The following is a 71,642-nucleotide window of genomic DNA, read 5'->3' as shown; positions in this document are numbered from 1 at the left end:
GCGGCCTTGGTTTACTACCGGTAGACCGCCTGTCAAGTTTCGTATCATTTGGACTTCGTTTGATACTCCAACGGTTAACCGAGGGACCGAAAAGGCCTCGTGTGTGTTGCAGCCCAACACCCCTCCAATTTGGCCAAAAACCCACCTAACTCTGCTCCATCATCTAGAGCGTTCGATCACGATCGCGTGGCCGAAAACCGCACCTCATTTGGACTCTCCTAGCTCCCTCTATGCCTATTTAAACACCCCCCCCCCCGATTTTCGGGTCTCCTTCCTCCCCAAAACCCTAGAAATCTCCCCGCCGCCGCCGGACAACGTCCGCGCCGAGTCGGACGTGTCCGACCTGCGCGCCGCCGCCGCCAGCCACTCGCCGCCGCCATGTCACCACCGCCACCCGCGCGTCGCCGCGGCCCGGAGGGCCCGTCCCCGGCCCCCGAGGCCCACTTCGCCGCGCCCCGCCGCCCGCGCCTGCCTTCCCCGACGCCGGCAGGTCCCGCCGCCGCCTCGTCCGACCAACGGCCGCCGCGGATCCACGCCGCCGGCCGCCGCCTTCCGGCTCGCGCCTCCACCCAGCCGAGGCACGCCACCGCCTCCGTCCTTGCTCCGCGCCGCCACCCGGGGAGAGCGCCGGCCGCCGCGGTGCCTTCGCCGGCCTTCCCCCTCCACCGGCGAGCTCTTCCTCTCCGGCAAGTCCGGTCAACCTCGAAGGGCGCGCCGGCCGATCTAGATCCGGTTCGCAATGAACAGTAAACCCTAGGAGGTGTTTTTTTTACTAAGTCCCAAAATCGCAGACCCATGTTACCATGTTCGTAGCCCCGTAACTTTGCATCCGTAGCTCCGATTCATGCATATAGCATATCAAAGTGTTCATCTCAGAGAGTACATCATTTTATTCCATTGCATCATTTTCATTTGAGTTCATCTTGATGCCCGAAATGCTGTTAGAAGAGGGTTACTTGAATTAATTGTCAGATCAGCTACTCCGTTTAGCACTTTTGTCATTTTTGCCATGATTATTGTGTGCATGATATGCCCGTGAGTTCTACATGTGTTTTGTTAAGGGTTTTGTCATCTCTCCAGAGGTGCAACCCATGTATTTTTAGGATGTGTGTGGTGCCTTGTGCAAGCTTGCAAAGTGGTGCACTTGCTAATTCTGTTTTCAGGGACTTAGTAATTCCACTAAGTCCTTGATCTGTTTATTTCATGATGCCATATGTTCATGTTGTTTCCTAGTGATCCGTGCCTCTTTTGAGGATGATCAGTAAGTATGTTTTGTTAATATTGTAGTGCTCTATCCATCCATGTCTTTGTTTTCAATTATGGAGCACCCTAGCTTGAGTCAATCGAGCTCTACTTTTGCTACTTTGTGAATCTGGGCAGATTGTCAACTTGTTTGCAATTTTGCCGGTGATGTTGTAGTTGATCCGTGCATGCTATGCTATTGTTCTTGCCATGTATAGCTTACATTTTGTGCCTTCTTTATGGGTGTATGCTTGTCTTGCCATGACTTGCACCGTAGTGAGTGCATCGAGCTCGTAAACATGCCTACTTGAGTTATATTTCAGCATGTGCCAGTTTTCACCAAGTCTGAAAACTGATTATGTTTTTGCTATGTTCACATGCTTGCAATTGTATTTTCTGATCCCTTTTGTCTCAAGGTCACTAAGGGACTTTTGTTAAGCTCTTTGAGTAGCTCCATGCCATGCTTCACTTTGCCATGTTCAGATCCTGTAGCATGTAGTTTTGCTGCTCCGAAGAGGGCTACCTGATCTGAAATTCCAGACAAGTGTTGATTTCACTAAGTCTGAGATCTGTTTGTCATATGCATTTTTGCCATGCTTGTTTGAACCTGTTAATGGATGATTTGGCCGTAGCTCAGTGCTAGAATTTTGTTAAGCATCTTGTGTGCATCCCTGCCATGTATTTTTTTGTCATGTTTGGGTGATGTAGCATGTTCATTTAGTTGCATTTAGATGCCTACTTGCTGTAAATCGCAGACCGGTGTCATATTTGAATTGCTTACCATTTCCAAACCGTAACTCCGATTCCAGCGTTCTTTATATTGTTTTCAAGTGATTTCATCTCATCTTTCCAGTGGCACACTTGTATTTCCAAGTTGAGGCCAGGTTCATGCATTTCCTGTCATATCTTGCATTTTGCATCCCGCATAGCATATCATCATCGCATCGTATTGCTTGGTCTTGCACGTGGTTGATTGTATCCTTGTTGCTTGTTTGTCTTGTTTGGGTAGAGCCGGGAGACGAGTTCGCTAACTAGGAGCCCGTTGAGTTTGCTTTTGAGGATCCAGTCAACTCTGACAACTGTGCAGGCAAGATCATACCCTCGAAATCACTACTATCTTTGCTATGCTAGTTTGCTCGCTCTTTTGCTATGCCATTGCTACGATGCCTACCACTTGCTTGCAAGCCTCCCAAATTGCCATGTCAAACCTCTAACCCACCATGTCCTAGCAAACCGTTGATTAGCTATGTTACCGCTTTGCTCAGCCCCTCTTATAGCGTTGCTAGTTGCAGGTGAAGATTGGAGGTCGTTCCTTGTTGGAACATTTATTTACTTGTTGGGATATCATTATATTGCCATGTTATCTTAATGCATCTATATACTTGGTAAAGGATGGAAGGCTCGGCCTCTCGCCTAGTGTTTTGTTCCACTCTTGCCGCCCTAGTTTCCGTCATATCGGTGTTATGTTCCCGGATTTTGCGTTCCTTACGCGGTTGGGTTATAATGGGAACCCCTTGATAGTTCGGCTTGATTAAAGCTTTTCCAGCAATGCCCAACCTTGGTTTTAGCATTTGCCACCTAGCCTTTTCTTTCCCTTGGGTTCTGCAGACTCAAGGGTCATCATTATTTTAACCCCCCGGGCCAGTGCTCCTCTGAGTGTTGGTCCAAACTGTCAGCCGCCGGTGGCTACCAGGGGCAACTCTGGGCTGGCCTACCGGAAGTTTGGACAATCTGAGTGTGCCCTGAGAAAGAGATATGTGCAGCTCCTATCGGGATTTGTCGGCACATTCGGGCGGTGTTGCTGGTCTTGTTTTAACCTGTCAAAGTGTCTTGAATTACCAAGATACCGAGTCTGATCGGAACGTCTTGGGAGGAGGTCTATTCCTTCGTTGACCGTGAGAGCTTGTCATGGGCTAAGTTGGGACTCCCCTGCAGGGATTTGAACTTTCGAAAGCCGTGCCCGCGGTTATGGGCAGATGGGAATTTGTTAATGTCCGGTTGTAGATAATTTGAACCTTAATTAATTAAAATGAATCAACTGAGTGTGTTACCGTGATGGCCTCTTCTCGGCGGAGTCCGGGAAGTGGACACGGTGTTGGAGTAATGTTTGCGCAGGTTGTTCTCTAGTTCCTCGCTCGCGCTTTGCCTCCTCTTCTCGCTCTCTTTTGCGAATAAGTTAGCCACCATACTCGCTAGTCGCTTGCTGTAGCTCCACTCATATATTTACCTTGCCTTACCTATAAGCTTAAATAGTCTTGATCGCGAGGGTGCGAGATTGCTGAGTCCCTGTGGCTCACAGATTACTATTACACCAGATGCAGGGCCTGATGATTCCGCTCCAGGAGACGCGTATGAGCTCAAGTGGGAGTTCGACGAAGACTCTCAACGTTACTATGTTTCCTTTCCCGATGATCAGTAGTGGTGCCCAGTTGGGGGTGATTGGGACCGTGTCGCATGTTGGGTTCTCTTTTATTTTGGCACCGTAGTCGGGCCTTGAGTGTTTGGATGATGTAATGTTATTTATGTACTTGATTGACGTGGCGAGTGTAAGCCAACTATGTTATCTCCCCTTTACTATTCATATTACATGGGATGTTGTGAAGATAGCCTAACTTGCGACATATGCCTTCAATGCGATTATGCCTCTAAGTCGTGCCTCGACACGTGGGAGATATAGTCGCATCGAGGGTGTTACAAGTTAGCAGAAGACCTTCGCGAGATCAGAGACGTTATGTAGCATTTTTGGAGATTCAGTCTACTTTGATGGATAAGATCAGAGAAGCGCAGAAGACGGACAAGGAGATTGCCGAGATAAAGGAAAGGATGAGCAAAGGAAAAGCCAAGGGATTTCGTGAGGATGAGCACGATACCCTATGGTTTGAGGACCGCGTGTATGTACCAAATGATCAGGAGATCGGGAAGATGATTTTGCAGGAGGCACATGACTCACCATATTCGATTCACCCAGGAAATACCAAGATGTACATGGATCTGAAGGATAGATTCTGGTGGACCGGAATGGAGAAGGATATTGCGGAGTATGTAGAAGTTTGTGATGTATGTCAGAGAGTGAAGGCAGAGCATCTGAAGCCAGCAGGATTGTTGCAACCATTGCCGATACCCGAATGGATGTGGGATAAGCTAGGCATGGATTTTATCACGGGATTACCTAGGACTCGTTCAGGCTATGACTCGATATGGGTTCTAGTCGATCGTTTGACGAAAGTAGCTCATTTCATCCCAGTGAAGACCACTTACACCAGTGCTAAGTTGGCAAAGATATACATGACCAGGATTGTATGTTTCCATGGAGTTCCGAGGACAATTGTATCATATAGAGGAACCCAGTTTACCTCAAAGTTTTGGAATCAGTTACATGAAACTTTGGGAACCAGGCTAGAGTTCAGTACAGCTTTTCACCCACAGACGGATGGACAGACTGAGTCAATCAGATTCTGGAGGACATGTTGAGAGCTTGTGCGCTAGATTATGGATCTAGTTGGGACGATAATTTTCCTTATGCAGAGTTCTCTTACAACAACAGTTACCAAGCCAGTTTGAAGATGTCCCCTTTCGAAGCATTGTACGGAAGGAGGTGCAGAACACCGTTATTGTGGGATGAAGTTGGAGACCAGCATTTGTTTGGACCAAATTTGATTAAAGAATCTGAAGAGAAGGTTAAGCTGATTTGTGATAGACTCAAGGTAGCTCAGTCCAGACAGAAGAGCTATGCGGATTCTAAACGCAAGGAGACAGCTTATGAAGTTGGAGACAGAGTGTATCTTCGTGTATCACCACTCCGAGGAGTTAAGTGCTTTGGAGTTAAGGGAAAGTTAGCACCACGTTTTGTGGGACCATACAAAGTTTTGGAACGTATGGGAGAAGTTTCTTACAAGTTGGAATTGCCCGAAGGATTGTCAGGAGTTCACGATGTGTTCCACGTTTCTCAGTTGAAGAAGTGCCACGCAAAGATGGCTGATATCCCTCTGAGAGATACAGTGCCACTGGAAGCGATACAGTTGGATAGCGACTTGACCTATGAGGAGAAGCCAGTCAAGATTCTCGAGTTTGCCAGCCGAGTTGCACGCAGCAAAGTTATCAAGTTCTGTAAAATTCAGTGGAGCCACCATACCAAGGATGAAGCCACCTGGGAACGAGAGGAAGACCTACGCAAGGACCATCCACACCTATTTTCTAGCCAACCCGAATCTCGAGGGCGAGATTCATCTTAAGGGGGGTAAGTTTGTAACATCCCAAATTTTCAATTTGGCATGTTATACATTAGATCATCATTGCATATCATATTTTATTGCATTTTGGCTTGATCCTAGAAATTCTACACAACTCAAGGACCTACGGAGAGAGTTGGGGATTTCATTATTTTCATATTCGAGTTTTCTCGAATTTTGAAAAGAGGATCGTTTGATTTTAATTATTTTCTCTTCGAATATTTATTTTATAAAAATAAAAGAGAGAGGATAAAATGACTTCCTCAAAATAAAGAAATATCGAAGATTTAATATTGAGATCAAATAAGATTTTTATTCGGAGTTTTATCGCTATTTTATTTGAATTAGGAAAAATATGTGTTTTTCAAAATTGCATTTTAGGCCCAAATAAATGTTCACCTTGTTTGGCTTATTTTTAGAGGACGGGGACAATTTATTTCGGGATTTTTGGAGTCCGTTTAGTATTTCTTTTCTTTCTTTTTTTGCACGTCGAAATTATTTTAAAAAAAGTCAAACCGACTTGGGGCCGTACCCGACCAGGAGACCTCGGGCCGGCCCTTTTATAAGCCGCTGCTCCGCATCCCGCAGCCCACCCGCGCCCCGACGCAAACCCTAACCCCATCGCCACCGCCTGCGCCGTGCGCCGCCGCCGTCGTTGCTGCCCCGCGCCGCCTCGCCGGAGCCGCCCACCGCCGCCGCCTCGGTTTTCGGGAGAAAACCGAATGGTTTTTTTACGAAAACCCTAGATCCGTTTTTTAGATCCAGTTTGGTTTTTTGGTTTAGTTAAATAGCGGACGTTCGTTCGTACGTTCGTTTTAACGAACGGTTTTCATCCGTTAGCCGCAGACAGCGAACGATCGTTCGTTAGCTTGTTCGTCAGTTTTTCTTTTTCTCGGATTTTCCGCGATTATTTCCGATCATAATTTCTGATCCGATTTTCGTTTTAGTATAACTTTTCGCTCGTTTATCGGAATCAGGCGATTCAAGCGCCTAGAGTTTCGTCTCGAAACCCTCTTTCTGTTTAACCAACTTAAACAAGTTTTTGCTATTGTAAAATTTGACTTTAGTCCAGATTAGTAAACGAAGCTTGTTTTTTCGCTGTTTGAGTTTTGTTGCTTCGTTTGATTTGATTCTTTTTGCAAACCGGAGTTCTTAAGTTGAAATTTCTAGTTAGATCTCTTATTTGAGTTTTACCCGTGCCCTTGCTTGATTGCTTATTGTATGCTTGTTTGATTGCGATAGAGTACCCGGAGTGTGAAGCGTGCTACATCGAGTCTCGAGGTTTCACGGATCATCAGCAAGGCAAGTAACACTTTGATCATACCTCTTTACTACCCAGTTTTATTGCATTAGATAAATCCTCAAACAATTGCATGGTTAGGATCTGATTAAATTGTGGGTTGGGAAGTAGAAGAGGTAGTACCTATTCACCTATTTATTATCAAACCCTGGGAGTTACTTCTACGTTGCTTATATGCTATGCTATGCTCGTAGACGTGGATTGGGTTTGAGTGTATTCATGACAGATGTGAGATTGTTAATTAATGGTTCAACTTAAGGTGCCAACTTTAATACACATCTGGGTGGATTGAGGCACCTGGGGTATCCGGTGATTGCCTGTATTTTTGGAAATCCCGGGGTACCGTGTGATTTTCCTATGGACCGCCACCCAGGCTCCAAGGGATCATAAGATTATTCATGTTGGAAACTTTCGTGTGCAGCCACATGCCATTATGGGCTCTGGCATAGTTGAGTAAGTTGTGGGAAACCTTTCCATGATGGGCTAGCAGATGTAGGGGATTGTAGGTGTACCGGCCTATCTATCGGTTAAGGGGGCCTCTTCGGAAAGACTGTGTCTCGGTCATCCGTTTCTCAAACATCATGTAGTGCGAGAAATCCAACGGAGGAGATCGAGTCTTGTGGGGAAAAGTGCACAAACCTCTGCAGAGTGTACAAACTAATCATGGTTAGCCGTTTCCCCGATTATGGACATCTTGAGTATCTGGTTCTTGGATTATCCTGTGGATCTCATCACTCTAAATTAATTTTGTTGGGTTATTAATTACTGTTAATTGGGATTGAGAGGGGGTTTACCTTCTTAATGTTTTTCAACCAACTTTGTAGTTAAATAAAATATATTCCTTTGCAGTAGGGAAAAATTGGCTTTTCGCAAAAACATTATAACCATAGGGCTTTTTCACCAGCCATATATGCATGTAGTGATAGCATTTTTCTATTCATTACTCTCTTGTGGTACACTGCCAGCATATTCCATGTGCTGGCCCGTTTTGGGCTGCAACGTATCATGTTGCAGACTTTTCAGACGACGAGTAAGGAGCCTTAGGTCGTGGTCTTTCACTCAGTGATACCATTGGAGTTGATGGACTCACTTTATCTTCCAAGCCTTCCGTTGTTATCGTATTAGATGGCCTTAAGCCATATTTATTGTAATAAGTTCTCTTTTGAGACATGTGATGTAATAAGTGTGTGATTGCTACTCTGTTATAAATCCTCAAGTATTGTGCGTGTCAGCATTACCGATCCAGGGATGACACTAATGCACAGAGATCAGACTGTTTGAGGTCTGGTCGCTACAATCTGGTGCTCCTAGTCGACGCAGACGGCGACGGGGGTCCTCCTAGAAATCACTTGGTGGCGCGGTGAAGTCCTTGGCCTCGCGGTCGACGACGGTGTGGCGTCAGATGCGCTCGGGAAGGAGGGAGATCTGAGGAGGGGAGGCGGAGAGGGAGAGGCGAGCGAGCGAGGAAAGTGGGAGAGTGGGAGAGTGCTACCTCTTGAGCATGCGTTGGTTTTCCCTTAAAGAGAAAAGGGTGATGCAGCAAAGTAGCGTAAGTATTTCCCTCAGTTTTTGATAACCAAGGTATCAATCCAGTAGGAGACTACACGCAAGTCGCCTAGTACCTGCACAAACAATCAAGAACCTTGCAACCAACGCGGTAAAGGGGTTGTCAATCCCTTCACGGCCACTTGCAAAAGTGAGATCTGATAAAGATAATAAGATAAATATTTTTGGTATTTTTGTTGTATAAATTGGAAAATAAAGATTGCAAAATAAATAGTAAACTAGAATTATAGATCAGAAACTTATATGATGTAAAGTAGACCCGAGGGCCATAAGTTTCACTAGTGGATTCTCTCATGATAGCATGTATTACGGTGGGTGAACAAATTACTGCCGAGCAATTGATAGAAAAGCGCATAGTTATGATGATATCTAAGGCAATGATCATGAATATAGGCATCATGTCCGTGTCAAGTAGACCGAAACGATTCTGCATCTACTACTATTACTTCACACATTGACCGCTATCTAGCATGCATCTACAGTATTAAGTTCATAAGAACAGAGTAACGCATTAGGCAAGATGACATGATGTAGAGGGATAAACTCAAGCAATATGATATAAACCACATCTTGTTATCCTCGATGGCAACAATATAATACGTGTCGGTTCCCTTTCTATCACTGGGATCAAGCACCGCAAGATTGAACCCAAAGGTAAGCACTTCTCCCGTTGCAAGAAAGATCAATCTAGTAGGCTAAACCAAACTGATAATTCGAAGAGACTTGCAAAGATATCAAATCATGCATATAAGAATTCAGAGAAGAATCAAATATTGTTCATAGATAAACTTGATCATAAACCCACAATTCATCGGATCTCAGCAAACACACCGCAAAAAGTATTACATCAAATAGATCTCCAAGAATATCGAGGAGAACTTTGTATTGAGAACAAAAGAGAGAGAAGAAGCCATCTAGCTAATAACTATGGACCCGAAGGTCTGTGGTAAACTACTCACACATCATCGGGGAGGCTATGATGTTGATGTAGAAGCCCTCCGTGATCGAATCCCCCTCCGACGGATCGCCGGAAAAGGTCCCTAGATGGGATCTCACGAGTATAGAAGGTTGCGGCGGTGGAAAAGTGGTTTCGTGGATCCCCTGGGTGTTTTTAGGGTATAAGAGTATATATAGGCGAAAGAAGTAGGTCGGTGGAGCTACGAGGGGCCCACGAGGGTGGGGCGCGCCGCCCTACCCCATGGCCGCCACATTGCTTTCTTGACCTCCACTCCAAGTCTCCTGAATTACGTTTGCTCCAAAAAAGATCCTTGCGAAGGTTTCATTCCGTTTGGATTCCGTTTGATATTCCTTTTCTACGAAACACTGAAATAGGCAAAAAAACAACAATTTGCACTGGGCCTTTGGTTAATAGGTTAGTCCCAAAAATAATATAAAAGTGCATAATAAAGCCCATTAAACATCCAAAACAGATAATATAATAGCATGGAACAATAAAAAATTATAGATACGTTGGAGACGTATCACAGAGATGGCAGGGGAAGGCCGAGGCGTCGCGGCCTTATCCCCCTGTCGACACCGGCGAGGCGGCGTGGTGGCAACCTGACACGGGCGCTCGGTCGCCCGCACAGTGAAGACGGCGCGGGAGGGGGAACTGGGCCAGTTCGGGTGAGGTAGGTGGGACGGCTTGGTGGGCCGAAGCCCGGGGGGTGTTGTTTCTTTCTTTTTTTACATTCCTTGTTTTCTAGCTTCTTTTATATTGTTTTAGTTTTATATAATACCAAAGAAGCACCTAAATTAGCGTTATTAAATAACTCCACTGCCTTAAATAACTTGACACATTAACTAAATAGTTTGTGTTTGTGCATTAATTAAAAAGCATTTAATAATTATTTTAGCCATGTTTTATTTTTTAGGGCATTAAAAGCACATTATAAATTATAGGTTCCGACATGACAAATAATCAAAGATTATTTGCCACACCTAGAACATTTTAGTTTTGACATTTGAAAATTTGATTTTTGACTTTATTTTAAATTTGAATTTGGACCGGTTTTGAACCTATGCGAGTTTAACAACAGTAATCGTGGTGACATGGCATCATTAGCAAAGGATTATTGTAGCTTAATTATCCGGGCGTCACATTGGAGCACACAAACTTGGTTCGGGCGTTTAGAGGTGTTGTGGTTGATATGGTGGTTTGGTGCGTTGGTTTTGGTCGGCGGACGCAAGATGAGGGTGTGTTGCTGAGTAGCCGGTTGGTGTAGATGCGGCGTGGAGAGCCATGCTGATGGTCACTTCCTATCACACGATAGGTGTCACGTTCACCTGCTACGTGTACGCTTCTGGAAGGCGGATTGTATCGTCTGGTTGCTTCACTCGCGGTTGTTGCTTGATGCACACTCCAATGTGCAGTGGGTGGCTTTTGGCGGCTAGGTGCGGAGAAGTGAGTGCCAAAAAGGACACCATAGCTGCTCCATCATGCACCCACCAACATCCGGGCAGACAACGGTTGAAATCCCCCAATGGGGCATGTGCTCACACTCGGGCTGATGTCGTTGTGCGTTCAGTGTCGGGGGGTCTACAAGCATGACTTCGATCGACCACCACTACTCAGATAACGTTTGCACCCGACCCATAACAACAGATTGACGGAGATGTCCTGGACATCCCATGATGGGATACCCTCATTCCGCATGTTTCTACTCATCTGGGAACACCATACGGACACTCTTGACCCTTTCCTTTTTAATGAGTCCCCGGGGCTATGGGGTCTTGTGCTCCGAGCACCCGACTGGGAACCCAAGAGGATATAAGGTTGGGAGCGTAACATTAGGAGTCTTATAGTTACATGGTGATCCACTTTCCATGTGTCCAGGATATCTCGTATGTAACAGATTCCTAAAATATAGCTACCATACTACTACACCCAATATATAAATAGGGAAGCTGCCCTATCCCATCTCATGAGAAATGTCATCGTATCGCAGACTAGCCAGTAAAATTTAGCAGGACTACAGACTAATCAAATACAATATAGTAGGACGTAGTGTTGTTATCAATTTCAGGGTTGAACCTGCGTAAACCCACTAGATCTCCTCTGGACGAAATAAGGAATACATATTTCAATGTGTTTGATTGCAATTATTGAACTTTAAGGTTTTTTTATTGTCTTGTCATGTTAATTTTTATTATTTGGTGATGAAAGGCTATTACAAAGCTCCTTTTTGGGTGGGATATAAACAAGTTATTTTGGATATATGTTTTGATGTTTGTTGTTGGCATACTAATATAATGATAGTAAGTCAATGATGCATATGGAGATATGTTTAGTTTTCAGAAAAGGAATGTAATTATTTTATTAATGGACATCATATATTGGAGGTATAATGCTTCTTTGATATATTACAATTTGTCAAATACTTTTGTGCTAACTTACTATACCTATGCTTCGATTTTTGTTTGAAGTGCTTTGTAATATCTGTAATTGTCTATGATTAATTTTTTCTCCAGGATTGCTACTTTCATTACAAAGAGCTAGCCAAAGCAAATTCTCTTTCCTCGAGTATCCAATCAAGTAAAGGGCGATGCCTTCTTGCAAATTGGCAGCTGCAAGTGTGAAGCAAATGGAATATGCCTCAGTCTGAGGTTCCAAGTGTGAAGCAAATGAGCCACAGACCACAGCATAAGGAACTTCACAAACCATTCCAAGTCTCAATACATCACTGATTTCAGGTGTCAACACCACAGAGTACAAACAAACCAAGTCTACACACAGAACCTTCAAGCCAACTATTACAACACATCACCAAGTCTACTTAACATACTCCAATACTTCTCCAAACGAAAGAGATAGGGGTACTTCATACAAACTCCAATTCCAGTACCGTTCAAACTAGTCTGAAGTTTCAGACATTTATTCAAATAGAAACTTAAACCTGCTACCGCAAAACGGTCGGATGATGGTAGCAAGCAGTAGTACTTACCTAGATAATATATTTTTTTATGGCAAAGGGGGTGTTCCACTCACCACAGGATCCTGGAAACTAGCATGAAGCTTCGAGGACAAGTAGGCGATGAGCGAAAGCACTACCGATGCCATGAGCCAAGAATGAATTGCCCACGGACAGCCAGATGACGGCAGGATCCCTGCCCTGGAGCTGGACACAATGCCGGCAGATGCTGCCGGTTTGCGCCATCTCTTGATATTTCGGCTGTCCGTCACCCCCTCAAGTCATGCTTTGAGGAGGTTGCAGCAGCCATCGGAGGCTGCTGCCCACTTGAAGGGGTTGCCGGCCCCATGCTCACCGTCCATGATGCTCGGGAGCGGGGTGAAGAAGTGTGTCCGGAGATGCTCAAAGTTGTGGTAGTGGTCCACATCTTCATGGTCATACAAGCTTGTCACCTCTGAGCCAGACATGCTGGAGACACTGCTTGGGTTTCCCTGCTCAGAGTGCTGGATCTCTGAACTGAGAGATGCAGCTGATCGCATAAGCGGGTTACCAACCATCGCCTTGCTCCCAACACCAGTGTCTTTTCCGTTGGTCTCTTTCTTAGTGTTGAGGAAGCGTCCACCGGAGCCTCTCGCACGGCGCATTGCATGAAGATGGCGTGACTCGTGAAGATATGGCTGCATTGTAGAAAGCACTCACATGAATGGAAAGAAAGAAGAACATTTGCATTGCATGCCATGGTGGAATAAACATCCTCGGTTTATACTTTGAGAAGGTGAGCCATACCTTTCTGGCCTTGACCAACCTATTCTCCTTCTCTGCCTTGGCGCGAGCACGGCGGCGACGGAGGATGCCTTCATATTGCTTTGCATTCACATAAATTGGAGCATCAGCAGGCATATTCAGTGGTATAAGCATACGCCCACTAGACTGCATTGCACAAAGGGAAATGGAGGATCATATTAGATATCACACATTACTAGATAAAATAAATTGTATACAAGCTTCAGCCTTACAAACTCAAAGATAAATCCTACTCCCTCCGTCCCAAAATAACTGTCTCAATTTTGTACTAACTCTAGTACAAAGTTATACTAAGCTTGAGACACTTATTTTGGGACGGAGGGAATATTATATATCCTTTTTGGTGTCAATGAAAAAAGGATACCCCAGAACACTTTCCTGACATTAAGCCAAGAAAGCTTCACCATGCAATTGCTATTCACAAACTTCAAAAATATTAACTTTGTACTCGGTGTACACTCTGTGCTAGATTTCATTTGTTGCTTATTGAGAAAACTAAAGATTCATATTTGCACTAACTTCATGTTCAGAAATGACATACATAATATAACTAGCACTATGAACCATTTTACGGAAACTTTGTGCTAGATTGTTCAAACTGTGGAATTCAGATGAACACTGGACTAAAGTTCTGTACTACTCCCTCCATCCGAAAATACTTGTCATCAAAATGGATAAAAACAGATGTATCTAAAACTAAAATATGTCTAGATACATCCCCTTTTATCCATTTTGATGACAAGTATTTCCGGACGGAGGGAGTACATATATACAAGGATTAGTCATAGAAATCGTGGAGATGACTCATTAAAAACTAAATGCACATTACCGCTGATCTCATTCCATAAGAAGAAAGTAGGCCATACTGCTGATCAGAGTAGTAGTTGGAGGAAATCTGAAAAATATCAGAAGGCATTGATGAACTCAAAGGCTAAGGAAATTCAGAAAGGCATTTGTAACTGTAAGGTTGCAAAGTCCTAAATGCATTACTAATTTAATCACAGGTTTGTCACCATTATTCATACAGATAAACCGAACAAGTGGGAAAAGCTTACCACAGATTGGCCAAGGCCCAACTCAAAGTGGTCATTATATTCTGTGAATGGTGACTGCAGAGTGATAGGTGCAGAGTGCTCAGAACTGTTCCCTCCTTTACCTGAACCCAAATGCACCATCAATCACATATCCAAGGTCCATAAAAACAGAAGTACGTCTGTACTTTGAAATCCGCCAGTCATTCAAGTTGCTAGAAAGAGAAAGTCATGCATGATAGGAGATCTTTAACTGACAAAGGGAAATCCTTCTAATCTCATTGAGACGCTTACATGGCATTACATATCAGAAGAACATGTGCTAAAAAGCTGTGGATCCATGAACCCATGGCAATTTGACTTATGATGTTCAATTTTCTATATCAAATGCATAAGTTTCAGTGTTCATAAAAAAAGCATAAGTTTCAGAAGGATCGAGTCTATATAGCATCAGATTTTCTACAAGGCATATTAGGTTACATACTAGGTTCTTTTGGTGTCATGCCACGACTGAACAGAAGAAAATGTTTTTTTAACCAAAGAAAATGTCAGAATTTCCATGGCGCGTGTCTACAGACTAGTTATGCGCTGGGGTGTTTTTCTCATGTCGGAAATAGCATAATCGTGCAGTATGGTTTTTCTGAATCAAGATGTTGATTGATGTCTGAATCAAGGTATACACAAATTGGCAATACTTATGCTAGAACTGTAAGGAACCAGTAAATTTAAAAGAACTCAAGGGGTATAAGAAGGAAGGTCACAGGTTTAGCCAAGGTTTAGCCTTTGAGTGAAAGCGGTACAAAAATATCTGTTGAATTGATTATGTGATGTAAATGGTGTCTATGAATAATGGCATCCACATAAGACCTTACTTTAGAAGGATCCAACCAGCCCTCATCCAGCATGAGTCATCATCCGCTTGTCACAACATATACAGATTCCACCTCCGTGCAAGATTTGTTCAAAATTACCCTATATTTCCCTTACCAAAGATAACCATCTTTTCTTTTTTTGCAGATTGAAAAGTACTAAATGTTTATCTAATTTAAGCTAATTAACTCACATATTCACGGTGCGGCAAGCATTCTAATATTTGGGTTTACACTTCATACTAAAAACGTATCTACCTTTCTCTGAACAACATCAAATTTGTTCATACTAAAAGCGTATCTACCTTTCTCTGAACAACACCAAATTTGTCTACCTGTGTCGAGAAATAGGTACAGATAGCGCCAAATTTGTACTGAAACTTAAATTACCGAGAGCTGAACCAAACCCTGTGTCATTCACATGTATCAAATCACTCTCTACTCTTTTCTACTAACATGCACAGATTTAACTAGTTCATTGGGTATGGCACATCATACTGTTCTCACGATACATTACGCGGTTTTCTTGTAATAGCCCTATTATCTGAGAGAAACACCACCCTACTATGTGCACTCAACATTACCTAAGCACTCCTAGAACTGCATTCTGTATGTCTATATATGCTACAAACATTGCCAAATTTGTACTGAATCTTTTTTCTGTGTGTGTGAATGCTGAAAACTTAAATTACTGAGAGCTGAACCCAGCCATGTGTCACACCACTATCTACTCTTTCTACTAGTAGCAAGTAGCATGCACAGATTAAACAAGCTCATCTCAGGCCACAGAACAAACACCTATCTCAAAGGACAGAGCAGCCTCACCATGAGCCATGGAGAACTTGAGAGCTTCAGGGATGCCCCTCTCCCCCATGGGCTGCGGCGGCAGCGGCACGGCGTCCAGCAGCGCCTGGGCCCTCGGCACGACCTGGAACTGGCCGTCCCGGCAGGCATCCTCCGGCGGCGACATGGACATGGGCACGGCCGGCGGCGCCTTCCCGTGGCCCATCGGCTCGCCGTACAGCAGCTGGGACCCTACCCACCACGGCAGCGGCGCCCCACCGGAGGCCTGGCCCGCGGCGGCGGCGGCGGCGAGCAGCTGCTGCCCCGCGAATCCCTCATGGTGGTTCTTGAAGCTCATCATTGCGGCGGTCCGGATGTGACTAAGCGCCTACCAACCTGCTGCAATCAAGAGCGGCACAAAAACAAGCAACGCAGATTGAGACTGAGCATCGATTAAATCAGAAACAGAAGTTCAGATTGCCGCTAAAGAGGGGCGAAAAAAATCCTCAGAAACAGAATGCGGAGGATGGGGAATGCAGGGTGAGAGAGGTCGCCGGAATTAAAACCGGAGCGAATCAAGAAACTGAAGGAGCAAAATTCCCCAAGAACTGAACCGAAAGCTGGAACTTTTTTTACTGAAAGCAAAAAAAGAGGATTTACAGTACCCAAAATCCACGGGGATTTCAGCGAGCCCAGAGCCGGAACGAGCTCGCGACGCAGGGCAGGGGACTTTGAAGGGCCCGTGAATGTGCGCGGCGAGAATCTCAGCAAGAGACCAAGGCGGGTGAAAGGATCCAAGACATGCATGCAGCAGAGCGCAGCAGGAGGGAGGAGGGGGGAGGAGCAGGGGATGAAACCAAAGGCCACTCACATTCCAGCTCCAGCTCCAGCTCCTGATGGGGCGGATGAGGACAACAAGAAGAGCTGTGCCTGTGAGGTGATGGATGGATGGAGAGAGAGATTGGGGGAGGGCGGCGGGAGGAGAGAGAGAGGACAAGACGGGACGAGAGAGGCGCGTATAAATGGGCGCTACTGAAACCAAGAAAAAGCTTTCCCTTCCTCCTTCCCCAGAGCCTCGTTGCTTTCACATTTTACTACTCCTCCAAAACCGCAAAGCCCAAATGATTTTTCTTTCATTTTCCTCTTTGCCAAACACATATTTATTTCCCACTAAAAACATTTATTTGTCCTCCAGAAAAGCTCAGTTCTTGTTATTTACTACTGCCCAGTTGGGCTCTTTTTCCCAGCCAAGACCTTTCAACTCCCCAGTGCTGGAATTATTAGGTTGGGTGCTCACTGCAAGTGGTGATTATACTGGACTAATCATGCTGTCAAAAGCAAGGTGTAGAGGACTTTTTATATTTGAAAATAGTATTAGCAGTGTATTGGGGTGTGGAACTTAGTACTAACTACTAAGCTGGGTAAGATGAGATCTGCAGGAGTGGCAAGTGAGTGGTGACTATAATTTGGTGAGGCAGGCAGACATGAACAGTTTAGGTTGCTGTAGCAAGTACTGCTGCAGGTAGCCATCACTTGGATTCCAAAAATCCACTTCTAGTAGTAGCTTATCATACATCAACAGATTGTGTAGTACTCCTACCCTGTAAATGCAATGCCCTTTTTTGAACAAACATATATTGCTAGACATGTTTTCCCTTTCAGTCTTGGTATATACCAGTACAATAAAAAATTTACCCTCATTGTAACCCATTGTAGTACATTTTTGGCGATGGATCATTGTACTGCTGTAATTGGGAGTACTACCTCCGTCTAGGTGAATAAGTCATTCGCGTAGTTCTAGGTCATCGATTTGAGGAATTAAATATGTATTATATGTCATGAAAAGTATATCACTATATTTCTACACGGATGTAGTTTCTAAATATATATATTTTTATCACATATAATACATATTTAGATAGTTAAATCATCAACCTAGAACTACACGAATGACTTATTCACCGAGACGGAGGTAGTAGTAGTCTGTCTCTCGTAGGGAGTAGGCATTTATGCATAACTACCGCGCATGCATTTTTTTTTCAAAGCACTTAAATGAGAGGGTATACTTCTTCCAGCCCAATTTATAACTCATACACGTATCTCAAGAATTAAGTTTAACCATCGATTTGACCAATAAAATATGTGTTGTGTGCCATCAAAATTATTGTTGGTCATCTATTTCAAAAAATAACCACGTCGCACATGTGGTAAGCAATCCAAACTATTCTATTCAAAAAATAAGTTTGACCACCATTACATTTGTATTCAGAAGAAGTTTCGATGGTGTGATTTTTGTTTTTGCGGAAAAAACTTTTGATCTATTCATCAACAATCAAGGCGGTATAAGGAACACCAGAAGTAATAGAAATTACATCTATATCCGTAGACCACCTAGCGATAACTACAAGCCCTGGAATGAGCCGAAGGTGCACCGCCGTCATCACCCGTCTCTCATGAGAGCTGGGTAAATTTTGTTGTAGTAGACAGTCGAGAAAGTGTCATGCTAAGGCTCCGCAAGAACAGTGCACCAGAATAGGAATCGTCACTGATGAAGAGGATTGTTAATCGAAAGGATCCAACCTGTAGACACACAAACACATGAATGAAGATCGAATCCAATCGAGTCCACCAAAGACAACCACCGAGCAAACCCCGTGAGATCCGCTGGAGAAACACCTTCACACACCCTCTGACGATGCTAGACGCATCATCAAGACTGGAACTCCCTTGGAGAACCTTAATCCATCTTCAGGGAGCTGCTACCGTCTCACATTCCTGAGCAGACACAAACCCTAACCAAACTCACAAAAACACTTAAAAACGAAGCCCTCCCGCTAGCAAGGGTCGGGATCCACGTCAACCTGTGGCCCTAAGGCCACAGGAGGTGAGACATATCTGCGGCGACACTGGCAGGAGCCAGAAACCATAGTCGCCCTGTTCGCCCCAAGGCAAGAAACAAAGGTGTTATTTTTATGTCACATGACCCATATATTACTAGTCTAATTGATGATTGAAGTTAAATCTTACAACCTCTTCAATTCAAGAGATTTGCATCGGATTTTGGAGGATTATAATCCTTAGAAAAAAATCTACGTTAGTCATTTGATTTGTAGGACTATATTCTATAGGAGTTTTTTCTAAGGAACTATTTATACTACATTTCATAGAAAATCTAACATCCACGCAAACTTTTTGGAAAAAAAAACTCTATATTTCTTATGATGCAATCAAACAAACTCAGATTCTGTAGAATTCCAATGGACAAGACATTTTAATTATGTTTATTTACTATTCCTACATTTTTTACAATTCTGTTAACGAAAGGCACAATACTCAGGCGTGGCATCAAAACAACCATGAAGCTTAATTGGGGCAGTCAATCCAACCTCCACCATTGGCTTTCAGGTTGGACTAGTCACTAGAGTTACATGTAAAATTTACGAAACTAGATGATACCTTTTGTGTTGCCACGAAATTGAATAGTTTCTAAATATTGAGTAGAATACTCACTCAATCCTTCTGATTTAAGTTACGTGAGAAATTTCTACATAAACACAAAAGAAACTTAACATGAAAAGTTGTGCATGTCACAAGTAAATGTAATGTAATTTAAAAGATTCTTATGCATAGATTAGACGAAAGTTGATGGATGAAGCTAGTAAATCAATCTATTCGCCACAACAATTTTAATGATGAGCACACATGTTGAGAAAATTTGAAGTGGTGGGATCACTGATACTCCCTCCTGTCGGTGAAGAGTGTACATCTAAAAAAATTAGGACAAATTATGGAGTTGAGTAAAAAATTCATTGGAAAGATGCAAGCCATCATCTCTCTCATCTTTAATTACCCAACGCCCGATGAGCTAAGTGCATGTATAAAGTAAGAAGACCATGTGTAGATTGCTATTGGTCTTGATTACCATGTGATGAGAGAGAATTATTTTTTTTCTACTTTAAAGTGTACTGGAGAGATAGAAGTACACTCTTTTGTGGACAAATTTTGAAACTATATGTACACTCTTCACCGAACGGAGGGAGTATGTCTCAAACGTATCTACTTTTTCAAACTCATTTGTCATTGTTTTAGCCTCTAATTTGCATGATTTGAATGAAACTAATCCGGACGAACACTATTTTCAGCAGAATTGAAAAATTGTATTAGCAGTGCATTGAGGTCTGGAACTAGTACTACTAAGCTGGGTAAGATCTGCAGGAGTGGCAAGTGAGTAGCGTCTATAAATTGGTGAGGCAGGCAGACATGAACAACATTGGTTGCTGTAGCAAGGACTACAAGTAGCCATCACTTGGATTCCAAAAATCTAATCCTAGCTTATCATACATGAGCTTGGAATGGAACGACCGTGCATCCATCAACAGATTGTGTACCCTGTAGATGCCCCTTTTTTAATAAACATATATTGCTAGTAGTAGTACTCCCTCCTTTCCGGTTTATAAGTCTCAATTTAAAAATCTCACCAACCAAGGTAGATGATAAGTGGTGGAATATTTTTTGTAGTTTGCAAAATCACACAATTAATGCTCTTGTTTTCCTCAAAAAATTATGTTTACGAATGCATTAATTGCAATGCATGCATGCATAAAGTGCATGCATTGGTCAGTTTTCTCTTAATACTTACATGCAATGATTTAATGCACCTTGAAGTCTGAACATATGATGGGGAACAACCAAATTGAGCCTTATAAAATGGAAAAACTAAAATTTTGAGATAAGCCTTATAAACCGGAAAGGAGGGAGTAGTGTTTAGTTTACCACTCATGTTTTCCCTTTCAGTCTTGTTATACTGATTATTATAATTTTACTTTTCTTCGTTCTAACCCATTGCACTACTGATTGGGAGGAGTACTCAATATTTGTGTGGAGTTGGCATTTATGCATAACTACCCACATGCATTTTTCAAAGCACTTAATGAAACGGTATACTTCTTTCAATCCAATTTATAATGTGTACACATATTTCAAGAATTAAGTTTGATCATCAATTTGACCAATAAAATATGTGTTTTATGCCATCAAAATTATTGTTGACCATCTATTTCAAAAAATAAGTTTGACCATCGTTTGATTTGTATCCGGAAGAAGTTTCAACAGTAAGATTTTTATGTCACATAACACATATATTATATGTGAGATTCAACTATTTAGGTATATAGAATAGGATACTCACACTTATAAATTATTATTTTTAAATATCATTTTGAAGAAAAACAAAAACTATAATGCTCATTTTGAAAACGTTAGTTCTATTCAAAGCGAATATTGGGGTATCGTTGGCATCATCAACTATAGGATGTTTGATCATGTAAGTTGGCAAGGAGAGGAGGGTTATCATGGCTACTACCAACAATAGGCCCATGTTGGCCCAACGATGTTGCATAACAACGGCGTCGATAGTGGCATGTCGTCTTCGCTCGCAGCGCCTGCAATGTGTCATTGAGGCTATATGGACGACATTGTTGTTTGTAGTGACTTGTCCTCAAAATGACTTAGTCTTTCTCCCACACATTTTTTGTTGCCACTTTTTCGTCCCAGATAGCTCCTCATTTTTTCACACACTTTTCCCCTGAATTCAAGGGTTTCAGTAAACTACCTGCACCAGTTCATTTTGGCCTAGGTTTAGGCCAACTTTTCCAACTCATTTTCACCACCCGTTTTCCCTTGCCACCCTTAGCCTATAAAACTCGTTCCTCTATTTTTCGTGTTTCATCGGTGTTTTAGCTTGTAAGCTAAGCATTATCTTAGACATGTCTGGTGATGCTTCAGTTCATGGTTTTTGTCCTGTTTTGTCACAAAGGATCCTGAAATGTAACATAAGAATGAAGCAAGGCAGTAGAATATGGGGTTCCTAAGGCTCCTTTCGATGAAATATGGAAGAAAGAGCACCAACATATCGAGTTGGATAAGATTTTACCCAAATTTGGGCCGCCTAGAAGGAACCCCGGAGGGAATACAGACTGAGCATATTAAGTTGTAAACAAGGTGGAATGGGGTGCTTGCACTCGAAGAACTTAGTGGAGCACAATTTTATCAGTCATTGTTCATTTTTTCATATAAGTAAAATCTCCAAATCTCATTACATGTCCTTTTATTTCCAGTTATTAACTAATGCAAAAATATAAAAATAGATTGTTCTATAGTATATGTTCATAACTTGTTGCAGCTAGATAAATCTTAGTGGGATTGTCAGCCTCGCTAGAACCGTTGGGGGCACAAATAGGTTTTTATTTGTATTGCAATGTTGTTTGACGGGGTCTAGGGGTGTTAAGTCTAAGGGTTGATATATTGGTTCTCCATCAAGAGAAAAGTTACTGATTGCCAAACACTTGTCTCCCGCGCTCCTATTTATTCCTCTGGCAGATCCGATGGGGCAGCAGAGAAACACTCTGGATCAAGCTTCGTGCTCTAAATCAAAGAATGTGGAGCTAGATGAGGGGAGGGAGGAGAAAACCATGTGTTGGCTAAGTGAGGCGGGTATTATAATGGGGTGGCAATGATTGGGGGTTGTCATCGGGTATAGTGATAGACATCAAGTATTGCGAGTAGGTGGCCCGCACAGGGCCTCGCTCTCGCACATTGTTGTTGGGGCTCGCAACAAGAACCCTTTGCCAGCCATATTGGGTTCGATTGAGCACAAGTTTTTTGATAATGTATATGCGTATAAGGTTTTCTTGGTATGCCCCCAATAAAAACCGTGTTTAAACCCACCAACCTAGTATCTTTAGTCTAAGCCCTTAAATTTATTTTCTTTAATGAACATACCAAGGTTGGGCGGCAGATGCCCCCCCCCCCCCTCCCAGCTACGCATAGCTCTACCCACGACTCCTCTTTCATGTGCGTGCTATTTTTTCCTAGTCTTCTAGTTGTGTACCCCCACTTACTCCGATTGATCTAGTAGGCTTCAAAACAATATTTCTCAAAGAAAAAATATCACCAGATCAAGTTAGTGATGCAGGAACATTGGTAGTGGTTATATGCAGGCAAGGCGCATCAAATGCAGCATGCTGAAGTAATGTGTCACAGTCTTCTATTTGAATAGAAATTAGTCTACATGACATGCTTTATGATCTCGCTAATAGAAAGACAATTTCATGGTAAAATAAAATCCTAAGAAACAAGATGAGATTATAGAAGATATTTAACCATGATCCCTTACATGCATCAACCCGTATGCGCTCTTCAGTTTTTAATATAACACGGTATGTGATAATTGACATCATGATATTGTTTATTATGTTGTTTTTTAGTGGTATACTCTTGATTTAATATGTAATAATCATGTAATCGTTACCGGCCGCAACAACATGGGCATAGAACTAAGGTAAATCCATAAAATCTTGAGACTCTAGGTAATTGCAAGAAAAATTGTAGCAACCTTCTGATTACTTCACAAAATGTGAAGGGCGAGTGTTCTAATTTGATTTCTCAGTGTCTAGATAGCTCTCATATTAAAAAAGGAGATACATTTTTCGGTAAATTCTTCAGCAAACCTTGAAGCATATATCAAATTTTGGTCTACAGATGGAGTATATTTAGGGTCACATTTAACTGAAGGACTTTAATGGGTAATTAGTCGGTTTCCAATCCATATGAGTTTTTCCTTAGCCTTGATATTGTGTTGATACAACGTATGGTTGTACCCAAACATGGATTTTTTTTCCTATGTAAGTCCTTTGCATAAAAGGAATGAGACCACAAAAATCGCCAAATGTTGTTCCGTACACTCTAGCTTCGAGTGTTTCTAAGAATTTAGACCTCGTGGAGAATTTCTTTCGAGTCTTACATGAACATTTTCTCTCTTCAATTTCTATCAAATTCTTGTGGCATTCAGGGAGCTTTTTGCTTCCTATAGGATTTCACTATCATGACCTCTTAATGCTACGTTTCCCTTATTCTTCTCTTAATAAAATATGGATTAGTCACGCTTCGGATCATATGCCCTCTATTGCATATGAATCAATCTCAACATGAGCTCAAACCTCATTTTAATTTTCCTTTGAGAAGAACAATGCACTAGAACTCTATCTCTCCCTACCCTCTGCCATCAATCCTCCAAATTATTGTGTTTTTTTCATGAGCACCATACAAATGCGCCTCTTACAAAATTTATGTGTTTTGGAATCCCATAGGAATTCATGGTATGATAGGATCTCAATCATGTGTTTTTTCTATCCCTGTGTTTTCAAATATCCTACAATCCAAAGAAGCCCTTATATACTTTTTGTCTGACTATTGATCAAACTTGAACTTTTAATTGTGTGAGCATCTTACATAAGAAGAGAAAAACATACTCGGAGTATGTCATAAGCAAACAATCGACAAACTGATCGTCGGTTCTTCTAAAAGAGAACTTTGATTACTTGTATGAATTACTTAGTGCTTAAGGACTAGGACCGCGTGTTTAGCCTGGTGCATAATGCTGAGGCTTTTACACCAACTCAAACCATTTATACACCACTCGATGAGCTAATCAGATGAGTAATCAGGCACCAAGGGGTGTAAAGCTTAAAAAGGAAATAAAAAGAGTACTAACCAGAGGTCATTTGGGGAGGATGGGTCATTAGAGTTGTACTTAGTGTTGGAGTCCACATCACTTTGAGCTGGCTGCGATTTAACTTGGCTTCCTCAAAAAGATTAAGAAAGTTTAGTGTAGTGTACCATGCTGTTAGGGATTGGTGGGAATATTCATTCAGTCTCATTCAAATCTAATAACGAATGCATGTGTCTTTTACACGGATTTTCATAGTATGATATCCACAATTCGGTTAAGCCTCCATGATATGTTTCGATAACTAGTGGACATAAAGTAATTTTTTTTTACCCGTTAAACTCTGGAAAGATCTAGTGTGCATACGTGGAAAGTATCCGGTACACCTGTGCTTGTTATCACAACGTGAATCTATGTTATCACAAAAAATTTATGTCCAAATTTGAAATATAACTAACAAACAATAACAATTTTGTTATCAAATCTAATGATGGGCCGAATTCAAAGCCCAACTTGCGTTAGGTACTATTTAGTGTCGAATTTGTCTATATTTTTTTGACCTCTTCTATGAATTTGGATTTGAAAATTTAAAACATGTTAGATACATGCATTGTCTATGTCACAATCAGTTTTCTAGGGGTTTTTAAAGTTAAAAGGTGCACAACAAGCCCTGGTGCACCAGATACTCTCCCGGTACATAAGTAAATGTGATTTTTCGATTTCGACATACACGAGCACACATGCACCAACCCGAGAGGGTCTGTTAGGCCAACTCCACCGCACGACCCTAAACGGACGTCTGATTTGGCCGGATTTTGTCCCTTTGGGACGGCAATGGGTTCGCCTATGTCCGCGTCTGTCCGTTGGGTCGTGGGTGCGCCCAACGCGCGACCGCACCCCAAATCATGTTTGCGATGGATGTGATTAAAAAAAGAAAAACTTAAATAAAATGCCTAAAAAGTAAATAAACGCGGTTAAAAAAAACTTAAAACATAATTTAGGGGTCACGGCCACAAAACGGCCCAGTTTCACGGTTCACTTAAACGGCCTAGTGCCATAATTTACATAAAAACAAAATAAAAAAACACCGCCCGCGCGCTCCTGCCGCGCCCATCGATGTCATGGTCGTCGCCGTCTTCAGTGGCCACTGGTGTTGTCGTCGTCGTCGCTGACGAGGTCGACGTAGTCCGGCGGCGTCCACAGGTGGGTCGGCAGTCCGTGGTGCACGGGGGCGGCGTGGTGGAAGGTGGCAGGTGCCTGCACCACCTCCTCCCACGGCGAGGCGTCCCACTCCGGTGACCGCGGCGGCGTGGGGCACTGGTCCACTCCCCCACGGCGGCCGTCATCTCCGGAGCCGTGCACGACCGGCTCCAGTGCTGGCCCACCAGGCCCGGGTGGAACATGGCCACCGGCGGCTCCTCCATCACCTCCTCCTTCGCCATCATCTCCAGCTCAGGGATGGCGACGTCGCCGGCCGCGGAGAGGGCCGTCATCTCCTCAAGGCCCTCCCATTGGCGCTCATCGTGCGTGCGCATGGAGTCCTCCATGACACGCGCCATGAGACAGGTCTCCTCCTCCGCTGTCATGCGAGGAGGTGGAGGTGGTGACGGAGACGGGGAAGGTGACGGCGTGGGCGTGAGGCCACGCACCCGCGTACGCCCGCGCACCTCCTGACGTGGCCGCCGCGGCCCCGACACCGTGCCGGCGAAGTAGGACGCGCGCCGCACGTCGTGCTCGTCCTGGAACCACGTGTCCCACAGCACGGAGTCGGGGGTGTGCCTCTCGTCGTAGAAGAGGTCGTCGGGGAGGAGGCGGCGGCGGCGCTCGATCTCATCGCGCCGCGCACGGCCGCTCATCGGCACCGGCGGGATCGGGACCCGGTCCGCGGAGAGGTGCCAATTGTTGGGGAGGTGCACGTCGCTCCATGGGACCGGCGTCCTCGTCTCCTAGTACCGCCAGCACACATCCATGGCCAGTACCGCCGGTTGCGCTCGCCGGCGGCCCTAGGGGCGATGGTGAAGGGGGCAGGTGCGAGGGCTCGACTGGAGGTGCGTGGCGGTGATGCGGGCTCCTCCTTCTTCACGGAGCCGCGGCGGCGTCCCGAGGAGGAGCCGCCCTTGCGGTCGTGCTTCCCCTTGCGGCCGTAGTTCCATAGCCCCATGGCTGCGGCCGGCCGGCGAGTTCGAGGACGGGAAGCGGCTAGGGTTTGGGGAGTGTCGGGTTTCGAGGGGCCGGAGTGGGAAGTGTGGACGACGACTGGTCCAGGGCTTCCCATCTAAGAAGGATGGCGACCGTTCGCTGGGCGGATGATAGGTGGGGCTAACCGCGCGTGCGCATTGATGTTGGTGGATGGGAGGTAGGTGGCCGCCTGCCACGTGGCCCCGATGCGGACGAGGCGCGCGTTCGTTCGCTGTCCGCCGCGAGCCAAACCCGGCGCATGTTTGCGCTCGAAATGGGTCGGTCCGGACACAAAACGGACCAGATGGGTTCAGGCCGTCGCGTGTTGGGCCATCTGGTTTATCTCTTTTACCTCAAATGAACGAGGCCAGACGGGATGGGGTGGCACTGTGGAGTTGGCCTTAAAGCTGAGGGCCGAACCCCAGTCGTTGAATCTCATTAATTTTCTACTGAAGCAGTCACATATGTGAAACATTTGCACCTGAACTTAAACCGCAGTGAGTAGAATCGTGCCACCACGACCTCGCCAAAAAGAGCGATCATTCAGTCAGTTCAGAGTATTATAGTCTCAACTATTTCAGGCATACTGCCCTCTGGAGCCCCCTAAAGATCAGGCCACTCAGTGCCCCAAATAGGTTCAGTCTCAGCGAGCTCTATCCACAAAACCTAACTTCAATTTTGTATATAGCACAAAAAGGTGCTACCGTCCAAAAGGCTTTCCATGGGTGGAGAGCCAACCTAGATTTTGGTACTGTATCAGCCATCTTGGCAAGCAGAATCTAGTTCCTGATAACCCTTCTGGGAAGTGCCATATAATGTACTGCATGGCAAATATGTTTAAGCAGACACAGCATATCAGCCACTTGTCTATTGACAAGTAGACTGGTATTTTCGACAGATGCAACTAGCTAGTTGTGAGAAATCTTTCGGTTGTTTAGTGTTCTAACTTGGAAGTTGTACCTACCACTATTTTCTGCAGATTACATTCTTAATGGAGGGCTATGGTTGTGCACTCAAAAGTTGTTGGGAAGAAAATACCCTGCATTTGAGTGCATTATAGTACACAAAAGTAGGCAAAAGTTTCTGCGAAAATATGGATGCAAGGAAAAATAAGCAGCAAAACAAGCAACTACTCCAGCAGAAGTAACAGTGGTACTTCAGAGGATGTAAATGTGTAAGTTCCTAGAAAAATATGCAGTCAAACAAACTAGCAATGTTGCTGCCGAGCATGTGGGCTAGCTGCTGATGTTACTAGGTTTAATTTGGCCGTCCTACGTCACAGCTCAAAGTTGTGGACCCTGGAGCTGATATTTTAGCAATGGTGGCTTCAGTGTGTGGTGCAGTGGCAGCCACTCCCCCCTCCCCCTTCTGCTGCCATCCCAATAATGTTGGTCTTATTCTTATCTTCACCCTGTTTTTAACACACTATATTACTGCTTTCCACTACTCTTTTTGTCACCAGTTAATGCCTTTGCCATGCACAATGCCAATAGCTTAGCACTATATTACCTCAGTGTTTTCATCTTCTTCCAAAACCACACCATGGCACTGAAAATTAAGCTAGACAGGCTCCATGTCCAGGTTCAGGCTAGTGGAATTTCTTCTTCTTTTTTTAAGACACGACCAATGAAAATTAAGTGCTAGTACATCCTTCTGCTCATGTTTATAACTCGGCAAATTCCAGACGGTTGAAAACCTAATTTGGAAAAGTGAAACGAAAATCAAAACCAAAATTGGAAGAAGAGTGCCGAGTACAGTTTCATCCTATTATCCTACACTTGACTTCTTGGAATCTGTAAATGGACAAGACAGTCCTTTTCCTTCTTTTTTTTAGAAGAAGACAGTCCTTTTCTAATCACCATTAAGCAGCACCCAAACTAAGACAGCACGCAAAATCATAGGCCCATTGGAAGGCCAACTGCATAATGGTAACCCAAACAAACATCGAAATCATCTAATTTAGGAGTACTCCTTGCAAAGATCACTTACATCTTCTCAGTTTGTGACAAGTGCTTTTTTTCGTAGATCTGTTTATTCAAAATGTTTTATCTCTTAAACCCTGCGTCCAAATCTTGAACCGTTTTCATTGCTGGATTTCTCGCGTCGAGGTCTTCAAAATTAGATCCCATGTTGGTAGATTTTAACGAACTATTTTTTTCATGAAAAAAGCGGATAAAAAGACTGAACCGGGAGCACGGTTTTTTTCCTTTCCGAAAGAGGCACGGCCGTGCCTCTCACAAAAGAAAAAAAAACAGAAAACATGTTTTTTTCGTTTCCGAGCGCGCTTCTCGTGAAAGAAAAAACAATAGAAAACACATTTTTTTCGTTTCGAGAGGCACGGTTGTGCCTCTCGCGAAAGCAAAACTGTACCTCTCATGGAAGCAAAACCGTGCCCCTCGCGGAAGAAAAAAAATAGAAAACACGTTTTTTTTCGTTTCTGAGAGGCACGGCCGTGCCTCTCGCGGAAGCAACACCGTGCCTTTTCCGGAAGCACAAAAACACAATTTTTTCATGCAAAAAAAATCAAAAAAAATGTCCAAAAGCTAGGAAAGATCAGTGAAAAACCGAAAAGTCAAAAAAACCCGGAAAGAAAACTTTTAAATAGTCAAAAACACGCGTAGAAAAATAAAATCCGGAGGAAGCATCCAAAGCGCGACACGTGGCAGTGATCGTTGCGAGGCTCCCGAAGGAGCGCTCGTTAACTAGTTACTCTCAACAAACATATGAAATTCCTGTTTAATCTGCTGTTTTGGCAATCCATCATTCCCGGTTGCATATGTCCATCACTCCAAGTTTTAAATGGGCCAAGTTTTCTTCATGTAGGTGAAGGCAGTTTTTTTTTAGGAAATTTAGAGCTTTATTCAAACGAAAGCATTCTCTAAACAGTCAGCTAGGAGGCTGCTGATCAGGAAGCTGGGAGTCTCCGTAAGCCAGCTTTCGGTCACAGCCACAGTACATGCACGTTTAGCGCATATATGAGTTGGACCATTAGCTGATCTACTTACATGTTGGATTACAAAAAAAAATGAAAACTAGCTGAAAGCTCTTCAATTTCTAACATAATGGGTGCCACAATCGAACGACTGTTGAGGCGAGTGTTCCAGAGGTTTACCACCTCCAGGCTGTCTGTCTCCACCATCACATGCTCGAACCCTCTAAGATTTGCGAAGATTACTCCGTCTCGAACTGTAAGGGCTTCTGCTATCATGGGTCCAGTAACTCCAGGGTGTTGTTTACACCAGGCACCCAATAAGGCCGTAGGTGATCTTGCCACACCGCCAGCTCCACTCTTCCCTTCATCGTGAACAACCGCCGCGTCGGTGTTGATCTTAACCTGATCTAGTTCAGGAGGGCGCCAGCCGTGTCCAGGTAGGACTGTTGCATGTTGTATGGGGATGTCAAGGAGGGTCAGGTCTTCCCGAGTGAGCCTCATCGAGCTGGCCGGGCCCAGTTTGTCCCCATCGTGCGTCCATCGATTGCGTGAGGTCCATATGGACCACATCACTGTAATGATTGTAGCTCGTTCTCTCACCGAGAACCCCGGTTCACATAAAATGTCAGATGCCCAAGTTGTGGGATGTAGCCTTGGTAATTTGATGTCCAGTAGCTGACGTGCTTCATCCCAGAATCTTTTGGCATGTGAACAAAACATAAGAGCATGCTGAAGATCTTCATCATGTGCCTGACAAAGCTTGCAAGCGCTGCTGTCTCGAATATGACGATATTTGAGCATGCATTCGTCCGACAGTATACCTCGAAGTACTTTCCACCAGAACACACGCACTTTAGGGACCACCTTGAGAGACCAAAGAGCTTTCCACAACTGTTGTTTATTCGCAGAAGTTTCTGTAGCCGGCCCTTCTTCTCGAGCTTGATGCTCTTTCTGAATCACTAGAGCTCGGTACGCTGACTTGACAGTGTAGTTGCCTGTCCTCTCATGTGCCCAAGCAAAAGAGTCTTCGCCCCCGCTGCGTCGCAAAGGTATGTTCAGTATAGCCTCGGCGTCCGGTGCGATAAAATTCTGCCTAACTAGGTCTTGGTTCCAAGTCAAGTTATCTGTATCAATTAGGTCACTGACTAGTGAAATGGTGGGAGCCATTGGTGTCAACAGTGGCGTCCTTGTGGGTGTTGTTGGGATCCACTTGTCAGTCCATGCATTGATCGTAGTACCATCACCAACCCGTGTGATTCCTGCTAGCAATGCCTCTCGCCCTGCGATGATAGCTCGCCAAGTAGCTGACGCCGCCTTGGGTGCCGAGGCCTGCAAGAAATATGAATCCGGGAAATACCTGCCCTTCATAACTCTGGCGCAAAGTGACGTTGTGTTTGTCAAGAATCGCCACCCATGTTTACCTAGAAGGGCCAAGTTGAACAAATGGAGATCTCGGAAGGCCATTCCTCCCTGACATTTTGGTTTAGTGAGCTCCTTCCAAGAGATCCAATGGAGTGACGGCAGTTACTCATTGGGTGCGCTACGTCCCGCTTGTAACGGGGTTCCTATACGGCGCGTATCGCGCCAGGGAGCGCGTAGCGCGTACCCCGCCTCGCTCGCTGCTATTAATATGGGCCCGCCCATTTCGGGGTTTCACTCCCAACCGGTTTTGGGAAAGTTCTAGAACCTTCCCTGAACCGGGTTTTTCGTTTTTTCCTTTTTCTTTTTGAGTTATCTTTTCGTTTTTTATTTACTTATATGTTTTAATTTTTACTCTTTTTTCCAATTTCTGAAAATTTATTAATTTTTGATTTATTTTTTAAGTCTTTAACTTTTTTTGGAATGATGAACATTTTTTCAAAACCGTGGTTTTATTTTTACTAATTCGTGTACAAGTCATGAACATTTTTTTCTAACCGTGAACACTTTTTATAACTTACGCACATTTTTTTGAAATTGTGAACATTTTCTTCAATTTTTGAACATTTTTTAGAAATTTGTGATCATTCTCTTAAGTCATGAACATGTTTTTGAATTCTTGAACAGTTTTTCTAAATAATGAACATTTTAAAATTATAGTCTAAATTTACAAATTCTTGCATTTTCTACAAATTTGTGAATATTTTTTGAATCAGTGAACTTTTTTTTGAATCATGAACATTTTTTTTCAAATTCATGAACATTTTTGAATTAGCGAACATTTTTTTGAATCGTGAACATTTCTTTTCAAATTTGTGAATGTTTTTCGAATTAGCGAAGATTTTCTTGAATCGTGAACATTTTTTTCAAATTAAAGAACATTTTTCAAATTAGCGAACATTTTTTTGGATCGTGAAATTTTTTCTTAAATTCGTGAATATTTTTCGAATTAGCAAACTTTTTTTGAATCGTGTACATTTTTTTAAAATTCACGAACATTGTTTGAATTATTGAACATTTTTCAAATTAGTGAGCATTTTTTTGAATCATGAACATTTTTTTCAAATCCACAAACCTTTTTTGTATTAACGAATATTTTTTGAATCATGATTGTTTTTCAAAATCATGAACATTTTTTGAGTTTGTGGACATCTTTTAAAAATTCCTGAACAGTTTTTTAATTCCTGTGCATTTTTCTCTAGTCATGAATACGTTTCGAAATGGTGATTGTTTTATTAAAATTAGCAACTTTTGCTAAAATTTTATAACTTTTTGATATCCCGAATCACTGAAAAAAAAATGAAAAAAAAACAAGGCGGCGTCCCGGCAGTGCGTCGGTCGCCATATAGGCGCTCCCGGCTTGTAACGAGACAGTTGCTCGCCTCCCCCTCAAACGATAGTGCGTAGTGGGCCAGCGCAGTATGTTTCCGTCGCCCATTTTTCCTTTTTATTTTTTATTTCGAAACATTAATATATATATATATATATATAAGTTAAATACTTTTTAATGTTCACCACACTTTAAAAATTAAAAAATGTAAAAATTTGTTCATGCAATTTAAAAACTATCCATGCGGCTCAGAAAAATGCTCACACATCCAAAAAATATGAAATTTCTAAATTTTCACAAAAATCTAAAAAAACCTTGTACCATTAAAACATTTGTTCATGAAATTGATTAATTTGCAAGTTTAAATTTTTTTTTCATGACATTTAAAAAATATTTGTGGAATGTACAATTTGTTCATAGAATTAAAAAAATCTTCATAACAAAAAATTGTGTCATTTTGAACAATGTGGTACCACATAAAGAAATTGTGAGACATATTTGAAAAGTGTTAATGAATATATATTTTTAATTTGTTCAAATGTGTGTTAAACATATTCATTGTGTATTAAAAGAAATGTTCAATGTGCATTTTGCAAATGTTAAATATGTATTATAATAATTGTTCAATGTGTATTTGTAAAAACTTCAACGTGTTGCTGAAAAATGTTCAACCTATATAGCTAAAATGTTAATTGTTTACTTACAAAAAATGTCATGTATTCAAAAATTGAAAAGAAAAACCTGAAAAAAGAACGGAAACTAATAAATAAAACACACGCAAATGGATGTGTGAAAGGTTCTAAAACAAGACCATAAAAGCTTCCCAAAATCATGCTATTGGCCGGGCCTACTAAGGGGTATTCTTGAGGCGACGCCTCCTTCCGTCTCGCTAAGCGAGTGGACCTCATATTGGGCGCCTTCAGTGCTAGGTAGCCTCTCAATCAACCACAACTCCCGAAAATCACCAATTAAGGAGTAATCCTTCTAAAAATCACTCTCACCTTACTAGGTTATGACAAATGGCACGCTGCATCTGTACCACTTGTCGCAACCCGAGAGATTTTTCTTTTTTTCGTAGATTTGTTTATCAAAAAAAATTATCTCTTAAATCGTGCATCCAAATCTCGAACTATTTTGATCGTTGGATCCCTTGCGTCTAGATCTTTTAAACTATACCCCATGTTGATAGGTTTCGACGAGCTTTATTTTCATAAAAAAATATGATGAAAAAACTGAACCGGGAGCATATTTTTTTTCCTTTTCGGAGAGGCACACATAGTTTTCCTTTTCCGAGAGGTACGGTCGTGCCTCTTGTGGAAGCAAATCCGTGCCTCTCGCGGAACAAAAAAAAAGTGCTTCTTTTTCCTTTTCCGTGAGGCACGGCCATGCGAAGCAAATCCGTGCACCATGAAAAGTAAATCTGTGCCTTTCACAGAACTAAAAAAAAAGAAAACATATTTTTCCCTTTCTGAGAGGCACGATTGTGCTTCTCGTGGAACGAGAAAAAACACATTTTTTACTCCTCAATTAGTTGCTCTCCATAATTCCCCTTCTCTGCCGTCCACACTGGCAACCATGTGTCGGGCCATCACAACAAACCAATATCCCATCCATCCAAACCTTTTCAGTCGATTTCTGAACCCAAATACACAGAGCCCCACGGCTTATCCCCAAACGAGCTCCATGTTTCACGCACGCATACCACGCAGATTCGTCGCTTCCATTTACCCGCCTCGCATAGGAAAGTAGCGGCGGCTGGCGGCGCGCACGGCCCATGGCTCCCACTAGGCTGCGGCGTCAACGCCCATCTTCCCACGCTGCGGCGGCCAAGGACGCACATGGATCCCACTTGGCGGCGGCGGCGGCAGTGCTCCCACGCGATGGCGGCGGCAGCACCCATGGCTCCCTCGCGGTGGCGGCCGATGATGTACATGGCTCCAACGCGGCAGCGAGCCAGCCACCATCACTCCCTCACAACCGGCGCCGGCAGTTATAGCTGAGGAATCCCACTACAAATGCACACTGTTTGTTCGTTGTTCCTTTTGACTCCTGATTTCTTCTTTTTTTGAGCGAATTGGATCCCGATTTCTTGCTTTCCTAACCAATATCTCAGTTCTCTTCGGTTGTAACCGAGACCCGACCTGAATTATCGGTGCACCGAAGTCTCGGTCATTGATTATTCATAGGACCGAATGATTAGTAAATTTGGGAAACCGATTTTCAAGAAAGACCGAAGCACCGAACCGAACGGTTCGGTCTAACCGAATGCCCAGTCCTACGCGCACCCCAGCACCCCCCCACATGCACGCCTTGTTTGGCTGGCCCATGCGCAGGGCGGGACGCTCCCTTTTTTCGTTTTCGTTTTTACTTTTCCTTTTTTCTTTTTTTATTCTATGTTAAAATAATTTGAGATTACAAAAAAGGTTCTCAAATTTCAAAAAAATAAAAACAGTTCTCAAATTAAAAAATGTTCGTGATTCAAAAGAATGAACATTTTTTAAATTTAATGAACGTTTCCTTATTCTAGTGAACAAATTTTTATGACAACTTCCTAAAAATGATTAACATTGTTTTGTATTTGATGAACAAATGTTGAATTCAATGAACATTTTTTGAACTTGATGAAACAATTGTATTCAAGAACATTTTTATTGAAAAATGGATGATTTTTCTAATTAAATGAATAAATTTTGAATTTGACAAACATTTTTTGAAATGACGAGCAAATTCGAAATTTTATGAACATTTTTTTACTTCGATGAACAACTTTTGAATTTTGAATAACATTTTCTAAATCCAATGAAAAAACGAATTCGATGAACATTTTTTGAATTTGATGAACAATTGTTTTTCTTGGAATTGAAACGAAAATTAGCAAAAAAAATGGTGACAATAAAATAAGAAAAAATACAAAATAAAAAGGAAAACAGAACAGAAAAGGAAGAGAAAAAATAGAAAAACGGAAAAAGAAAGGAAGAAAAAGGAAAACGGACCGGCCCATACAAACGCCAGTGTGCGCCAGGTCGGTCGTGGGCGACTTGCGCGCCGTATAGGACCCCCGGTTGCGGTTCGCTCGATAATCAATTGGCCGGTCGACAGTTCACCAGTCGACCAGTTAATCATTGATTATTTCAAAAACCACGACAAAAGAACCAAAGTCAAAAAAGAAAGTTGGAAAAAATGTGACTCCAAGAAAATCTGACTTCAAAGTTTTGGAAATTTATACTTTTTGGTTAAAAATCACAATTTATTTTTAAAAATTTCATCAGTTTTGAAAAAGTTAATAAATTTTTAAAAATGTTAATCGATTTGAAAATGGTCGTCGATTTTGAAGAAAAATCATCAATCTTGAAATAAAGTTTACAAAAATTAAAAATAGTTCAGCGATTTTGCAAAAAAATCATCAATTTTGAAAAAAAAAGTTCTCTAATTTTTAAAAATGGTGATCGATTTTGAAAAAAAGTTCATGGATTTAAAAAAAGTGCCTTTGTTATGATTTTTTTATAGATTTGAAAAATGTTCATAGGTTCTAAAAAAATTCTTGGATTTGGAAAAAGATCAGGGGTTTTTGAAAATAAAATCTGAAAAAGTTCACATATTTTGAAAATAAAAAATGAAACAATGGATTTGAATGAACTTCATGAAATTTTTTAAGAAAAGTTTGTGAAGTTGAAAAGGATACACAAAATTGAGAAAAAACATGAATTTGAAATGTTTTCGAATTATTAAAAAACTAACGCATTTAAGAAAATCAGGAAAAAAATAAAAGGGGGAAAACTGGCTCATTAAACCGAAATAAAAGGAAAAAAAAAGTCTTTTATTTTAGTGTTACTTTTGACGCACAACAAAACATGAAAAAAGAACGTAGACACAGCAGGCAACTCGTCCTAGGTTGTTAGCGAATCGGATTTCCCCAAAGCGAGACATAGCATTTGCATTACTTTTTTAGGTGAATTATTGGCAGTTACTTTTTTTTGACATCGGTATAGACACAAGCACCTTCGAAGCGGCATATCATCCAAAAATCCTAAAATAAATTCAGGATAAATGTGAGCACCATAACTTGAACCTTGATGGGCTGAGAATACCATTATCCACCTAACCAGCCAACCACAGCGTTCGCTACTTATTAGCCAGCTATGTCTAGCACTGTAGTATAATTTATTGGGCTAAATTGTGATTTTACTGCCCTGTTAGTGCCCGGAGTGGTTTCTGGAACTTGCACCTGCTGTGTCTGTCATGCTGCTGGTATTACTACAGAATGGCATCAATGATAGAAAAAGGAATAACCAAATTTTGTTACTTATGTTTCTTTTTCTTTTTTGTAACATCAAAGTTCATAAATAATCCCTAGACATAAGTTACGGAGATGCTAAGTAATGTTGTAATATTTAACTGTCTTTCCTAATTCTTTCTGCTTGATGCAAAATAAGGCTTCGTCTGAAATTCGACCATGATTTTTCAATAGTCGTATGATCGTCCAACCTCTTTATGTAAGATTAATGGTGATTCTCTCAAATATCTCTGTAACTCGCAAATCCAATTTGGCTCCCAGGAGCACGTGAAAAAGGATTTTTGAATTGTCAATTTTTTTTTATGTATTCATAGTCACATCCAAATGCTACCTACAAAGTTTCAGGGAAAAAGGTCAAACATTTTCGCCTGTGCAAACGAAACTGAACGCCAAATATCACCCCAAATTTGTTTTGTTCACCGACGAAGCACTACTGCTCCGTTTCGCATGAAAATTGTCAAGCATGCTTGTTGCTTGCGACACTAACACGGACATCCACAAACAAATTCAGAATTTTCTAAAAATATTTTACCACATTTTCCGATTTACTGTTTATCCTGGAGCAAATGCTCCCAGGAGCCAAAACGGCCCTGTAACTGAGTTATTTTCTTTCATTCGCTGCTAGCCAGCTTGATGTGAGCTCACTAAAGGAAGGTGTGAAATCAGAGCACCAAGAGAGTGAAAATGCGTCAGCTCAACTGCACACCAGAGCACCAAAGCCCACCAACCAACAACTATGACCACACATCTTCTTTACTACTGTCTTGTGCCAAAGGGCACTTGCACAAACTGTCAATTTCGCACTGCGCCCACCACATTTATTCCGGAGAGCTCAGCCTGTGAAAGTGAAGCATCATCATCTCAGCCACCACCACCCACTGCCACCCCAATAATCACCAAAGGGAAAACAAGTACACCATTTCCACATCCATGTCAGTTCCTGGAGCTAGAACACACAAGAGTTGATGGCGTACACACCTCTAACATGCGCTCATGACAAGTATGGCAGAAAGGCAACACCAGAAGATGACTCGACAGTAGGCACTTCAGATCTAAAAACATCACAATCCGAAGGCATGCTCATGAATTTCACATGAATTACACCCTCTGTTCCTAAATATATATATGGCAGTTCAATTTAAACTGTCGAAACATTCTTATGTTTAGAGACAGAGGTAGTACATCATAGTCAGGTTACAGTTGGAATGTTACAGCATATTGTTGCTGTTGCTGCAGCACCTCACCAGTCACCACCACCTGTTAGTCTAGCAGCATCTCTACACCACTAGATTAACAGAGATTGACAACATGGCCCCTGCTTGCCTACTGATGGATTAGATAGACAAGCAAATCCCAAGTTTTTTTCTTTCTCCTTTATGAAAAATACTTTGCAATTTAATATATGCAGCAGGACACCGTGGTACTACCATTTTCATTAAAGAAAACGTGGCCCGTGCTAGTAGTATTATCATCATCATCATGCTGCTTTCAACAAAATTAACACACAAAATCTTCTCCCAAGGACAAAGTTGCTGACTTTATGGTTGCCATGTCCTGAGCGAGCCTACTTAGCATATATGATAATGATAATATGGAGCCCAGTGTCCCTTTCCATGCACCAACCTCCTCACCAGCAAGCAACTAAAAGGACAATAAAACAAGAGGAAAGGGGGGAACAAAGAGAGCAAAGCATGGGAAAACAAAAGTGCAGGAATCATCTTTCCTTTAGCCTAAATCTATAGGACACGCAAGTGACCACCTCTTAACACCGACCGTTTCGGTTCCAAACGCACCTCGCAACAAGCAGATTCAGTTTAATTTTCCAAATATTTCGGGATATTTTCCAAATGTCCGAAACTTTCCAAGGGGGGGTTACAAGATCGGTGGATCGGTCGATGTAACAGCGCAACCTTGATTCTGTAGTGGGTTGTTAGATGCTGCTTGACAAGCATGTTGTTTTGGTCGGCAATTCGGCGTAAGATTGCCCAGTAAGCTCTTTCAGGATTAATCAACTAGGAGTGAGTACATGCTAAGGCAGGTGCGGTTGCCACCTAAAAGCCGGAAAGAATATAAGCAACTTGGGTTCAAAGCAACAAGATAGTGGTGCCATGATACAGATGATGATACATTTTTAGAGGAAAAGGTGTGTGATATTGACAATGACAACATGGGGATAACATATACTACAAAAACCATCACTACATGTATCGACAGGTTGCCTCCGTTGTGAATACATAGGATGATCATCCGTGCTAACTACCAGCGACACGCCTACCGCGTGCCGACGACTTCCTCTCGCTCGGGATCAAAGTGGAAAGGAAAAACACCAAGAAACACAACAATACTCACATAGGATAGAGGCAGTCGGGGCACTTCGCCACCAACACCCACATCACTCTCTGAGTCTGAGCAAGCAGCAGCATCCCCTTCGCCGAGCGACAGCCAGCGACGGAACAACAAGGCGAAGTAGGTTTGGTGCTGGTTTGCTCCTCCCTGAAGAAACCACAAAGGGGATGGATGGACCAGCTTATGCTTCTTCATCACATCACCAACCCTGCAAGGACAAAATAGAGAATTGTTGTGAGATTTCCGTTCACCAACTGACACCCTACACCCGAACAATATCATCAGCATCCTTTTACTAAGACACCATTTTTATTAGTACTAGTATTCACTGCAACACAATGCTATCCTTTGATGCTATCTATCTGAACTGCAAGATAAGGACACTTGCGTTGAATTAAAGACACTGTGATATAAAATGGCTACCAAATCAGATTAACTTATTGCGCATTCTCATTGTAACTTGCAGTGCAATCTAATGAGACTTGGCACAGCTGAAATGCCTAAAGAACTGATGAGACTTGGCACAGCTGAAATGTCTACTAAAAAGTAACTAAAACCTGATACTAAGACTTTGCATTGCAGAAATGAAAATTCTAAGAAGAAAAGTCACCAAAGGGATGATATATCTCTTCCTTACCTTGTTCTGTTCATGTCCACGAACACTGGGCGCCTAGTCACGGAGGATGACGGAGTCGGCGATCTCCATGAGCGGCGCAAGGGTCTCCGGCGCGAACTTGCGCGCGAACATGTGGGAGTAGGTCCCGTTGGACTTCCTGAGCTCCCTGATGAGGTCCCCGGAGACCTCCTCCGGCTGGTAGGTGTGCGGGTGGCCGCCGACGGCGTCGGTCCAGTTGACCCTGGTGAGGGTGTACTTGGTGCAGCCGTCGGGGTCCTGCATGTCGAGCAGCGTCGGGAAGTAGTGCTCCTCCGGGTAGCACGAGTCCTTCTCCTTGACGAGGCACGGCGCCTTGAACTTGTTCCAGAGCCTCCTGTCCCTGACCACCATGACGGCGTGGCGCCTGGCGAGCACGAAGAACTGGGAGCCGACGCGGAAGCGGTCGAAGGGCACCTCCGGGAGCATCACGTTGTCGCCGCGCGCGTAGTAGCGGGCGTGCAGCGTGGGCTCGCTGTCCAGGATCTCGATGAAGCTGCGGTGGCGGCGGTGGCGGCCGGCATTGTTGTCGGTGAGGAGGGTGCGGTAGAGGGCGGGGAAGGGGAGGAGCGGGACGCAGGACTGGGAGAGCAGCGCGAAGAACTGGTTGGCCGGGTCGTCGAGCAGCGCGGTGGCGAGGAGGCGGCGCGCGGCGGAGATGAGCGTGGCGGAGGCGCGCGCTGTGGCCTTGCCCCGGATGATGCGGCCGCGGAAGGACGGGGTCGGGGGCAGCGTGAGGTTGGCGGCGGGGTCGGCGTGGACGTAGAGGTTGAGCAGGCCGTGGTGCCCCGCGAAGAACTTTTCCCAGAGCGGCGCGAAGACGAGGTCGGAGTTGGTGAGGAAGAGGAAGGCCACCTTGGGCCGCGCCTGCGGGCGGCGGCCGAACACGCCGAAGGAGGAGGGCGCCGCGCCGGAGCCGGCGGCGGGCGCGGCCGAGAGGAGCACGGCGCGGCGGAAGAGCGCGAGGTCCTCCGTCTCGTCGGCGTCCGGGATGGCCGGGAGCGTCTTGGGCAGCAGCAGGCGCGGCCCGAGGTAGTAGACCGCCGGCATGGACAGCAGCAGCAGGAACGAGAGCACGTACGGCGACGCGTACGCCATGCCCGGCGGCGGCAGCGGCGCTCCGGCGAAACGCACGCTGGCGAAACCGAACCGGAAAAGGAAATCCCGGATCTTCGGGCCGGGGAAGAAGGCCAAGACGAGGATCACGGAGAGATCCCGCTGCTCGGGGCGGGCCGGACGGATCTCGGGGGCAAGAACGAGCACCTCCCGGGCATGGATCGAGCGGGGAGGAAAGGTTTCACGAACCGGGAGGATCAAACGGCGGGCGGGAAGGACAGGCCAGAGGCGAGCTCCGGTTCCGTGGCGCCAACTCTGCTGCCCGGAGTCGGAGTCGGATCGGATCTCGCGGTTCTGGCGGGACTGGGACTGGGCTGCAGTTGATGGTGGTGGTGTTTGGAGGGTGGAGATGTCGGTTTTTGGAGGGAGAAGAAAGGGGGAGGGGGAGGGGGGGAGGAGTGAGGTGAGGTGGTGTGCTCTGCTGCTTTTGTGGGACTCTGCTCTGCTCCTCTGCTCTCATCTGCTCCACTCCGCAGCCTGTCCTAATCCCACCATTTAATTAATTCCAATCAATGTGGGTACAATTACCTTCATTCATGGCGTGCGATCGAAAGTTAATATAAACTATATAATACAAAAATTATACCGTTTGAAAATAGAACATCTAAAGTTTATAATGGTAATATGTTTTTTTATATATGACTTATGTTAGGTTGATCAAATTGACGACATAGAGATACGCACACACCTTGTAAACTGAGAAAGAGGGAGTACAGTACTATAGTCCTGGGGAAATGCGTGGAGCTCCAATAGATGATGCAAATTTGGAGACGTAAGAGCAACTCCAACTCCAACGTAAAAGTCCACTTAAACAATTAGAAAATTAAACAAAAAAGAAATAAACTGCCCTAGTAAATTGCCTTGGCCTTGCTATCGTCGTCCTCGTCCGCCGGTGAGGTTAATGAAGACGGGGGTAGGCCCAGCCCAACCGAATGCGGCTTGATAGGCCGCAGGACAGCCACCTCCGGCATTTGTTGCGGCGGCAGCATAGCGGCGAGGTGGATGCATTCCTCCTCCTCAAGCCGCAGAGTCTCCTCGTCACGGCACAACATCCGCTCATATTGCATCCGTCGTTCGCCGTCGGCCCCCTCCTCGGCGATCCAGTGCGCCTTCCAGCGCTCAAGGTGGGTCGCCTCTTCTTTCGGCGTGGCAACGTAGTGGCAGGGAGGCGCGCTCACCCACTTGCGCGTGGGAATTGGCTCGCGTTCCGGCTCGGCCTTGGGCTTGACGAGGGGCAGCAGTGGCGGCACAAACAGGGGCGCCTGGACGAAGTCCCCCGCCGCGGACAAAACAAGGGCTTGCTCCGGCCTATACCTGGCCATGGGCAGTCCGGCCCGGTCGGCCCGACCCGACCCGGCCCGAAAAAGCCCGACCCGACCTTGTCCATGGGCCGGGCTCGGGCCTAGGTTTTGAGCCCGAAGCCCGGGCCGGGTCGGGCCCGGGCCCGTTAATTTCGCCATTTAAGGAAGAGGCCCAGCCCATGGCCCGAGGCCCGACGGGCTTTTAGTGTGATGGGCCGGGCTCGGGCCCGATTTTTAGGCCCGGCGGCCGGGCCGGGCCGGGCTCGGGCCTAGGTTTTTTGCGTCGGGCTTTGGTTGGCCCGGCCCGAAGCCCGGCTCGGCCCGAGGAATGGCCAGGTATACTCCAGCCCATCCCAATGGGCGTCCTCCTCGAGCCGACTCGCCTCTAGCGCGTGTTGCAGGGCCTCCTTGAGGGCGGCTTCGTACTCTACCTCTGTCTCCGCCTCCTGTTCCTCCGGCTCTATCGGCAGGGGCGGTGGTGGAAGGTCGTGGTTGATGTGGGACGCCGAGCCGTCGTTGCCCTTGTGTCCGAGGGCAAACCAGGCCTCCCAGTTGGGAGAGTCTGCGGTGTACTCGGTCATCCGCCGCTGCGCCGGCGTGAGCTGCGCCTGGCGCCTGTGCACCTCCTCGTCATGCGCCCATTGTGTCGGCAGAACTGCCGGCATCGGGATCCGCGGCGGATCGAGGTGCCAGTGGTGCGACGGTGTCACGTCGAGGTAAGGCAGTGCCTGCCTGTACTCCCAGTGCCACCGCGCTTGGTGCATCGAGATGTGCAGACGCTGCCGACCTGAGCGGGCACACGCCGGCGGCAGAGGAGGAGGGTGAGGAGGAGCACGGGAGGATGAGGCGCCGGGGGTGCCCTTGCCGCTACCGGAGCTGCTGCCGAAGAGACCCATGTCTAGGGTTTGGGTTTTGGCCGGCAAGGAAACACGAAGGTGGTGGTGGGGGCCCAGATGTGGACCGAAGTGGATGAGCCCCCCCGCACACGTGGGTTAAAAAATGACTCTGCCACTGGCTGACTAGTGGGCCCGGTGTCGGTAGTCGTCATAAATTAGACGACGGGCGTGTTGGGGAACGCAATATTTCAAAAAAATTCCTACGATCACGCAAGATCTATCTATGGATGCATATCAACGAGCGGGGAGAGTGTGTCCACGTACCCTCGTAGATCGAAAGCGGAAGCGTTTAGTAACGCGGTTGATGTAGTCAAACGTCTTCGCGATCCAACCGATCCAAGTACCAAACGCACGACACCTCCGTGATCTGCACACGTTCATCTCGGTGACGTCCCTCGAACTCTTGATCCAATTGAGGCCGAGGGAGAGTTTCATCAGCATGAAAGCGTGGTGACAGTGATGATGATGTTACCGGCGCAGGGCTTCGCCTAAGCACTACGACGATATGACCAAGGTGTTAACTGTGGTGGGGGCACCGCACACGGCTAGGAACAATTGATGTGTGTTCTAGGGGTGCCCTCCCCACGTATATAAAGGATGAAGAGGGAGGGAGGCAGCATAAGGCGCGCCCAAGTAGGACGAATCCTACTTGAGCCCCTAGTCTGATTCGGCCCCCTTACCATATTTGGACAAGGGGGAAAGGAAGGAGGGGGAGGGGAAGAAAGTAGAAGTCCTACTTCATACTTTCGGTCAAAGCTCACGCAAATGATGTATATCCATGATGTAAAACTCTAACTCCAACTGACGATGTAAAACTAGTGCACAGAACCTATTGTCGAAACTGTCAAAGCTCACACGCTCCCATTGCAGGTCGGGTTGCACCCTCGCTGCAGCTCGCCGGGGCTGGCGGTGATGGCCGGAATCGGACGGCGGAGGAGAGGAATGGGTAGGGGAGGTCGAGAGGAAGCCAAATCAGTTCCGGCAGCACGGGGTGGCGCTGGACCTGCCCGTAATCGACCAAAGGCGGCGGCGGCGGAAAGGGGATCAGGCAGGTGGTGGGCCAGCGAGGCAGGCGATGGGGGTCCGGGGGTAGGGGAGTCATGGCGGGACCGGCACCCGCCGAAGAATGCGTTTAGGCTAGTCGCAGCCGCCGGAGAAGCGTCGATTTGGTAGCGATCGAAAGTGAATCGGTGGCTGGGGGCGGCGGGCCGGCGAGGTAGACAGCGGGGGACCGGGGGGTGGGGCTAAGTCACGGCGGGCCCGGCGGCCATCAGCGAGGGCCGGCCGCGACGATTTGGTGCGAATTTTGCCTGTGGCAGAGTCGGTCGGGTGGTGGCTGGTTGCGTGAAAGGATAAGGAATGATAGTTGGATAGTTGGCGGGCAGTCGCATTTTTACATCTCGTGTAGGTGGAGATGCAAATTTGCACTGCAACACCGGTCCGCCAACTACAACACCTTGCAGTGCAAATTTAAACATTCTGCCCGCCAAATATTTTAAGAGGTGTTGTAGTTTACATTTTTGAGAGGTGTTGTCAATCTAAAGTTTTTATATTCTAGGTTAAAGCATATTCAAAATATCTCAGTGGGGATCACGCAAGTCCAGTGGCCAAACACGTTTAGATTTCCCGCAAAAGAAAACACGTTTAGACTGCACCCAGAAGTCGATAGTATTAGAGGGACAAATTTATGTTCAAAAGGTAAAGCATGGAAAATAGTGGTAACCAAGCAAAATCCATGTTTCTTCAACACGATGTGGCAAGTTGTGATAAATTGGTAAGCATGTACGAGTGCATACGAGAACTTGGCACACCAACAAACTTTTTGTTAATCAAACTAGATAATTGCTCATGTGTTGCATTGGAGAATAAAAATTCTAGTAGTGTTAGCCCATAATTTACCCGCTCATATTATTGAGGTTGCGAAAAAAATTACGATTTTATTTGATCAACCCTTATTTTTGTAATCATCTATTGCCTCGCTAAACAAAACAAAATTTTATTTACTATTATAAGTCAATAGATATGATATGCTAAAAAATGTCAATAGATAAGGGGCAGTTGGTGAGGTTTTCATGGAAAAACGATAGATAAAAACTAAAGGCATGAGGAAATATCGAAACAGGAAAAGGTTGAGGAGAAGAAGGAAAAACGGACATAAGGTAAGGGACAAAACGACGAGAGGACGCTACATTTTTTTGTGAATACAAGAGAAGAAAAAGATTGAGCTTAGAGCAACTCGAACGGGTCACCCCAAATAAACGACGATTTTGTTCATTTTTTATTTATTTGGGTTGGTCAGGCGGACATGAATGTCCACTTTCGTGTTTGGGTCGGCGCGTGTGCCCAACGCTAGCCCGACCAATTTTGACAGCGCTAGAAAAAATAAATAAAACACATGCATATTTAAAAAAACATCATTAATTAAACATTACACCCGCCGTGAAGGCCGGCGAGAGTCCACGCGTCCACATTAGCATTTAAGAAAAATAAAAACAACCTAAACTACGAGGCGGCGCGTAGCCCTGGGCGTCGTCCTCCTCCTCCTCCTCCTCGGGGTCGGTGAGGTCGATGAGCGTCGGCGCAGGGCCGGCCAGGGTGTGATGGCCTGGATTATTAGGGATGATAGACTACTCATATCAATAAGGAATTCCTTTTTTTTCGGGAGCCCATTCAGACAGAACTCCAAAGTTAAGCGTGCTTAGCTTGGAGTAGTGTCAGGATGGGTGACCGACCGAGAAGTTTCTCCCGGGTGCGCACGAGTGAGGACAAAGTGCGCAGAAAAGACTAGTATTGATCTGTGGGGGCAGTCTAGATCCCGCCAGGAGTAACGACCACCGGCGGGTGTGTCCGGGGCGTTACAAGTTGGTATCAGAGCCGACCCTCGCGGTTACACGGATGGTTGCGGACAGGTGCGTGGTCATGTTGTTCATGAAGTCTGTGACCCGTCGTGGCACCCGGCATGGCACATGTACCGGACTGGAAGCACAGACGTTTGTGCCAAGAGGGAACGTTCCTGTGGCCCGACGAGGACGTCGGTTCCTCCGAGTGGGGGTGTATGTGATGGCCTGGATTATTAGGGATGATAGACTACTCATATCAATAAGGAATTCCTTTTTTTCCGGGAGCCCATTCGGATAGAACTCCAAAGTTAAGCGTGCTTAGCTTGGAGTAGTGTCAGGATGGGTGACCGACCGGGAAGTTTCTCCCGGGTGCGCACGAGTGAGGACAAAGTGCGCAGAAAAGACTAGTATTGATCTGTGGGCCAGTCTAGATCCCGCCAGGAGTAACGACCACCGGAGGGGTGTCCGGGGCGTTACACAGGGGAACGCCGTGTTCCAGGCGGCGGCGATGTAGGCCGCGGGCAGTGCTGGAGCGTGGGGCTGTTCCGGCGCAGGCTATACCGGCATGGGGGCTGTGCTGGCACCTGTGCAGTCGCGGCCTGGCGCGCCTCCTCCTCAGCCTGGCGCTGCTCCTCCTCGAGGTCGCGCTCGAGCATCTCCTTGTACTCGACGTGACAATACTCCTCGGCCAGCTGCCGCTGGCGCCACATCTCAAGGTAGGCCGCCTCCTGCGCCGACGTCGCCCCATACAAATCGGTGGCGCGGACACCCACTCGCGCAGTACTCCTATCCAGGAGTAACGCTCGATCGGGGACGGCTCCAGCTCCGGCTGCGGCTCCGGGTCGGCCTTGACGCGGTGTCGGGAAGGGGACGACGAGGCCACAGGCGGCACCACGCAGTCGCCCACCGCAGAGAGGGCAATGGCCTGCGCCATGGCCGCCTCGTATCGGACCTCGTCTTCCTCCGTCGCCTTCACCCTGCGCTGCTCGTCCTCCTCGCTCTCGCGGTAGACCGCCGCAAGGGCCGCCTGGTAGGTGTCCTCCGCCGCCTGGTCCTCCTCGCGGACGACGAGCGGGGGCGGCGGCAGACTGCAGTCGACCCCGCGCACGCCGCGGCGCCTCGCCTCCTCGTGCTCGAAGGCGAACCACCGCTTCCAGTTCGGCGAGTCGATGGCGTAGGTGTCGTCGCAGCGCTGCTCCGGTGTCAGCAGCGCCCGCCGGTGCCGCACCTCCTCCGCGTGCGCCCTAACCTACCGCGGCGCCGCCTGCACTAGGATCCTCTCTGGATCCAGATGCCAGTCGTGCGGCAGGGTGACGTTGGGGTACGGTAGAGGCACTCGGTGCTACCAGTGCCACTCCGCCTGGTGCACTGGCACGTTCACGCGCTGCCTCTGTCGGCGAGCCGGTACTGGCGGAGGCAGAAGGAGCTCTGATGGAAAAGGGACGGCGGGGGCCTTGCCCTTGGCCTTGCTGCTGCCGGCACCGGAGAAGAGTCCCATCTCGTTGTGGTGGTGGTGGCTAGGGTTTGCCGGCGAGGGGGAGCAGAGTTGGCTAGATGTGGACGCAAGTTTGGATGAGGACGGCCCCGCCACACGGTCGGCTTAAAAAAGAACGACCGTCATCGCCGACGCGTGGGCCCATGGTCATAAATTAAGCTGACCGCGTGGGCAGTGGGTAGTTGGACGGCCGCCAGGAGGGGACGAGGCGGACGCCGAGAAAGCGCGCGAGGCGTCCGTTCCGCGTCTGCGGCGACACATTTGGGGTAAATTTGGGCCGCAAATGCGTCGGCACGGACACGAAGCGGACATGATTTGGGTTTGGGTCGACGCGTTGGGCCGTCACTTTTGTGCGCGCCGACCCAAACGAACACAGGCGGACGAAATGGGTCGCTTCATTAAAGTTGGTCTTAGGCTTCCAATAAAAATAATACTAATAATAGTAAGAGATAAGAATGGTAACAATAATAGTGCTAATTGGTTGTGGTTTTTTTTAAGGCAATTAGTTGTGGTTGTAGTGGTTGAGGAAGCAGCGCAGCCACGCACTCACGTCACGGTCGGATCTGGTTAGAGCATCTCCAACAATCTGTATGTTAGTTTGTTGGTAAAATATACCATATCATCAACTAATATCTTAACATACAACAACTTCAATGAATTGTGTCTAGTTTGCCCAATAGGATGTGAGATAATAAATAAGGTGCTATTTCATTCTACATTGAAGCTTGTGCAAGAGGTGTTGGTTCATATACATACAACCTTCCTCTCTTACCTCATTTATTATATGACACATCATCAAAAATCCTATGTGGCAAAGTCTACCAACAACTACCTTACAACCATTGGAGATGCCCTTAGCCGGGAGCTGAAAGTGAGTGACTGACACCCGGGACCACACACTTGTCGGCAAAGCCCGCAGCATGTGGCTGGGTGGGCTTTCCCTTTACCCTTCTATTTATTTGATCGAAAAATACCAGTATTAGTATACGATATTATCCGTACGTGACCCACGGGAAGGCTACAAGTGTGCGTACCATACGAGTTGATGTACCGTATAAATACGTCCGTCTCTGTCAGATACGCCTTGGCAGGCAGGGCAGGCACGTGGGCACACAGACACCGTCGAAGAGCTAGGTTTTTTTTTTATTTGCGAGATAGAGCAGACAACACGCTCGATCGCCAGGGAATCCTGCTGATAATTTAGGTGTACTTTATTATTCATATACGCATAATTTATATCGTATATTCACTATATTAGAAAACCCACGTGAACCATACGGAGAGTATTATGTATAATAATAATAACCACGTGTCACCTTTGCGCGCTTTTCCGCGGAATACAGCAACTTTTCTGGTTTCGTTTGACTCGGATAAGCTGGATTTCGTTGTCTCAAAAAAAAGAAAAAAAGCTGGATTTCGTAACTGGAAGATGTATGAGGCTGACGTGTCATGCCCGTGGCCCTGCGCTTTTTGGCACTTTTCTGAGAACCAGCTGCCCAGCAGCCGTCGGTTCATGTCACCACAGCTGGTTTGCACGCACTCACTGATCAATGTGTGTGTGATGCCGTGGCATTCACATCACATGAGCCATGTGCATGCGCTCTCTCGCCCAGCCGCCCGTGCTAGACGCATGTTTGCCAATCTCGTTCAAGGAACGACGTACGGTGTGATTCTCTGTTTCTCAACTCTCGGCCGACCACACAGAGAAGAGAAGATGATAAATACGCTCCTTTAATTTAATTAAATAATATAATAAGCGATCAAATAGGAGAAACGGGTCTTGAATTTGTATCAGATTTTGAGATTTCCACTCTTCTGACGTGAGACAAGAGAGAGGGAGAGGGGAGAGACTAGTAGTATTATGGTGTGTGAGAGAGAGACTGGGAGACCGGAGTACCCCTTGGCCACCTACAGCAAGTCTACAGGTGCACAGACAGTATACAAGCGAGTACCAGTGCGTGTGCGACGTGGCGCTTGGCAGGCACCGTTAAGGGTACGCGTTTTTTTTTTTGAAGGGGTTAAGGGTACGCGTTGTGGACAGCATGGCGATCCAATCCACAGTTCGCTCCAGAAGCATCGCCGTCGGTGCGCCCAGGGCACAACACAAGCGTGTTTTTTACACTGGGGCGTGCACGCAGCAGTGACAGAACCTCACATGCACGAGCCAAGTCATGTCTGGCTTATCTTTCCACGTGCCATCTGATCGCATGATGGCTTGAGTAAAATATATGTATGTTCTTTTCTTCGGCTTTCGGCCGACTGCAAAAGATGCTGCTGCTTTACTCCGTCTTAGCCCAAAACAAACAAGCAAGGATCTACTAGTAGCTCATAAAAGGAACAAATAGAGCTGGTTTCTTTTTTTGTCCAAAGAAAATACTAGTCACAACTATGGGTTTTTTTTTTGTAATTGCTTGAATCGCTTACCACATGTGTCACGTGGTCACAACTCTGGGTTGATTATAAAAGATTCTCCCTGTCGAACTTCTGAAGGTCAAGATGACTCTACAAGATCATTCCCGCACCGAACCGCGCCGCATTCATGTCAGTACAGAGCGCGTCGCGGACGGCGTTGAAGCTGCACAACGGAACGGACGGGAGGGCGGCGTTGAACTGACGCAACCTCTAAGAAGGCCGCGGCTTCGGACGGCGCGTGATGAGAAATCAACTCCTGCCGCTGCGATGAATTGGAGCGCGCTGACCGGCCGTTCGCATGGCCTGGTCGTTGCTATTTAAGTCGTGTGCCGGTGATGCACATCCACACTTCATCCTCTTCGAGCCCCTCATCCTCCCTGAGTATCTCCAACTCTGGCGATGCCGAAGTTATAGTTCTCCACGCCGGCAGTTCTTCGTCAAGCGACTCATGTCGCTGCTGCCCTAGCTCTCCGGGCCCCTCAATTTCCACGGCTGAAGGCTCCTCCGGCAAGGAGGAGATCATGATCTCCTCTGACGACGATGAGGGCCGGGCGCAGCCGAAGGAGCAGCGGCTGCAGCAACAACCGAGCCTCCTCGCAGAGGCCGCTCTGACAGATGATGAATCTATCCGTTAGATGGACCTCATGACAGAGTCGTCGCTTCGTCACACGCCACCTCCGCCTCCACGTGCGGTCAACGAGGAGCCACCATCCCCGCCATGCTACCGCGTGAAGGAGGAACCCGTTGATACGTCTCAAACGCGTCTATAATTTTTGATTGTTTAATGCTATTATATTACCGTTTTATATACTTTTTAATTTTTATATAAATTTATATTATTTTCATGGATTAACCTATTAATTTAGTGTTCACCGTTAGTTTTTGTTTTTTCTTTGGCTTGTTTTGGTTTTATGGGAAATCAATACTTAAGGATGTCAAAATAAGTTGTCGATTTAATACGTTTTTAGACAATAAGAAACATATGAAGCTTTGAGACACCTCAAGAGGAGCCACCAGGGGGCCACATAGGTGGCTCGCGCGGCCTGTGTGCGCGCCACTTGCCCGCGTGGGCCCCCCTGCACCGCCTTCACCTGATTTCCACCACCATGAATCTCTATAAATACCGGAACAACGTTGTACCTCAAGAAGAATTTTATCACCACCGCAAGTTCCTGTTCCACGAAGATCACATTGAAGGCCTTTTTCGGAGCTCCACCAAAGGGGGAAGCCATTGCCGAAGTCTTCTTCATCAATCTTGCTGCCTCCATGGTGATGTACGACTATCGCGACCTATGGATCAAAGTACTAGCTATATAACTCTGTCTATTTGGATTTTCAATTCGATGTTCCCGTGATGTGTTTGTGAGAACATGATGAATTGTTACTTTATGATCAGATTGTTCACCGAAATGAATTTATTATTTGTGGTTTTATTTATTGTATAATTAAATCACTTTGCATCCTATCCGATCTATCTGTTTTCTTTGATCAAGTTCGATAGTTTTTCTTCACAGGAAGTGGCACTTTGTATTCGGTTGAGTCTTGCGGTGATCTAGCCTAGTGATAATAAGGGCCAAGACAGGTATCATATTGTTTCTGCTAAGTGTAAAATGATGGAGTTTTATCACATTGATTGATTTCTTTCTGTCTACATTACGTCATCTTGCTTATTGCGAAACTATTTTTTGCAAACTCGATACCTTGACTGAAGGAAATATGCCCTAGAGGCAATAATAAAGTTATTATTTATTTCCTTATATCATGATAAAAAGTTTATTATTCATGCTAGAATTGTATTAACCAGAAACATAATACATGTGTGAATACATAGACAAACAGAGTGTCACTAGTATGCCTCTACTAGACTAGCTTGTTAATCAAAGATGGTTATATTTCCTAACCATGGACAAAGAGTTGTCATTTGATTAATAGGATCACATCATTAGTTGAATGATCTGATTGACATGACCCATTCCATTAGCTTAGCATCCGATCGTTTAGTATGTTGCTATTGCTTTCTTCATGACTTATACATGTTCCTATGACCATGAGATTATGCAACTCCCGTTTGCCAGAGGAACACTTTGTGTGCTACCAAACGTCACAACGTAATTGGGTGATTATAAAGGAGCTCTACAGGTGTCTCCAAAGGTACATATTGGGTTGGCGTATTTCAAGATTAGGATTTGTCACTCCGATTATCGGAGAGGTATCTCTGGGCCCTCTCGATAATGCACATCACTTAAGCCTTGCAAGCATTGCAACTAATGAGTTAGTTGCGGGATGATGTATTACAGAACGAGTAAAGAGACTTGCCGGTAACGAGATTGAACTAGGTATAGGATACCGACGATCGAATCTCGGGCAAGTAACATACCGATGACAAAGGGAACAACGTATGTTGTTATGCGGTCTGACCGATAAAAGATCTTCGTAGAATATATAGGAGCCAATATGAGCATCCAGGTTCCGCTATTGGTTATTGACCGGAGACGTGTCTCGGTCATGTCTACATTGTTCTCGAACCCGTAGGGTCCGCACGCTTAAGGTTACGATGGTCGTTATATTATGAGTTTATGCATTTTGATGTACCGAAGGTTGTTCGGAGTCCCGGATGTGATCACGGACATGACGAGGAGTCTCGAAATGGTCGAGACATAAATATTGATATATTGGAAGCCTATGTTTGGATATCGGAAGTGTTCCGGGTGAAATCGGGATTTTACCGGAGTACCGGGAGGTTACCGGAACCCCCCGGGAGGCATATGGGCCTTAGTGGGCCTTAGTGGAAGAAGAGAAGAGGCAGCCAGGGCTGGGCCGCGCGCCCCTCACCCCTAGTCCGAATAGGACAAGGAGAGAGGGGGCCGGCGCCCCCCTCCTTCTCTCTCTCTTTTCCCACCCCACGAATCCTATTCCAACTAGGAAAGGGGGGAGTCCTACTCCCAGAGGGAGTAGGACTCCTCCTGGCGCGCCACACCTTGGCCGGCCGGCCCCCCTCCCTTGAACCTTTATATACGGAGGCAGGGGCACCCCTAGAAACACAAGTTGATCCACGTGATCATACTCTTAGCCGTGTGCGGTGCCCCCTTCCACCATAGTCCTCGATAATATTGTAGCGGTGCTTAGGCGAAGCCCTGCGACGGTAGTACATCAAGATCGTCACCACGCCGTCGTGCTGACGGAACTCTTCCCCGACACTTTGCTGGATCAGAGTCCGGGGATCGTCATCGAGCTGAACATGTGCTAGAACTCGGAGGTGCCGTAGTTTCGGTGCTTGATCGGTCGGGCCGTGGAGACGTACGACTACATCAACCAAACATTTCCGTTGTCGATCTACAAGGGTACGTAGATCATACTCTCCCCTCTCGTTGCTATGCATCACCATGATCTTGCGTGAGCATAGGAAATTTTTAAAATTACTATGAAACCCAACATTGACATGCATGTTGTATAGCGGTTTTGGGCACAGTATTAGTAATAAAGGCAGTTCTATTAAGAGCTTCTACAGTCGGACTTGGCAAATCCGCCCCCTATACTCCAGACGTCCCCTCATATGTTGCGCCGCACATCCACATACCTCAAATTCTGATCCTCAAATCCATGCAACCCATGCACGTTGATCATACGATACAAATTGTCCGAATTCAAAAGTTCGAAACAAAGTAAATCAAATCATAGTTCAACAAATCGGACATCCCAAAATGAAATATTGTCCGAGCGTGACGGATGGCCTCGGATCACTGGCCCAACGCTTGCTCCGAGCGGAATGTGTCTTGCTTGTCTTGCTCCGCCTGCATCCGTGCTGCCTCCTCCGCCTGCATTCGTGCCGCCTGCTCCGCCTACATCCAGGTTGCCTCCTCCGCCTGCATCCGGGCCACAACCGCCCTCACTGCCTTGTACTCTCTATGGTCGTTGATCTCCTTCTTGTTGCCCGCAAGCCACTTCTTCGCATGCTCATCCAAGAGGTTTCGTTCGCCAACATGATTATCGCATCCTCCGTGTCTCGTGCGAGTTGCAACCTCTCATTCTCAAGCTCTATGTTGCCAGATGTCTTTGCCTTCTCGAGTTCCCATTTGATCGCCGCATGTTGCTTCTGCAACTCGGTCTTCTCCCTCTCAATTTTGAGTTTCTTCTCCGCCCTCTTCCGGTCCCACTCCATCCTTTATTTTTGTACAAGCAACATGAGCTTGTACGTATCCTCCTTCTTGTTCTCCCTCGCCGAAAAATGCCCGTCCATGTGGACGACATTTTGGTAGCCGCGGCGGCACGGGAGGCTCGTGCCTTCTCCCGCTTGTTTTCCATAACTTGATGGTTATCCTTTGACACGGTGGCCTTTTCCATTTGTCATGACAACATCTTCCTCTTCATCATACAACCCAATTGATTGGTTGGGGCTTAAGCCATCATTCCTTTTCTTGCCGGACTTGAGATCGGCCACAAGTTGGTCCCACTTGGGCTTGCCATTCAATATGATCTAACAATGACTAAAAGCAAAGGGCTTCTTCTACACCTCGTGATAGAAAGTGGCCGCCACCGCCGTCTAGCAAACAACATTTGTATGAGCACGATAATGCAAACACAAGAAGCATATGCAAATGATGACAATATGAAGCAATTGAGCTTATGTGAGTTGCCACTCCCATCCCACTTTGAGGGCGTTTGGTTACTTGTGAGTAGCAGTTGGCATACTTGTTCACTTCCCCTTGGATGATCCCCCAACGATGTTGGGGAGATGCCACATTACGAGTGGTCATGATAGGATGCGGCTCCACATACTCATTTTGTCCGTGATACTCCTTCCAAATTTTCTCCGGATACTTGTTCCCCATTTGCTCGGTGCCGCATATTGGATCCGCCATTGTGGACAACCAAGCTTTGACCAACAAGACGTCCTCAAATCTTGAGAATGCCGGACCTCTTGCCTTCGATGTATTCTTCTTCTTCTTGCTCTGATTGGGATCGGATGTTGTCCCAACTTCAAATGCGGTGGTGGCATCCATTTCATACTCCATTTCGGTATGATATTCATTGTCATTGATCATGTTTGACAAGAACGGCTCCTATGCGATTCTAGTTTGCAAGCATTCATCATTTGCGAAATGAAATAGTGGTCTATGCAAAAAACTGATCAGACATGAGCAAAGAAAATGCACCGATTCTTGTTCGCTCATTCCATCGAACATGTCGAGGGCAGCCCAGGCACTGCCGGTGCCTGTGCTCATCGAGCTGCGGCGAGTCACGTATGTCGACCACCGGCATCTGCGTGGGCGAAAAGCTGTTCGGAATGGCCCAGCCGGCTGTCGAATCCTCCTCTATCCCAGCGGGGTCGGAAGGCGTAATCCGCGTCGACGCTTGCATGGAAGGGGTGTGGGGATTCGGGCACGGCGCAGGAGACAACTGCTCCACCATGTCCGGACCTCCTCACGCGCCACCGCCATCACCGCCTCACTCTCTCGTTGCCGGTGTCACCGCAATTTCCGAGCGACGTTCTCCGCCTTGCAAGTCGCAGCCGACGAAGGGACCCCGCCAACGGATGAGGCGGACTACGTCTCCATCGTGCCGGCGTGTGTCAGGCTGGACGGCATCTCCGGCGGTGGATCGGGACCGGTGGTGGGGATTGGGAGCAAGGGTGGAGGACGGAGAGGGTCTGGTCGCGAGTAAGGTTGGAGGACGGCGGGAGGAGGAAGGGTTTGGTGGATTTGGTACAATTTGCGGTAGGGTCGGGCTGTCGGGTCTGGCGTGGTGGGCGTGCGTGTGCACCCCCATAAACACCCCATATTTGGGCTGGATATGAGGGGTGCCAGTCCGCCCGGGCATTTGAGGCCTGTTTAAGGAGTCCGTCTGGGTCGAAAAATTGTGACCAGACAGTTATCTGACGGCCCGCCCAGGCGTATGAAGCGGGTTTGAGGCGCCTGACTATAGATGATCTAATGATTTACTTATCAAAGACGTAATGTCTATATGCGATTATCATGGATGATTATAATCCTAAATATTGCAATCTTTTCAATTGCCAAACTATAAATTTTTTACATGCTACTTGTTGTCTTCGCGAGAGATGTCACTAGTGAACTTATGGCCCACGGGTCTATTCTCCATTGCTTTCTTCCACATAATTGCCACTATTTCCCCGTTTCACTTTTCGCTACTATCTTCATCACTTGTGTTTTACCTTGTAAATAGCAAGACACCGGGATTAACAACCCTCTTTGCCGTCTTGGGGACAATTTTTGTTCGTGTTTTGTGTGCAGGTGCCGTTGACACGTGTAGCTTAGAAGATCTTACTGGTTCGATAAATCATGATTCTTAACTGAGAAAAAACTTGTTACTTGATGCTTCAACCTTCCTCTTGGGGAAATCCCAACGAATCGGGAGTAGCACCTCCGTCGTCCCACGCAACCGTGGTGATGTCCAGATCGGGCGTCGCATCAAGGAGGAGTCGGCGTTCCCTCCCCCTGGGCAAACCGCAACAGCGTTCCAACCGGGTGCCGAATGTAGGAGGAGTCGGTGTCGTTGCCGGCGCAGAGGTGCTACGCCCATGTTGACAGGTCTGCCTCGCTGCAACCACCACTACCTGTTCGTCAAACTGCCGCCCTCGATCGCCAAGGCGCGAGGCCGCATCGGTAGCGATGGCGGTCGAGGGCCGTTGTGTTCGAGGAGGAGCGGACGATGAGGCAATAGGCGCGCTGCGAGCGGCGCAATGCCGTCCATTGCTACTTATTTGCCAAGTCGGACGCGACGTCGAAATGAGTACGCAATGACCCCAACCTCGCCGCCGCCTGGATCCTCGACTGCTTGGTCACCACCGCAGAGACGGCCGCCAAGCGTCGCTGCCGCCTTGATGGCAAGCTCGTCAAGATCGACGATGAGTGGTCGCTTAGTGACTCATCTGCCAACGTCGACAAGGGTAAGGACGTCGCCAGGGCACCGTCGGCATTGGCCGCGGCGGCCCTATGCACCATGCAGGGGAAGCGGGGCGGATCCTCTAGAAGCGGCAGACAACTTTCGGACAAGATTGTCGCGGTGCATCGCCGCTGCAGGAGGGACGATGGCGATGGCGGTGCATCAAGGCAGAGTGGCCGCGCGTATGAGGTGGTCGTCTGGTACAAGCTATAAGTATTCTTTTTAATTTTCAATAAAACAGCTGAAATATCGACCGTTTATGTAAATTATGACCGAATTTAAATGAACCCGTCATGTTTGATGAAGTTTAACCGGTTAGTTTAAATCCTGTTTGAAATGCATGCAAATAATTTTAGATGGTTAGCTCATATGTGGACTGGTCTTTTGACCCCAAGACAGATATGATGTCAGATTTGCGGGTCGGCTTGGAGATGCCCTCGTGTGGATCCAAATAACCGATGGGACGTCCTGCATGTGGGACGCGTGTGTCGGTGGCAGGAATTAAACGTACGGACGAGGTCACTCGGACGTGCCGTGTGTAATCTTCAAATAAGAGAGAAAGTGACACCACACAATCAGACACACATACAGAGAGAGAGATGGCAGCCGCTGGAGTTAGCAGGGAGCAGAGGTGGAGCCTCGCCGGCGCAACCGCGCTGGTCACCGGCGGCAGCAGAGGAATTGGGTACGTACGTAACGTACATATACATGTTGCATGCAGGAGCAAATTGCGTACGCTGCGTGCTGCTAACTGGCATCAGAGGACAGGCATGCAATCGTGGAGGAGCTTGTCGGGCTCGGGGCGCGGGTGCACACGTGCTCCGAGAACGCGGCGGAGTTGGAGGAGTGCCGTCGGCGGTGGGAGGAGACGAAGCTGCCGGTCACCGTCTCCGTCTGCGACGTCTCCGTGCGAGCCGAGAGGGAGAAGCTCATGGAGACGGCGAAGCAAACCTTCGACGGCAAGCTCGACATACTAGTAAGATTAGTCCGTTCGATCAAGTCAATTCACGTAATCCGTTACCCTTTTCTCAGTAATCTACTATTAAGGTAGGTTAATTTTCAGCTCGGATTATTTTGCACCAACTCTACGCATGCAGGTAAACAACGTGGGGCGGAATGTGGCCAAGGCGGCCGTGGAGTGGATGGCGGAGGAGTACTCGCATCTCATGTCGACTAACTTGGAGGCGGCGTTCCACCTAAGCCAGCTCGCACACCCCTTCCTCCGAGACGCCTCCATCGCCGGAGGAGGCAGCGTCGTTAACATCTCCTCGGTTGCGAGCTCACTCGGCTACCCGACCCTCGCGCTATATTGCATATCTAAAGGTATGCGAACCAAGGTTCTTGATTTTTACTCCTATATGTTTACCGTACACGCAAGTTCTTACTTGATGCAGCCACATACCAACCTTTTTTTACGGGAAAAAAAAGGTGAACCTGGTCTGTGCATCGTTGTGACGCACACGGCTATTTTTATTAGCAAATCAGTGACACTTAATTTGGAAATTGGGATGGAGAGAGTAGTATCAAAGCTATTTTTATTAGCAAATCAGCGACACTTCATTTAGGAATTGGGAGGGAGAGCGAGTAGTATCAAAGCTATTTTTATTAGCAAACCAGCGACACTTAATTTAGGAATTGGGAGGGAGAGTAGTATCAAAGCTATTTTTATTAGCAAATCAGCGACACTTAATTTGGGAATTGGGATGGAGAGAGTAGTATCAAAGTATCTGGTGATGTAGCACTTAAAATCAATACTTACATAAGTGACGCACTACGATATTGATAACTAGTAAGAGGGTGCTTAATACATTTTAGTCCCATGACTAAAAGTAGTGGGACTAAAACTTGCTAGGCTCATCCATGATTGGATCCAAATACTAAAAAGACTAAAATCAAGTTATTGAGCATTTATTATCCTTCAAACCCTTTAATCCAGAACTCGCATATGTTAAAGGAAAGGAATTAAATGAGGAGAGAGAGGGCTAATACATATTTTAGTAGATTTCATATGACTAAAAAATTTTAGCCTCAAGACTAGTTCTAGCCTCTCTTTAGTCAGGGGTACTTGGAACTTTAGCCTCTAAAAGAGACTATTTTTAGTCAGACTAAAAATAGTCCCTTGGATCCAAGCACCCTCTAAATCTCCAAAGTCGAACTAAGGTGCAAAAATTACTTCCATTGATGTTATTAATATCTTATGTCAAACATGCAGGAGGAGTTAATCAGCTTACAAGGAGCCTTGCTGCCGAGTGGGCTCAAGATAAGATCCGTGTCAACTCCGTCGCTCCGGGTGGGATCAATACCGAGCTGCAAAACAGTGTACGCACCGACCCCACATGAAAAACATAAAAGGAATTTATGAAACGCACAAGCCTAAATATTTTACGTAATTAATTTGAACAAAAGTTGTTATAATGGGACATTTTTAGTGTGCTCTTCTACTTTTTTCCCCCTCAAAATTCAACTTCTACCTTTTGTATTTGTTACCTTGCCTGGTAAAAAGATAACAAGTGATATATGTTGGATCGAATTTAACAGGTGGATCCAAAGGTCATAGAAAATACGTTGTTGAGAACTCCGATGCATCGGCTCGGTGAGCCAGTTGAGGTGGCGTCGATGGTGTCGTTCCTTTGCATGCCAGCAGCTTCATTCGTCACCGGCCAGGTCATCTACGTCGATGGGGGCCGAACCATTAGTGGCTAATCAATTATTCCAACCTACTTTAGTAACCGTTAAGCTCCTCTCCCGGTTGACCGGTGCGAACAAAATTAGGTTGTGTTTGGTTGTTATTCTAAAAAAGTTATTGTGAGTTGTGAGCGGTAAGAAAGTTATTATAAACCTTCAGCTATGGAAAAGCTGAAAGTTGTTTGGTTGAGAGACAACCATGAAACTGTAGATTTGGTTGTAAATTGGAACACTTCTTTCAAGTTCTTCCTTAAAATTTCTCAAAAACATTATTCTCAACCCTTCTTAGTTAAATAACCTAATGGTTTGTTCCCATTTTCAGCCTCTTATTTGAATATTTCTATGAGTTCCTTCATATGTGCATCATCCCTCAACGCCTTCTTAGCCATACTTCAGTCAAGCAAAAAACAAAATTCAATACAAGAGCATAGCACAACTATCAAATCTGCATGAACATAACACTACTAGCATTGGATGCTACCGAAACACAAGTTCAAACAAAAATTTGTGAACATTTACCCATAGAAACATTACCACAAACACATATCAAACACAATCCACTCACACATAATGTAACACCCACGATGCAGCTATATCTCCCACGTGTCGGAGCACGACTTAGAGGCATAGCCGCATGGTAGGCATGTCACAAAAGGGATAATCTTTACACATCCCATGTATTGAATAAGAAAGGGATAAGGAGTTGACTTACAATCGTCACTTCACACAATACAATAAATATAGTATTACATCATCCAGAATACAATCAGGGTCCGACTACGGAACCCAAAATAAAAGAAGACTACCCCTAATGCAAAAGATCCCCGATCGCCCCGACTGGGCTCCACTACTGATCAACTGGAAACGAAACAACACAACGAACCCGATCTTCATCGAGCTCCTCCTTGAGCTCGGTTGCGTCACCTGCACGGTATCATCAGCACCTGCAACTGATTGGAAGTATCTGTGAGTCACGAGGACTCAGCAATCTCACATCCACGAGATCAAGACTATTTAAGCTTATGGGTAGGAAAGGGTAGTGAGGTGGAGCTGCAGCAAGCACTAAGCATATATGGTGGCTAACATACGCAAATAAGAGCGAGAAGAGAAGCAAAACACGGTCGTGAACTAGAAGTGATCCTGAAACTACTTATGTTCAAGCATAACACAAGAACCGTGTTCACTTCCCGGACTCCGCCGGAAAGAGACCATCACGGCTACACACGCGGTTGGTGCATTTTAATAAAGTCAAGTGTCAAGTTCTCTACTGCCGGACATTAACAAATTCCCATATGCCCATAACCGCGGGCACAGCTTTCGAAAGTTCAAAACCCTGCAGAGGTGTCCGAACTTAGCCCATCACAAGCTCTCATGGTCAACGAAGGATATTCCTTCTCCTGGGAAGACCCGATTAGTCTCGGAATCCCGGTTACAAGACATTTCGACAATGGTAAAACAAGACCAGCAAAGCCACCCGATGTGCCGACAATCCCGATAGGAGTCGCACGTATCTCGTTCTCAGGGCAACATCGGATGAGACTAGCTACGAGTAAAACCAAACCTCAGCTTTCCCCGAGGTGGCCCCGCAGGCAGCTCGGTTCAGACCAACACTTAGACAAGCACTGGCCCGGGGGGGGGGGGGTTAAAATAAAGATGACCCTCGGGTTGGCCGACCCGAGGGAAGGGTAGGTGGTGGTGAGGCAAATGCTAAAACCAAGGTTGGGCCTTGCTGGAGGAGTTTTATTCAAAGCGAACTGTCAAGGGGTCCCCATAACGAGTCCATGAAGAAGACAAACGGACGAAGTCGAACGAATCTCACAAACGTGACGTTACCGGAGCTAACACGAAGAAGCAACACCGAAAAGGAGCAAACAACATAGTAAACAACCATCACATAAACATGGCATGATGCACAACCAAGTATGATGCATGTCCGGTTTAATGAAGCATGGCATGGCAAAGTGCAACAAATAACACTACAAATTAAGTGGAGCTCAATATGCAACGGAGTTGCATATTGAAGAAAACACCACATTACTTATTTAGTTCTCTCTTGTTTATGTACCAAAAAATATTAAATGTTGATTAACATGGCAAGAGGTGAAGCAAAATAAAACTACCTATCTAGGAAAGTTTAAATGAGGCCGGAACAACAAGCAATAAGTCCTGAAAATCCTCATGTGCATATTAATGAATTTGGTACTGTTCTGCCCTAAACACAATTTTAGGGTTGTTAAACATGCAAAGTGATGCCACCATGTTAAACTAGACATTTTTCTACCCCATTTACATATAAAGATTACTAAATTTGGAGCTACGGTTATTTAGCTATGAATTAAAGCATTTTAGCATGACAATTAAGCAAATACATGCAAACAGCAGTTTAAACATTTTAGACACAGATGAAAGTGGCATATTATGAAACTACACAAAATTCTAAGCATTTTTCATATATAAATTATTTTAATATGATGCACGGTTGGTGAGTTATAATATGCATGATGTTGGAGGGCTTTTCTGCAAAATTGGTTTACACTGGATAATGTCTAAAATCGTAGGCAAGGAAAAAACACATCCCGGGCCGAAACTGGCAAGCCCGGTAGTGGAGAGGAGAGGGAGTGGAGAGGGGATGCTCACTTTGGGCCTCGTGGGCCGTTCGGTGGAGAGGCTGGCCGAAGCCAGGCCTTGCTGGAGGATGCGGCCCACGCGGGCACGAGGAGGCCGGCTCGGTCTCGTGGAATCCAGACGAGCAGGGGCAGCAGTCAACGAGCGAACGGGAGGTGGACCAGGCTCATGGAGAGGAAGCGGTCAACGAGAGCGCTTGTCGTCTCGTCCTGTCGCTCGAAGCGGGGAGCACAATCAGGCGAGGCGAACGCAGGTGGTACTCCGGCAAGCGACAGGATGGAGAGGGGTCGTCATGAGAGTTCGGGGTGTCTGTCGATGAGGGAAAGGCTCGTCTCACTCGCACAGAGGCGAGGCCGGCAGCGGCTACGCTAGAACGGGGGACGGCGGCGCCCTCCGCTGGATGAGGACGATGGCCGGACCAGGGACAAGGCAAGGCGCAGATCCGGCAAGGCGGCTCCATTCCCGGTGGCATCCAGTGGATCTGGCGAGGTGGCGGTCGTGCTCCTTCAGGCAGCCTCCAAGGCGGCGCTGCGTTGAAGACAGAGAGAGATCGTGAGGGAAGGGGAGAGAGGGCTTCAGCGAAAAGGGAACTGGGAGAGGGAGTAGAGGCACGGCCTGGTGGTCGAGGACGCTAGCGGCGGCGTGCTCCGGCGAGGGACTTCTGGCGAGGAGGGATCGGGCAGCAGGCGCTGGTAGGAGACGGTGTGGTGATCCAGGAGGTGCTCGGTGGTTGGTCAGGTTTGCAAATCGAGGAGGGGGATTGACTGGATGACTGGATCGGGAGGAGATGAAGCTGGTTGGTGGAAGGATCCTGAGGGGGATTCGGTGGAGTGGCGGCGGCGACGAGTGGAGGATGGGACAACTCGCCTAAAATTTAGGGTTGCCCTCTTATATACGTTGTTGGGTTAGGTTGGGGGGTATTCGGTCCGTCCGATCGTAATCGGGCGGTCGAGAAAAATAGGCTAGGGAGTCCAAACAGAAAAACGGAGATGTTTTGTAGATGTTAGGGGATGATCCGGATCCAACGGTGATGACTGCCCGGGTCGGGTCCGGGACAGCTTTCGGACGCGCGCGCGAGGAGGGATCGGTTGGAACTTGTGGGCTGTGCAGAAGGGTTCGGGTTGAGAGAAGAGAAGAGAGAGAGAGAGACCCGGCAGCAGTTTTCGGAGACCGAAAATGTCCGACGTTTTGACTGGCTATATTGCCGCTATAATTTAACGGTTGGGCTATCAAACGGACTTTGAATGCGATGAAACTTGACAGGCGGTCTACCTACACTATAACAAGACTGCACGCCAACTTTCAACCCATTCCGAGAACATTTTCCGGCCACTTATAAAATAATATTTCGGACATGCCGTGGGCGCGTGCGAGTGTGCTTGGACTCAGAACGGACAACGGATGGAACTAGGAGACCCGGACGAATGCAAGTTTTGAAAACATGATGATGCAATACACATGATGACATGACAAGATGCAACACGCAAGCGAAAGACATGGCAACGACGGCGAATAACTGGGAGACACCTGGCGTAATGGTCTCGGGGCGTCACAACACTCCACCACTACGAGAGGATCTCGTCCTGAGATCTAGGATGGCACCAGAGGGAAAAAGAAGAGGAATAGAAGAGGTAAAACAAAGTTGCTTCTTGACAAAAGAGTGAAACCAAAGAACCTTAGAGGTTGAACAATTTTAAAGAAGAAAACAATGAAGATGACCAAAGTTGAAAACACTCCGTTAGAAAAGAGAAACAAGGAACATTACTAGAGCCTTGTAGGTTTAAAGACATAATAAAAGGGGTTTCGATGGACAGGAAGTACATGCAAGCACTCCGGTCGAAACGAGAAGTACAAGGAACGATAAAGGTCAATTATGACAACACTCCGGTAAGAAATGTTAGGCAAAGAATATGAGCTAGGCAAAATGAAAGCACTTTGATGAGACTCCGGTTAGAAGGGGAATGATAGACATAACACTCCGGTTAAGACAAGATAGAGAAGGGAAAAGAATGATATAATTTGGGCAGCACTCTGACTGTAAATGGAAGGAAATGAACATGAATTTGACAAGATGAGAGGATACTTGATGAGATTAACAACACACTACCTCCAGAACAAATGAATGGAAAACTAGATGGTAAGAAAGATTTCAGACGGCACTCCGGTTGACAAGGGAGGTAAAACTTGACAAAATGGGAAGAACTTGAAAGAGGGCACGACACTCCGGTTAAATGGATAAGCATGAAAAGAACGCGATCCTCACCATTCGAGATGATGAGAGAAAAGAGCAACATCACAATGCCTCCGAAAGAAAGAATAGAATGGAATGAAATGAACGGAGGGAAACACGATCTTGGGAGAGCACGCTTACAACAAATGCTAGAACGGAGTTGTTGGATTATCAACAATGAAAAGGATAAGCTTGATGTGGGCTTATGGAAGACATCTCAAAATTATGAGGTGAAATTCTGCCACCAATGGAAACAATGGATTGGATTGATATGAACAAGGAGACGAGAAACTTATTCCACCGGGAGGATAAAAGAAGAACTTGGGTCATAGGTAATCACCACAAGGAGCAACTTTTACAAAGGAAGGCTTTAGGTGAAATCTATACCAAGATAATTCCAATGAAGAAAATGATGGGTTTCAATATCTCATTCTTGTGAATGAAGAATGATATATTACCACCTCAAAAGATAAGGGAGAACAATTTCACTCCGGATTGCAAGATGAAGAATGCTTGAACTCCTCTGAAAAGAATCTTGATGAACGTTTCGAGAATGGATTAAGTCCTTGATGAACCATCATGTAGAGCCTCCATGAAGAACTCCGGTAATAAAGAATGATCAAAACGAAAGAAAAGAGAAGTTGAAAACACAAGGTGAAGCCTTGTAATGATTTAGATGGATCTTCGTGGTGATACCATTGTGAGAGCTTGAAACTCCGGGAAAGAGAAGATGACACAATTGAAAACCGAGAACTTTGATGAACCTCCGGAATAAGGAATTGAATTTACTCGATGAAACAAGAATAAGAATTACATTATGCTTATCCTTCACCAATTTAAATTGATGACAAGCAACGGATTTTGCATACTACTTATTCTCGTAAAAAGGATTAAGATAGATATAGCGCCAACTTGGGAAGGTCTTCAATGAACCACCGGAAGGGTTGAAACAAACGAATAAATTGATATGATAAACGAAGGAAGAAGAATATAGGAAGAACCACCGTAAGACTTGAAAATGAAAGTAGCAAAGACACAAAACACCGAGAAGAATTAGAGAACGAATGAAAATACTTGAGATAATTTAGATACATAAGAACGAAGAGATCGCGAGCTGATTAGAGAATATTTGAATGATGCACCGGTAAGATTTGGAGAACGAGAGCTGAAAGCTGGAATGAATAATCCTGAAATGATGGCCTTCGGAGAATCAAACTGAAAGACTCTTGAAATGCTCCGGATGGATGAAAAGAATTCTCACAATTGACAACCAATTATGAGAGGACGACATCAAGCTAGAACCATGAATCTTGAAGAGAATGGAGCAAGATTTGGAGGAAAACTCATCTTCAGACTTTAAATGCAGAGAATGACAATGAGAAACACCACCAACTTGTTGAGACACTCCGGAATAATGAAGAATAGAAAGGTTGAACCAACGATGAGAAGAATTTGAAAGATCTTGGAGAAAGACATTTGATTGATGACAATTCATTCTTACGTCAAACTTGGAAAAGAATTTGAGAAGCTACGGGAAAATTAGAAGAGTCAGGTAAGATCCTGGGAAAAGACCTGTGGGTTAGGGCCCACTCAAAAAACACCATTGAACGATTGCTTGAAAAGAGAGATTGCACCGGTTGAATTAAATGGCTTGAATAAGGTAAGACCTCGAAATAGATTGAACGGATGCAAAGTGGAAACATGAATCTTCGAGATATCTTCAGCGCTCTGGAACAATTGAATAGCAAGCGGGGAATGATTAAGAGGTGCACCAACATAAGAAAAGCATTGGGAAAAATGAAAGGACTATGCTCAATACCAAAGCTTGAATTGAATCCACTAGAGAAGGAAAAAGAAACGAAGAATGATGAACTTAAAGCTCCGTTAGTATCTTCATGAGAATCACCGGGTAAGAACATGAAGGAAAAGAATGGAGAGACTTCCATCAATAAAATGGATAGTTGATTAAGACATCTGATTCCTTGAAGGAAAAGGGTGGGAGGGCGGGAAAAACAAAGAAAACTTGGGATGAATGAAACAAACACCGTTGAGAATACTTAGAGTTGATCTTGCGAATGTTGAAATGATCGGATCCACTTGAAGAGAAACACGCTGGTGAAAAGGATTGACATGACAATCTCGATTATCATGAAGGATTAGTATTTACATAGAAATATGAGAACACCGCTTAGGGAAGGTATGGAATCAACAATTGACTTCGAAGCAACTCGAATACCACAACTCAAACAAAACAAAGATTGGCTTGCAGAATAAGCCAGAACAAACATATCATAGAGATTTCGTCCGAAGTTTTCGTGGTGGGGCCCACACGGGCTCGATCGTACAGCACCATCATGTACAAGGCAGTGCACATGACATACGAAGCGTCCCCGAGTCAGCATAGCCAAGGACTCTTTAAGACACAACGAGACCACTGTAAAACCAACCGTGGATAGGCGGACCACTAGGCGTCGAACCCCAATTTCATATCATACATCTGTCAGAAAGATATCCTACGATATACTTGAATTCCCACTTATAAACTCTCGAAACTTTCTGGTTATGCAATCAAGTGTTGGGGATACAGGGGAAGCATAATATCTCACCCAAAACTAACAAATCCTACATCCAGTTGTATCCATCCTTCAACACATAACCAAGAAACCTTCGAAAATCATTTACCTCAACCTTCGAAAAGCATCTGTTATACGAGTTATGGCAATACTCCCGAACTCCCGCCCCAGTACTGGGTGGCATCGAGGTTATCTCACCAACAACTGCATAAAAGAGATTTTCGATGTCGGCGAAACTCGGGTATTCCAGAACTGCAACGATAAAATTGTGACGACAACACCTAGAAGCTCAACTCCCCGGGACACTGCCACAACCCCTAAATGTCAGGAGGCACCAAGAACAATGTTCTCGTCACAAAACCATCGTAACACTACAAAAAAAATACACTTCCGTGATGATACGTGTTTGTCACAGTAGGTTGCGTTTTCTGTCATGCATGTACATCCATGGCAAATTTATGACAGAATCAAGATAGTCATACCTGTGCTGTCGTAGAAGTGTTCCATGACATTGCCAAAATTATCATCACGGAAGTGTCCACTTCCATGACGATAAATCGCGCGTCACAGAAGTGCTTTCGTCAAGGGTGACCGACACATGGCATCCACCGTAACGGAACGCCGTTAAGCTATCGGGTCGGATTTTGGATCCGATAACCCGTTAACAGCCACGACCAATGCCAATTTTCCACATGTAAAATTCTCATTGGCTGACGGATCCACGCGTCAGCTCCGCGTTGGCACAGGTGTCACTCATCCAACGATTGAGATGGGCCTATGATATGTTGACACGTGGATCGGCCCAAAAGTGGCCCACAAAGATTAAATGGGCCGGCCCAACCGAAGGCCCATAAGATTTAGCGGACCATAATGGGCCGGCCCAGCTAAAGGCCCACAAAATTTAGCGGACCATAATGGGTCGGCCCAGCTAAAGGCCCACACGATTTTGCAGACCATAATGGGCCGGCCCAGCTAAAGGCCCACAAGATTTTGCGGACCACAATGGGCCGGCCCAGCTAAAGGCCCAACATTCTCTGTCAAATCGGCCCGTCAATGGCCTGTCCTAAACTTGTCATCAACGCGGCCCATGGTCACTTCTAGCCCGTTAACAGTCCGCTAAGTAATTGGGCCGAATTACGGCCCAGTGTATTTCCGGCCTGTTAAAGGTCCGGCTTCATTTGGGCCCATTTACAGGCCATCAAAACTTTCGGCCCGTAAACGACCCTGAAGGATTTGGGCCATATTCAGCCATGTCTGACATTCGGCTTGTTAGAGGCCCACTATAGCTTTGGGCCACTTTCGGCCTGTTAACGCCGGACGTAAACCATGGGCCATATGTGGCCCAACGTCATATCGGGCCCATTAACGGCCCATATAAAAATGACGATAATCTAGCCCGACCGAAGTTCCGGCCTGTTAAAGGCCCGTGTATTAGGTCGGCGCATTTACGGCCCGTCTGAATTTCGGCCTGTTAAAGTCCAGTGGGTTATTTGGCATAATCAGGGCTCAATCTCACTTTCGGTTTATTAAAAGCCCATGTATTTTATGGGCTCGAGATATTTACACCTGTAAACGGCGTATTTTTACTAAGGTCCCAAATTATGTTTAGGCCTGTTAAAGGCCCACTATGGGCACAAGCCTACCAGAAAAATATGAAAGCTTATGCTGATTTAGGCCCAGATATTTTTAGTGGGCTACATGCCAATTTCTGCCCATAATCGTTTTTAGCCCAATTGGAATGGGCCCGACGAATGTTGGCATGTTGGGCTCCTACGAAGCTTTAGGCCGAATACATTACTAAGATAAACCTACACTATACAAAAATAGCGTCGTAATTACTGCAGCCTGAGGCAACATCATAAATGTTGTATCACAACAAAATAAATTCCAACCATACAACAAAAGTCCTATTGGCATAAAGTTTACAGTCCTTCCAGATAAAAAGCACCATCAGATGTATAGAAGCACAGATCATTTGACCTGAGTGCTAATGTTTCAGGCTGTAGAATCTGATGGAGCAGCACGATCTCCACCTTTTTCCGCCATTGCTCTTGAACAACAAAGCGAATGTCTGATAGTCTGGTTTCAAAACCATTCATATCTTGAAGACATTTCTCAACCACTATTCTTGTTTCCGAAACAACATCCACTAGGGATTGGACTTGTGTCTGGAGCATAGATATATCACTCTGTCTAGCAGGAAGATTTTGTTCAATAGGAGATTTATACGAGGTTACCTTGACAACCAACCCAGAATTACGCAGGAAGGTGCTTTTTGCACTGTTAGTGGAGAGATACTGACGCACTACAGCAAGAGGTGACATTGTGCCTGTACTAGCCTCGTCACCTTCAGGTGGTTGTGGCTGTTCAATCATTTGTTCCATAGCTTCCTGAAAGTTTGAACTTGTAGATTAGTGTAACAGATAAGTTACTAATGAGACAAAAACAAACAAAGTAGGTTAAACGTTTATACATAACTTATTTTGGTGAACTACTGTAATACATTAACATGTATTGTAGTGCCAACTACATAATAAAATCACTTTCAGAACATATGTCCATGTAGCATGCCTACTGTATGGTCTATTTCCTCACATTCGTTGACATCTAAGGATAAAGAGACATGGTTTAAAGTAGGATGAACATAGTATGACATCATTCATATCATGGGCAAACAGATATAAAACAAACAGGCTATTTTATCATTGTGTGGGCACGTGAACATAACAACTAGATTACAGATCAAGACCAAAAGAATATCCTTCATCTCTTTTAAACCATGTAAGGTGAAATGATACGTTAAGACAACTGTGAATAAAAGTGAACAGAGTAACTGACATTGGCTGCAAACCAAGTAGTTAAATGAACACACCACAGTACCAATCAGTTCAAGGCAGGAGGAGTAAGGACTTACAACAGCGGCTTGAACTGGTGTGCTCATGCCCTTCATCTTGCTGGTGTGGCAATCCTTGAAGATTTGCACTGCATTCGATTCAGGTTCTTTTTGGTCCACACGAGATTTCCTCTGTATTTGGAACAAGTCAATATAGATACGATAATATGGCACAAAAAAGAAGGAAGTAGCAGCTATTTACAAGAGCCTCACAGTGTGCAATATAGCTACGAGATCCTGTGGTCTGTTGGAATTTCACTTTAGAACGGTTGGTTTTGTTCTTCAAACAGTTAGCCTAGAAGAAGATACACTTGTAAGGCACATACATAAATACAAGTTCAATATGTGGTCTGATCAAATACATATAGCCTACCTGATACTTTGGATCAGACCAGTGTTTAACGAGGGCTGTCCAGTCTTCATCTGTAATATATTCCACTGGAGATGTTTGGGCAATTTCATTGTTAGCCTTGCCTTCAAAGTGAGATTTTCTAAGGTGGTACAGATACTATCGCAGAGCAGACTGAAAAACATGAGTGCATGCTTGTCTAGTTGCATCATCTTTTGGATCCAACTTGAACCTCATCTATTGAGAAAAGAATGTGAGTCTTATTAGGAGGAAGCTAGAAAGTATGGGACAGAGCAAGACAATATTACTAATTGTGATGAATAACATTACTTCGGATAAATAGTCAAGGAAGGTGTTAATTTGGGTATTGTCTTTCTCATTCCTGTACTAGATCCACGTTGGGAGGATACGTGCATGACACCTAACGGCAACGGCTGCCTCTGATACTAACTTGGCTGACTCTGTAGCATCACGTGGCCTTTTTAAACCTGCCTCAAAATGGATCTCCATTCTTCCTCCTTTAGATTTTGTTAATCTGTCAAGCATTATCCCTGATGTCTGTTTCCGCTTGCGCCGTGGTGCTAGTTCAACAACGAATATGGAAAGTGTTAGTGTACATCAAACTGTGAGAGTACATATAAAGGAGCATGCAACTGCAACTTGACTCGGTCAGGTACCGTCTTGGTGTTGATGCTCATGAGGTTCATCTGATCTTGCCAAGTCCTGTTGTGTCAGCAGTGCTTCAGAAGTAGTGTTAGGTGTGAAGGCAGCTTGGGAACTGGCCAGTTCCGGAGCAAACGAATGAGTAACTGGTTGAGATGCTGGTACAGTTGAAGCGGATGCTGCAGCTGGTGGAGCAGGTGATACTGTGTTTGTAGATTTAGCCAGTGGACTTGGACCTTCTATTGCACTATAAGTACCAGCAGAATCTCGACGGCAGAACCTTTTCCGTTTCACCCGACGAGTAACAGCACTCCCTACTATATTATTTTCCTTGCTCTTTTTTGACTTTGCCATGTCAAGCTGTACCCACAACACAAAAGAATAAAATCACTCTTCAGAACTCATTGATGCATGATGCAGACAAGCAATACTTTGATGTAAGACAACCGTATGAGGATGGAATATGTAAGAAAAACATGACGACATGACATATTCACAGCTACGATGTGCAAACTAAGTAGAAGGATTTTCAAGAAAATAGAAGTAATGCAAGCTAGACACCATATGAAAGATGCAACCAATATTACTCTGCCAAGTTAAAATTGTCTTGTCATAAGTGGCAATTCGAAAAATTAGAAGCAGTACAACATAGAAATCAATGCAAGATGCAACCACTATCAAACTTCCATGTTAAAAGCGTCCAATCATGAGTGACTGATGCAGGATACACAACAACGGTAGTTTGATGTAAGAACATGGTATGATAGATAGATGCAGTGTATTCTAGACACAGAAAGCCATGTCATATGCACATGTATAACGTATAAACTCAGCAGGTGCAATTTAATCAAAATAGAAGAAATATAGGCTAGACAACATATGCAACATGAAACCAATTATCACACTGTCAACTTAGAGCAAGCACCCGCGATGGTGGAGTACGGGAGATGAACTCATCATGTAGAATTGGGACTTCAACTTCATTAGCAGTAGCAGTGGCAAATCTAGAGAGTCTCTGTTTGCGTCGGTGCGGAGGGCCATCAACATCCCCTAACTTACTCTTTTCCTTCCTATTTTCTGATATTGCCTTATGAAGTCAAAACCACAAGAAGATGAATAAAATTAGCTCTGCATAACTGGTTGATGCATGATACAGACGAACACTACTTTGATGTAAGGCAAGCGCAGGATAGGAGGATGGAATATATACAAAAAAGACAGCGTTTCATATTCACACGTACGATAGGAGGATGGAATATGTATGAAAAA

General features: G+C 45.4%; 4 protein-coding genes across 7 annotated transcripts; 1 reads left to right on the top strand and 3 right to left on the bottom strand.

Moving 5' to 3' along the window:
- Positions 1 to 12,000: 12,000 nt before the first annotated feature.
- On the bottom strand, positions 12,001 to 16,764 carry LOC125510442 (nuclear transcription factor Y subunit A-2). 4 transcript variants are annotated; one of them, XM_048675617.2, is made up of 6 exons: positions 16,607 to 16,764; positions 15,778 to 16,134; positions 14,108 to 14,208; positions 13,882 to 13,947; positions 13,035 to 13,178; positions 12,001 to 12,925 (listed from the first exon to the last, which is right to left on the bottom strand). In XM_048675617.2, exons 2-6 carry the CDS (start codon positions 16,094 to 16,096, stop codon positions 12,530 to 12,532), a joined length of 1,026 nt encoding a protein of 341 aa, XP_048531574.1. In that variant the 5' UTR covers positions 16,097 to 16,134; positions 16,607 to 16,764; the 3' UTR covers positions 12,001 to 12,529. The 4 variants fall into 4 exon arrangements, with proteins under 4 accessions (XP_048531574.1, XP_048531576.1, XP_048531575.1 ...); XM_048675619.2 differs by having other exon boundaries at positions 15,778 to 16,131; positions 16,607 to 16,750; XM_048675618.2 differs by lacking the exon at positions 16,607 to 16,764 and adding an exon at positions 16,401 to 16,600.
- Positions 16,765 to 25,378: 8,614 nt separating this feature from the next.
- On the bottom strand, positions 25,379 to 26,402 carry LOC147967774 (uncharacterized). The gene is given in 3 exon segments (XM_087523250.1): positions 25,379 to 25,558; positions 25,627 to 26,216; positions 26,219 to 26,402. Coding segments are annotated over 3 exon segments (954 nt in total).
- Positions 26,403 to 38,438: 12,036 nt separating this feature from the next.
- LOC147967773 (glycosyltransferase BC10-like) lies at positions 38,439 to 40,899 on the bottom strand. The gene is made up of 2 exons (XM_087525384.1): positions 39,378 to 40,899; positions 38,439 to 38,948 (listed from the first exon to the last, which is right to left on the bottom strand). The coding sequence occupies exon 1, from the start codon at positions 40,488 to 40,490 to the stop codon at positions 39,411 to 39,413; it is 1,080 nt and encodes a 359-aa protein (XP_087381510.1). The 5' UTR covers positions 40,491 to 40,899; the 3' UTR covers positions 38,439 to 38,948; positions 39,378 to 39,410.
- Positions 40,900 to 56,880: 15,981 nt separating this feature from the next.
- On the top strand, positions 56,881 to 59,319 carry LOC125530751 (noroxomaritidine/norcraugsodine reductase). Its single transcript, XM_048695151.2, has 5 exons — positions 56,881 to 57,040; positions 57,124 to 57,331; positions 57,453 to 57,678; positions 58,568 to 58,674; positions 58,894 to 59,319. The coding sequence occupies exons 1-5, from the start codon at positions 56,955 to 56,957 to the stop codon at positions 59,056 to 59,058; spliced, it is 792 nt and encodes a 263-aa protein (XP_048551108.2). The 5' UTR covers positions 56,881 to 56,954; the 3' UTR covers positions 59,059 to 59,319.
- Positions 59,320 to 71,642: the final 12,323 nt, after the last annotated feature.

This window comes from Triticum urartu, chromosome 5A, assembly GCF_056163025.1.
Source record: "Triticum urartu cultivar PI428250 chromosome 5A, HENAU_Tu73, whole genome shotgun sequence".
NCBI classification, from domain to species: domain Eukaryota; kingdom Viridiplantae; phylum Streptophyta; class Magnoliopsida; order Poales; family Poaceae; genus Triticum; species Triticum urartu.
This window is presented reverse-complemented; position numbering and strand designations above follow the sequence as displayed.

What these genes read in the sequence shown, in the direction of transcription:
- LOC125510442 (XM_048675617.2), bottom strand. Translation starts at nt 16,096, where the DNA reads ATGATGAGCTTCAAGAACCACCATGAGGGATTCGCGGGGCAGCAGCTG. An exon ending in CAAGTTCTCCATGGCTCATG is followed by an intron (nt 14,209 to 15,777) that starts GTGAGGCTGCTC and finishes ATTTGGGTTCAG; the next exon opens with GTAAAGGAGGGAACAGTTCT. An exon ending in TGGGCCTTGGCCAATCTGTG is followed by an intron (nt 13,948 to 14,107) that starts GTAAGCTTTTCC and finishes GATATTTTTCAG; the next exon opens with ATTTCCTCCAACTACTACTC.
- LOC147967773 (XM_087525384.1), bottom strand. Translation starts at nt 40,490, where the DNA reads ATGGCGTACGCGTCGCCGTACGTGCTCTCGTTCCTGCTGCTGCTGTCC.
- LOC125530751 (XM_048695151.2), top strand. Translation starts at nt 56,955, where the DNA reads ATGGCAGCCGCTGGAGTTAGCAGGGAGCAGAGGTGGAGCCTCGCCGGC. An exon ending in ACGGCAAGCTCGACATACTA is followed by an intron (nt 57,332 to 57,452) that starts GTAAGATTAGTC and finishes CTACGCATGCAG; the next exon opens with GTAAACAACGTGGGGCGGAA. An exon ending in ATACCGAGCTGCAAAACAGT is followed by an intron (nt 58,675 to 58,893) that starts GTACGCACCGAC and finishes CGAATTTAACAG; the next exon opens with GTGGATCCAAAGGTCATAGA.